Source organism: Melozone crissalis, unplaced genomic scaffold (assembly GCF_028551555.1).
Source record: "Melozone crissalis strain CALT ecotype California unplaced genomic scaffold, PUWL_Pcris_2 ptg000002l_1, whole genome shotgun sequence".
NCBI classification, from domain to species: Eukaryota; Metazoa; Chordata; class Aves; order Passeriformes; family Passerellidae; genus Melozone; species Melozone crissalis.
In genome coordinates, this window is record NW_026535780.1 from 20,068,419 (window position 1) to 20,140,155 (window position 71,737).

Sequence of the window (71,737 nt, forward strand, 5' to 3'; positions counted from 1 at the left end):
AGCTTGGTCTAAAGACACTGAATGTAGGACTGTTGGTGGTAGTTAGTGGTTAGTTGATGTTTGTGGTGCTTTGTTTTAAATGAAAGACTTCACCTAATCTTTGGTTCTTGTTACATGCTCCACTGAGATGAAAGAGCTCTGTAATGTTCTGGGTTTTTTTCTGGATGAAGGTATTTAGATGCTAGTAAAACAAATTTTTTTTTTTTCTTTCTGTTAGGTAATGTACAACTTGATTCTTTCACCATAAATTACATTTTCTCCAGCTTTTTAATAATTTTATGTGACTGTGCCCTACTTTTGTACACCCAAAACTTGTACACAACTTCACCATTGTGGCCATAGTAGCACTAATTCTTTGTCACACTTCAGCTAGAAGAGAAGTATGTTTCATGGTGGCTGTTGCTACAGAAAGCAGGGGTAGAGGGGGAAACAGTTCAGCCTCTGTAGGTATTTCCAAAGTCACTACATGCTAGAAAGAAAACACTGAATCTAATAATGGTAACTCCAGAACTTGGCATCCTCAAGTACACTTTGTGTGAAAGTCAGCACCCTTTCAAGCCACAGTGTTAAATCTGATTGACTGTTTTAAATGTGTGTAGGAAGTCACTGCTATTAACGGGGCTCAGTCATTAAATAGCATTAAACATGCAACTGTGACCATTAGGTGGAAAACTTTGTTTTTTCAAAAATAAATACATTCTTTTCTCTTTCTCTACCTTTAAAATGTAAAACTGGAAAAAAACAATTTAAAATTTTCTATTATTGCTTTTCTTGTAGCCACATGGCTCTCATAAAAGCAATAGGCCTTTTCAGTAGTCTTTGACCTTAGAGGTTGTGTAAATTCCCTTCTGAAAGAACAGCAGTAAAACCAGCATTCATGGGCTGAAGATGAAGTAGTTTTTATTATCAGAAGCCAGCTCTGTGTCCCTGGAGATGAAGCAAAATGACAGTTATGTACAAGGACATACAGACAGTAAGGATAGAAACAAGTAAGAGACTGCATGTTTTGACCCTGTCCTCATGTACAGCCTCGTTATTGAAGGAACACACAGCACTGTGAAACTTGGCAATCTTGTGCTTGTCACTGAGTAGTGATCTGGTCACAGGATCACAAAACTTACTGAAAGACATATTCTTAGTTGCATATCCTTCTGTCCTGGTGACATACAAGCATTAAAATTGTGAAATCCAAGGAAGGAGCACAGACAACTTCCCAATATGATAATTTCTTACAGTTCTAACTCCATTCTGGAGTAGTAAATAAAAGTGGAAATGGTATTTTAGAGTAAAAGGTAATTTGAAATGCATGCCCAATCCTACCTCAGATTTTGTTAGACTTTAGACTATATTTCTGCTTGTTCTAAACTACTGCTCCTTTAAACTGGAACCATCAAAATTAATGACCTTTTCAGTCAAGTGGAGTGATAAATACTTGACTGATAATCTTACATTCCATGAATGTCAAACAGTTTGCAAAACAGTTTTATAGCATGAAAATTTGAGAAAACTGGTAGTTGAACATTCTTAAATTGTCACAGGTCTTCCTAGAAGTACATACTACTTCTCCTTTGGAAATGGAGCAAAACCAGTTGTCAACAGTTTCTGCCTTTTCTGGATTGGTTAAGTTTTATCTTCTCCAGCTCCACCATTACTTGGATGTATTTTGTTTCAAATGATTTTAAACACTTTAGTAAATGCATATATATAAATATGCAGTTTAACCCTTTCAGTCATAGAATTCCTATGGTGTCTTGTAGCACAGAATTGTTTAGGTTGAAAAGGACCTCTGTAATCATTGAGTCCAACCATTAGCCCAGCACCCCCATGTTCACCAGTAAGCTATGTCCCTGAGTGCCAGGGACACCTTTTTTGAACACTTCCAGAATGGTGATTCCATCATTTCCATGGGCAGCCTATTCAAATGCCTGACCACCCCTCCTGTGGAAAAAAATTTCCTAATATTTCATTTAAAAATAAATGGTGCAGCTTATATGTCCTCATCCTGTCACTGGTTGCCTGGGAGAAGAGATTGACCTGCACCTGGCTACAGCCTCCTTTCAGGGAGCTGTAGAGAGCCCAAGTTCCCCTGAGCCTCCTCCAGGCTAAACACTCCCAGCTCCCTCAGCACTCCTCATCACACTTCTGCTCCAGCCCCTTCAGCAGCTCCACTGTCAGCAGTGACAGCAGTTGTATTTTCTTCATAACTTCTCCTTGGTACTGACTGCTACCTGCTTTGTTGTTTTGGTTTTTTTAAATGATGCCACTTTATTTGATGCTTCTTTTTATTTCTAAGTACCACATTTATTCTACTGCTAAGTCAGGAATAAGTCTGCCTTCTTAACGCTTTGGGGATCTCAGCTTGTGACCATCTGCTGTACTTTTCACGTAAAGCTGTGAATATCTTTCTTTCCTTCCCCACATTTTCAATCATAACACGTGCTATAGGGAGTTGCACAAGGTGCTAAACTCTCTCAATCCCCACTAGACTTCTCTTTGATAGGATCAATTAACAGGTCAGTAAAATCTGGTTTTATTTGAAGCAGAAGTTTCGTCCATGTTTTCTAGGCAATGCATGTATGAAGGAGAGTATATTTTGTATTATCCTAGATGTATTTCAAACATGTCTAAAACATTTTATTTCCAGGATGATCTTAGAGCAACTTTAACAGCAAAGAGCCGAGAAGCCAAGCAATTATCTCAACTGGAAAAGACACGTCAGCGGAATCCATCAGATCTACACGTTATCGTATCCTGCCTTTCCAGTCACTATGAGAAATATGTTCAGAATTTCTTGGGAATTAAACTGTTATGTTGGGGAAGTAGTAATAACAATAATGCTCCTTAGAGAAACTGTTCCCAATGTTGAATCTTTTCTTAAACTTAATGAAGAGTTACAGCTGCTACAGAGCAGTAGTTTCTCACTTTTGAATTGAAAAGAAACTATAAATTATTTGCTATGTTTATGCAAGAGAGGTAGGCATAGATTACATCCAGGAATTTGGAAGCTTTTGAAAGTAAGTGTAATCAGACAATTTATTTTTTTATTTCTGTGGATTTACTGTTTTTCTCCCTGCCATTTTGGTTATTATTCTTCCTGGTATCTAGATGGGATATGAGTTTCGTCCAGCTGCATGAAAGGATAAGTTGTTATTCTGCTAGTAGAATACTCATCTAGACTACTCTTCCTTCCCAAAGACCAGTCGCCCTCCTCAGTATACTATTCTATATCACAATGAGAAAAATTAAGCCTCTATCAAACTGAATTAGAATTTCCATTAAAATCTCACTGAAGTTTAAAGTTTTGAAGCAATCAGAATCTTGGGAATGCCAAAATAAATGGAATCAAGGCAATCCTACTTCAGTCCCTTTATACTTACGTATTATAATACATGATCTAGGTTCATGATGTGCTGTTTACTTTTTATGACATTTTAGTGTTGGACTTGAGAGTTAAGGAGTTCTATTCATTGTTGGATTTTATCAACTGTATTTCAGAATCTTCAGGATCTTTGTAGTGACTGAGGCATGAGACTTTAGAAAGAGTGAAAATGACTATGTTGGTCAGACTGAACACAGGAGAACTACAATTTTTGTCTTTGCCAGAGAATTTTCATTTCATATTAATCAAATCAGTTAAGTCATGACTAATTAGAATTCCTCATGTAATAAAGACAGACATGTCAGCCACAGGGTTAGAATTCAGTTGTGTTGCAAAGTCCTCTTTTGTTGGAATTAAGGGAGTAAATTATAACATTAAGCTGTTTTTTTCCCAAAGGGAGACTGGTCCCATTTTTCTCTCTCAAGCTAATTCCCATTTCATTTCATTTCATGGATATGTCACTGGCACCTAGTTCATCTCTTCTTGTTTCTTTTCTAAGCTTCTCCCAAATACTATTCTGTGACTTGGCTTCTTGTAGCACCTGTTTTCTACACTTAAGGCTTTGCCTGAAGAGTTATAAAATCTCAGTACAGTCTGATTCTACACATGGCAAAAGCACCAAATGCTGCCTATTAGCATATTAAAGTGATTGACACTCAAAAAGGTCAGATTGACACTTAAAACACATAAAAAGGTATTAGGAGCAGGAATGTGTTCATTTGCTTTTGAGGATGTGTGCAGGTCAGCTTTCAGGTCTGAGAGAGGCTTTACCTCATTAGAATACAGCAGCTGGGCTCCTGCAGGGGTTCTCTTAATCTTGAGCAACTGTGATGTTGCAGCAGTGAACAACTTTGGCCACAGATAGCAAAGAATCTATATTCCCATCTTACAAATGGTGTGTTAGCACAGCTTTGAAAGGAAATCATTACCAGATTTTTAAAAATACACTTCCGTAAATCAAAATAGATTTTTTTTTTCCTGAAGAAGTCTGCTAAACTATAGATTGCTTGCTTTTTATTTTATTCTTTTAAAAATAAATAATGAAGTTCTCAGTCCAAAACAGACAGCTGTCCTGAAATGTTTTGGCCTGGATACTTGAATTCTAGCAAAGCTCTATCAAATTTTACATCTTACAGCCAGAGGCTTCAGACAACATAATAATAGTACTAAATATACAGATGTTTTGAAATAACTAAGATAAATAGTTCACAGTATATTAAAAGTAGAAGTGAAAATGAACACGTCCCTGAATATTGATTGTTACATTGCCATTTTTTCCTTTACTAATATTTCCAGTCACAGGTGAGTGTTCAGAAAATACCAAACTGCTGTTGTCCAAACTATGCAGGCTCTGCGACTTGGGACACTTCACTCTAAAACAACCAGAATTCCTCTGCCAAAGCATATGTGCACAAATTATGTTCAATCTAAGATTTATTGAGGAGGTGTATTTGATTACCATAGAAATAATAGACTGTATTTGTATGTGTAAAGACTGCATATGCATAATAGCTGCCATCACTTATAGACTGACTGATTGAAGTAACTGAAAATACACAAAATGTCTTTTCTTCCCTCCTGTGGTTTGGGCAAAATCAAGAAAGAGAGATAACATGTGACCTTATGTACTACTAAAGATCATGATCAATTGTTTGCCCCGTAATGGCAGAATTGTGTCTATGATTTTAGGCTGTTTTTGAAAGGAGGTTGTTTCAAATTGCTAATCCTCTAAAATAAGGTTAGCAGATTACAATTAAATAAGTGAATAGACCATGCCTTATTCCTTAAGTTGTAACACTAAAAGCTAGATCACAGGAACTGGACCTGTGGTGTCTTTTTCCATTAAAAAAAAAATCGTCTCAAGTTGCAGTTTTGTAGAAGTTGGAAGAACCTTACAACCTGATCACAGGATACAGTACTTGATCCATATAGTACTTTCAAATCTCATGACAAAACAGATTTGTGATGATATGTACTGACTGAGCCTGTAAGTATCACTAGTGTATGATGTTTGACCAGTACTGTATGGAAAATAACAGAAGTTTAGAGACAAATCTTGTAGATTTCAAGTGCAAGCTCTTACACTTTTAATTGGTAATACTACACAGTTCTCAGACTTGACTTAATCAGAATAGTTTCAGTATCTTTCATTAAATGGTAGTGAACTTTCTATAAAGTTGATAATTATACCTAATTAAAATAGCTATTTAAAATGTTTTTTGTAGTAAGTAAAATAAGAAAAACTGTGTACTTATGTGTTAAAATATGGTTGTGTCCCCTTCCCAGTGTCTCGTTGAAGATGTTTTTTATCAGATATTTTAATAATACAAAAATATTAAAAGCATAAAATACCTGAAATGCATTTGAATCTAAAAACTACAACAACTCTAGCCTGCAAGATTGAGATATTTACAGGATAAGTACATTAGTTCCAGCTGCTGCTATAATTGTCTATTTAAATAATTTGTAAAAATGTACTAAGATAAGGTTCAGCACACTATACTGGAAAAGAATCTTTCTGGACCCACCAGGTTGATCTGCAGTAGAAGACAAGGGGTGATCTTTCCTGCTCTCCCACCACTCTGGGTTAAGCACCTAAACCCAGGAACTGTACTGTCAGGGGATGTCAGGACTGGCTCAATAAAACTATCCCATGATTATTACAGAAAATGAATCAAGGCAGAGGGACTTTCCTGACTGGCTGCAGCTGGTCATTTTTCATGTTTCACATCAAAGTCACAACAGTGTAGAAGGCATCTTTATGTGTTCATTGAGCTGCAGATTTAAATACTGTAACACAGACATGTATTGTTTTGCAAACTTAGACTTAAATAATGGCAATTACAGTAAATAGCTTTGTATCAAATGCAAGACTAATTTCACCTTTGTGTTACTTTACCAGGCTGAAAATGAACTGCAGAGAGCAACAATGGATGCTACTCGAACAACTCGGCACTTAGAGGAAACCATTGATAATTTTGAGAAACAGAAGATAAGGGACATCAAAGTATGTGTGCTCACATTTCATCTTGCATAATAAAATCACTATAGTTAGTTGGAGGCAAGATTAGCAACATTCTGGTATTCACTGAAATGCAAATCTTGTGGTATTCATGAATATTTCACAGATTTGTAAATTATAGATATAGAATCTACGATAACTTATCCTCAACCTGCTATAAAAGACAGTCTTCAAAACAGCAAAACTTCTGACTGACAATATCTTGGGAATGCATATTGGGGATTATCAAGTGGCTTTTCAGTAAGATGTATTATTTCTAATACATTTCCTCTTTACTTTTGAAGTATTTATTCAGAATTTATTATTAAATAATAATTGCATAAGTGATAGCCCAGCCAGAATTTATGTTTAATGTCTAAAGTTCATTTAGATTCATTCAATCTGACTATTTAAAAGTACTAAGTATCATGCAGTTATTTATATCATATAAATACCAAACACAGAATACAGTAATTTTTTCAAGTGCAAATATACTGCATTAAGAAAACCTTTCTTTTCATTTGCTTTCAGAACATATTTTCTGAATTTATAACTATTGAAATGTTGTTCCATGGGAAAGCTTTAGAGATATATACTGCTGCCTATCAAAATATCCAAAATATTGATGAAAATGAAGATTTGGAGGTAAGAGTGATTGAGATTTGCTTTTCTGTTTACTTCCTATATAAAAACAGTTTTCACAGTTGGGCTACACATGTCCCACACAGAAAAATGCAACAAATATTTCAGGTTCCCAGAAGAAACTCATGTATATCAGGCTTTTTTTTTTGCACTTCTTCAGCAAGAGCATGCAGGTTTGTAATCTCAGAGAACACAGAGAGCAACTGCAGTGGCAATCTAATCTTTCCCACAAAACAAAGAAAAGACACTCACAAAATTACCTGCCACTTCAAGCTCAGGTAAACATAAAACAGTTTTTAAAGAACACTTCTGCAGTGAGTCTTGCTCTAAAGATGCACATAGAAAAAAATCTTCTACTGCTGTGATAAGATGATGTAAAGACTAACTACTATATTAAAGATCTCCCTCTAACCTGAATTTTGTTTGTTTTCATCTTTTAATCATTTTTATTAGGCTGTTCTAGAATTAAGAGACATTTGTTACTTACTATAGTGGGTTTTTTGCCTTGTGGCAGTAACCAGCTTCAAGTCACCCTTTCCTTTCTTTCCCAAGATAGGCTTTTCAGTCCTTTATTCATTCTTGCAGTTCTTCTGGATGTTGGGTCTATAAACTTAATACCATGGATGTGTGTGTTGTGTATGTATGTTTGGTTTGTCAAAATATTTGGATCATTTTCAGTCTTTTTTTGTAAATCCTACCAGTCATAATTTTATTCTGTCTATGACATAGCTCAGAACCAAGTTAGCACAAGACTTAAAAAACCATGAGTCTTCAGTGACAGTCATATTTGAGACTACTTGGTAATTTTACTTCCTTTAAACTATGCCATGGCAATTTTGTTCTATTTTAGTTTCACAATTATAATGTCACATGGCACCAATTCAGAAATCTCCTTAAAGTCAGTACTTTGTCTTTCACAACCAAATTTTTAATCTCATTTTAAATTTTCTCTTAATTGGACTATTATTTACTTTTCATAAAAATACTGACCATAATATACCGTCTTCTTGACTTTAAGTCTTGCACAAATAGCTATACTGGTTATTGAAATAACTTGAAAATATAATAGATGTTGTGGTCTCCCCTGCATTCTAGGAGGTTTCCCAAATTTTTCTTAAGTTGTGCATCTTCTGTACAATTCAGTAACATTTTTTGATGCAGTTGTGTCTGATAGTAGGGATTTGCTTGTGAAGACATTGAGTTCATCTTCGCAAGAAATGGAGAGCCTGAAGGAGTTGCTGGGGTTCACACTTCTAGCTTAGCCTGAAACTCAGCTACATATGTTGGTGGGAAACCATTGCAGTTTTCCCTGTGTAAATGCCTCCAAAGCTCTGAACAATGTTTACCTTGACCACATCAGTATGTTGATGTGTCTCAGGTTAAGCAAGGACATTTTTTCACCTAAAACTGATCAATCCAAACTACAGTTGATGCACATCTCTAGATCAAGTTTCATTCTCCGATGCTGCATTTCTGCAAGCTTCAGTCTCAGTAATTCTTGGCTTGCAAGCATCTAAGTGACTGCTTTCTCCATTTGATCAGGTTTTTCGGAGCTCACTCTATCCACCAGACTATCAGTCTCGCTTAGACATAGTTCGGGCAAATTCCAAGTCCCCCTTGCAAAGAACTGGCTCCTCAAAATCTTCACTGAGAACAGCACAGGTAAGAAAAACATTGCATACTAAATCAGTGTATTAAAGATCTATTTAAGATAATCTTTTAGTTAATGCACATGGATCCACTGTCTTCACTCAGTTCAGGACCATCAGAAATGTAAAGAAACTTTCAATGGCATAAATATCATAATAGGCTCTTGATAATGCAGCTTTATCATTGAAGGGGAAAACCCCTCAGCTTTTAAAGCTGTGTTGCTTAATTTTGACAAATGCCATTTCCAGCAATACTTGGTCTTCCATCAACAAACGGTGGCATCTTGCAGAGAAGAGATCTAGATTATTTGAAAGAGTAGTGACATTCTCTAAATATTTGCATACTTTTAGTATTCAGATTCTAGAGTGTGGCCTCTCTACCACATCCTAATCCAGACTAGTGATACCTTCTAGCAGCAGAGCAAACTCATGACCTACAGTCCTCTCCTTTTATACTCTGAAAATTCACAGCAGGTGAGGAAAAGGATGGTAAAAATGAGTGAAACAGTTGAAGACAGTGTCACTCTTTTTTGGACCAGCTACCTTGCAAATATCTATGCCACTTGTTTACAGCAGTAAACTTGCAGACATTGCAAAATGAATTATTTTTAATTCATTGCGATTGTAATTCTGTAACTGCAATGATTCTTACCAGTGTTTCAGTTACAGACAAAGCCACGTTGAAAATGCATTTAAAACCTTTCTTCTTTGAATAGACTCATGCATTGATACTGTAGTAAGGAAAACTTTTCTTGACTTCGTACACACTTTACCCCTTCTCTGCTCTCAACACAGAACAGATCAATTATTACAGTTGAGCTGTTCTGTTGAAAGTATGAATTTTGTCATCTGAAGAGATACAACCTAGTGATTCAGTGCATGAAGTACTACCTTGACTGAGTAACTTGCCAGTCCTCTTTATCACTCAAGCAAATTTCAAATTCAAGCTACTTCAGAAAATATGAGAAAAAACACAAAACGAGAAAACTGAGAGTACGTACACTGTGATTTCTCCCAGAGGTGGAGTGGAATTCCATTCTAACTTGCAGGTTAACCTTTTTCATTTCCTAGACTGCTCTTAATTATAACTTTGGGTGTTAGTCTTCTCATAACCTCTAACTTACCTGAAAACAACAGGAAGTCATCTAGACCTAGAGGGAAACTGCAATACAGTTCAAAATAAGGTCATCTTACTTGGCTGTGCAGTGTGTCTGCAAAGGAGGATCATATGGCAGAAAAAAGGGGTGGAACACCCAACTAATGCAGTCACCATAGGTCAGTGAAGAAAGGGCAGACCTTTCTGATTCTGTAAATAGCATGGTGCTGAATTACACTGAGAGCTAATCTTTGGAACCACCAAACAAGTCTTAAGAAAAAAAAAAAACTGTATTCAGAAAAACCTGCAGGTGACTTGTTTTATCTTTTCTGTGAATCTTTCACTATGAAATTTTTGACACATCTAGTTTCCTGCTGCACAGTAATCCTTCACTGTCTGTAATGTAGTACTTTGCAATTCCCAGTGTAAAGCAGTATAAATGATGTGGGAAGCAGTTCACAGAATCACACAGCCCAAATCCGTGGGGCAGGGGAGGACAGACACACACAAACACTAACCTGTAGGTGGGGGACAGTGTAAGAAGTCACTGCATACCAGATGGAATAAAGTGTGCCAGTAACACAGTTCAGATCTTTTCAGAGGATTTAACACATACCATCCTTGAATTTATTTCTGCCTCTGTGGACTAACTTTCTGTATTATCTGTATGTTAAAAATGTAAAGTACTCCTTGAGCTTGATTCATTTTCTCACAAAGAGCTATGTCCTTCATTTTACAATGCTTGACAATTCATCCTCAACATTTTGGTCTACCAATTCAGGTTGATATAGCTTATATTTTAGAACTGTAGAAAAACAGAAGGACCTTTTCCAGATATTTTAAATCAAATTTAACTACACAAGTTTTATCTACATCCATTAAATATAACAAACTTTTGCACTGACACTCTGTAGGACAGCAAAGTATCATTTTAACCATTATTGAAAATGTCTGCATCCAAATGTTCCAGCACTAAGACATGGACAAATTGCCATGTTTCTGCAGTGAAAGATGGAGCTGAACTGCTTAAGCAAGGACTGTCATCACCTTGATGCATGCAACTCATAGAATTAATTTTTACATAAAATTATTTATGGTCAAAAAATTATCATATTCTTTTTTTGCATTAAGTTCTGAAAAACTAAATTTCAGTATTGGTATGTTTTAGTTCTTTGGCACAGTAACTTGGATTTATACTGCATAATTTCTTTTCTCAACTTCCTTCCCTGATACAGTTTGGTTCTTAGGGATAGCCATCTTACCACCACCAGTGATAATATTTAATATACTATTTAGTTAATTGCTGCATGGTCAGAGGTATTTGAGTAGTGAGCAGAAAAAAGCCATAAAGCGAAAACAGTTCCTGTTTCAGGAAAGGGGGGAGCTTTTACTCAGAAATATGATGCAAGTTCTGCTGAAGAATTTCAGATGCTCTGAACTAGGAAAAAAACTTAGAAAATTAGTCTGTCCCAGTAAAATTCATTTCACCTTAACATGCTCAATCTGCAGCATTCCTTAAACTCCAACTACAAATCACTGCCATTGTCTTTTTCTTCTTTCATGGAATGAGAGACTGTTGCTTTAGACATTTCAGCTCAAGTTAACCCAGCTTCACCCAATGATTAACTCCATTTTCTGTTGTGCTCAGGAATTTGTAAGCAACTATTTGCTTCGAGCTAAATTACATACTTGGTGAGCATGAAGAAGATTTAAGTATTTTTCTTCTTTCAGAAGTTCAATGACTGCAGTTTGCTTTATGCACACACAAAAAACTTACATTACATACATGGCTGAATGAATTGTAACACGTCAGAAGTCAATTTAATAATGAGCATTTAAGGACCTTTAAAATAGGGGGCTGCTTAAAAGAAAAGGCAAGCTTTGTCTTGAGTGCAGAAGTTTTTATTATATCACTGCATGTGAGAAGACACAGAAAATATAACCAAAATTGGAGCTGCAGATGCCCTTAGAGAACTACTGAACCTGAAATTTTTCAAAAGCATTCCAGATGACTTGGATAACTGTCTTCAATGTTCTCTTTCTTATGGGGAAAAGAAAAAAAACATGTATCCTTCTTTAAATTTTAAATTTTGCATTGTCTGTGAAGAATCCATCTTCAATAGGAATTAGATTGAGCCCTCATTAAAAAAAAAGTAGACTGCAGAATCTGTCAAATGAGATGAAAGCATGGCAGCTGGCACTTGTTTTTAATGTTTGATTAACCAAAAGGAGGAGTCACTCCAGAGGCAAGCACTGATGGGCAGGGAAAGAAGTTCATCTATGAATCAAGACTCTTAAGTTTGTCTAATTAATTCTTGGGAAAAAAGGTAAAAACCTTAGAGCAGCATCCTTTTGAGCTTTTAACTGACAAGGTCTGATGTCTTCAAGATAAGATTAGACCCTAATACTCCTCTTCAGCCTGCTGCTTCAGCAGCCAACCCATGGAAAAACTGATTTGCATCTTGTTGATTTGATTTTTAGCATTGGTTAGGTAAAAAAATACCATTTTCCCTATCCCATAATAGTTCTGAAGGACTACATGGATATTTTTAGCTTTTAAAAACCATTACAGTATTTTTATTCTGTATCATGTATCTTTCCAGTGGTGTGCATGTTATGAACAGTTAATAAATAAACAACTTACCCCCTTCCCCCAAATGAAAACCATGCAGACATTTAGGCTGAAAATGCCAATGGAGAATTATTTTTTGTTTGCAGAAAACAAACAGTTGATATCCTTTTGTTGGATTTTTATCAGATTTCCCACAGAATGCTAAGAAAAGATGAAGAAGAGGACGAGGAGGAAGATGAAGATGATGAAGAGGACGATGAGGAGGATGAATTTGATGCTACTAAGGAAGTGAGATAACAAAGCTGTTCTAAGAGGGGTTTTTTATTAAGGGGGGAAAAAACCCCTTCACCTAAAGGCTTTTTTTGTATGTTGGATCTAAAATTTCACCGGGGCTATATATTTAGAATTCCAGCAGGAGCAAGAATCAGTGCTCATTCTAGAGTGCCAGACAACAAATGACTGGTTTCAAAGAATGGAAAAAATTCCACTGAAAGTGGGCAATTTCAGTAGCTAGAAAATTAAATATTTAAATAGATGCCTGTATTATATTTGCATAGATGTTATATTGTAATCACATTTGCTTAATCTTACGCGATGAACAGTGTCCAAAAGCTGCACTAAGCTTTCAAGCAGTTATGAACATTGTTTTGTCCTTACTTTGCCAATATATTACCTCTCTAGCTATACACCTCTTGAATTTTTTAAGTACTCTAGCTGTAACTGTTATAATTGGGTTTATACATGCTAAAGTAACCGTGGTAATTACAAAACTGTTTGCAGCAACCGCCTGTTAAGATTTCATTTTGCTATCCACCCTGGATGGCAGAAGGCATGGTGAGGTGTACTTTTTTTCTTATTTTCATTTTTCTCAGGCTTTCATCAGGTACAGATGACTTTTGATTCCTTTACACATACAGAATGAACAGTCACAAATAAGGACCTGGCCCAGTATCTTATGTTCAATGCTGCTTTGCTTTTTAAATAAAAGTGCCTTCATGATAAAACTAGTGGATATTTTATGTAGTTGATGTTTGTTATATTAGTTGACATGCTATACATAGTTCAAATTTCACGTGTTTAGCTACACGATTCAGTTACTGGTTCCATCAAACATACAGGAAATTACACATTTTGAGTGTAATTCCTTATTCTGTTTGGGGATAAAGGAAAAAATGTGTTCATTTGTTAATAGTGCCTGGTTGTCTGCCAGAAAGTTTACCACACTGTTCACCTCCAGCTTTAGTATCTGCTAAAGAAAAAATGCAGAAGAATTTAAATTTGAGACTGGGAAAACAATTTTAAATTATAACAAAATCTTCCTTTCAGTTACAGAAAAAAGCCAGGAAGTGCATTTATAATACTGCTACTTTTTGTCCACTGATGCATATGTATGCAATGCATACCTGTTTTGTGACATGTGAAAAAACAGGTTTTGCCAAAAATTAATGAGATGAAAATAAATGAAAAGTTCACAATATAGGGTTATTTTAAACCAAAAAAATAATTTTACACCAGCATTACATACCATTGACATTGAATTACTGCTGGCAAGGAGTAAATACCAATGAGCAAAATTTTTAAAAGTATCTATGTGATTAATTCCCATCTATTTCAGCAACTAAGACACTTCAATAAATAGCAGTATGACATCAGAATTCTGGTGATCACCGCTTTACCATTTCATACACAATGAAGTAGTCCATCTCCAAAACAGATAGCTATCTTCATAACAGTTTCAGGTTTTCGTATAGCAAGTATTTGTGTACTATGCCTTGAGAAAGCAATTCTGAAAAACAGGCAGTTTTGTTTAGATAAATTGCACTCTAAAAGATTATGCAGTTCACAAGCATAAAATTCATTCTTCCTACATCACAAATAAGTCAACTCCAGGAACCACAGAAAAACTTCCAGAAAAATACAGTGTTGGGCAACTTTGTCCTGCATGTGTGGTGTCTTAACTTTGCATGTTGCACAGAAATTGTGACCTCAAAACTACAGATGAAAAGTCCCTGACTAAAATACTTCACCAGAAGTAGAAGCCAGAATAACAATTTAGGATGTTAGTAAAGAATTAAATATTACCTAAAGATCCTTCTGCAAAGAACTTTCTCCTGGTACCGAGTGCATGCTGCAAGACTGACTTGCAGTTACTCCATTCACTCATTACTGGCCCTAGATGATGCAAACTTACAACCATTCTTGCCTAGACTGTTTTGCCTCTCTGTTGAACACACTGGCACATTCCTTAGGGATTAAGGGTGCTCATCAGACTGTCCTGTTCGACCTTCCCTAAATGCCTCAAGCTGCTTTTGTAGGTGATCACTATTTCTAGTTTTTGACAACAGAAACTGTTCTCTTTTACATCAGAATTTTTGGACAATGGTAGCAAAAGCAACTTCAGAGAAGACATAAGTAAAGAAACTTTCCATGTTTTATATAAGCATCACCAAATGTAGCATTTCATTTATTACTCCTTACTGTATCAATGGTACTTAAAAAGGAAGCACAGGATTTCAAGCCATGTAATTATAGGCAGTCTCTGATTTGTCCTTTGTACTGGAAATACAGTGCCTCCATGTCCCGTTCTCGGCTGTTTTTGATGGCCTGGAAAGGCTCGGGATGGCCTTGGGACAGCCCGCGCTCCAAAGGATGAAAGGAGTCTTCAGGTTTTTTCTCGGTCTTCAGTGTTTATTAGTTTTTAGCTACAATATTTTCTCTCGGCCCGACAGAGGTCCGCACAGCACGTCAGCCATGAGCATACTGAGAGCCCTCGGGGCGGTCACTTATCTTTATACCCAAAACTACATATAAGATATTTACCTATTTTCCCCAATGCTTTTCACCCTTATTGACAAGTGCCAATCCCAATGTGCCACCACCACCACAGATGGAGGCCAAGAAGAAGAAGAAGAAGGACAGGACACGCCCCAATTCCTCCATCTTACTTCTCTAGATCCCCCTGTACTGAAATTCTAAAACCTGTGTTTCACACTATAGTTAACCTATCCCTTCACCACTTATCCCCGTGTGATCCTCCCATCCTCATACAGGTGTCGTCTCCTGTGCAAGATCAAAGTCCAGCCACCAGACATTTCTGGCAACATTCCAGGACCTCCGAGCCCCCCAAGGGTTATCAGGATTGCTGTGCTGAGATCCCACACCTCCAAACCACTAAACATGTGATGTCACAGAACCCTGTTACCAGGAAATGCTGTCATCACACCATGCACCTGAACCATCTCTTCAGGCAGAATCAGAATATATATAATGCCCAGTCTGGAGAGGCAGGGGGAACCGAGGCAGATGGAGACACACAACCCAAAACACCAACTAGGCAACAGCTAGAAACCAAGCACCAGCTGTCCTACTAACCTTGTTATTTAGCTGATGTACTGTTTCCTCTCCTTCGGTGCATCTGTATGTACTTCGAGATGCAGCTCTTTACAGACTGTGAGAAAGTAATTTTTTTGGTCTATCAATCAGACATTTCAGATTAACCTAAAGTAGTCATAAACTCTAATCTGGCTTTAAATTAAATACAAATCAGCCACAGGGCAAACAAAAGACCATTATGTAATGCCTTAATTATGGCCTCTGCCATTACAAGCTTTATGACACTTTTTATATGTTCACTGGGGGGAAAAGGTTTACCATCTGAAAAGCTAATGGTATCTTATAAGCACTTACTCTTACCCTTGAAAACAAACAGTTTTTTTCTAAAAGATAATCTCACACTTCACTGGCAAAGCAACCTCCTAAACTCTTACCTTTCCAACCTCCAAGTTCAAAATCTCCTGTTGTGTAGTAACTAGAAGCACTTTAAAATCAACAAATCATCTAAAACTGATTAACTGGAGAAGTTAGTTGTATTCACATTTTCAACACCGCTTAGTTGTAAAGATGCTAGCTTACAAAAATAGTCACAATGAAGTTTTCAACATGATGGTCAGGGAAGTTTATTTTGAGAAATCTCATGTCTTTATTTTTCCTGCAACATCTTCTGGCTCCTTGATCTCTTTTAAAGTAGCTATTAAATAAAGCATAAAATTGTTGGGTTTTAATTCCTTTGAAGTTCAGAAGAGGATTCACAACTATATGATTCTGAAGCTAATTCCTAGCAGAAAGCAAAAATCAGTATGTGTTCAAAGTTGAAAACTTGGCCATTATATTTCTTTGCTCAGAGGAATCTACATATACAGACCTTTCATCATCATTCAAAGAGGTTTGTTTCTTGGCACTTAAAACACAGAATAAATAATATGCAGAAGAAATAAAGCTATGCTAACCTTTTAAATATTACAGAACAAAAAATCCCATTCTCTCTGTTTTCTTGTACGAAACAGTTGTCATGGAAGTTCTGCAATCACTAGGATGACTTCACAAAAAGTAATAAAGGTTTGACCACCAGTGAGGGGGGATCATTCACTAGGAAGGCTGCCTGGACAGCTCTGTCCTTAAAGCTATTAAAGATGCAATAGACAAGGCCTTGAGTAGCCCAGATGAGCCAAAACTTGCTCTGAGGAGCGAACTGGAATAGAGACCTCCCTATGTCAGGAATTTAGGAATTCTGGTTATTGAACAAGCAAAGGTTAGAAGTTTTCACTGCCAAGTTGCAACTTTGTTGTGTCAGTTTGAGGGGACTGAGACTTAATCCTTTAGTACTACAGATACTACCTTGCTCAGCCGTAACGTCAACGAAAGTCCTTGCACATGCAATCAAAGTTTCCCACTAAGCCTTAATTTTGAAGACACAGCTTTCCCAAGCTTTTATTTCTTCCTAAAATTTAAACATGCTGGTAACAAACCAATGGAAACAACACGTTCTAAATGCTGACATAAGCATTTATTTTATTACATAAGAAAATATCGCTTGTCAGCTTGGTTGCCAGTGAGAGATGCTAGTTAAAACTAATCACAGATTGACCTGGAATGCATCCAGACATCATTAGCCAGTTAGTATTCATGTTACGCAGCATGTGAAGATAAAACAAAACCACTCCAGTCAGAATTCTTGATCTAATTCCAACACTCATTTTCTGCCTCAAGATACTAAAGTGAGTGAGAAAAAAGCCTAACTGATGGATACAGCCTCTGCAAGCTCTGTCAACTACCCATCCTTTGCTATGTTGACAAACTACCAGTTCACTCTTTCCAGACGAAGCAGTCAGCATCATTCTCCATTCTCACCAGGACCCAGATATGCTGAGCATAATAACTGAGATCATTAACTATACAAGTTTTAAATATAAGACACACATTTAAATGGCAATTTCTTTTTTATTTTAAAAAAATTGCAAAGCCAGCTAATGAGAACAGCAAGCTCTTAAACAGGAATGCCTGCAAACATATGAAACCGAATAAAACCTGAAAGGTTTACACAAAAATAAACCAAAAAAATTTAAAATTTTATTAAGCTAACCTTAGTAAGAAGTGTCATTTACTAATGCAGGTAGCACTGAAAATCTTCTATTTGAACCGTTTGTGTGGTCAGTCAACCAGCACTTACGTTTTTATTTGATGCAAAGACATAAGATTGGAATTAATCTAAAAAGAAAAAAAAAACCAAAGCATTACAACTCCATCCTTTTATACCTTCATGTAAGACATTCAATGTCCTACAGGTATTTCAACCAAGAGCTAAACAACTGAACCGGGTATTATTTACAACCGTTGATGGAAACTGTTTTGCATCTTCCAGTAATTAAAAGTTAAAATAAACTGTCAATACTGTCAAACCTAGAATGTGTTATTAGAGCATCTTTTCGTCCTTTACAGCAAACTCAACTTAACTTTCCGTGGACCAATGGGCCTGTCATTCAGTTCATTAATAGCAGCCATAGCTTCCTCATAGTTTGTCATAGCAACAATGGCATCACCAGAAGGTAATCCTTGTTCATTGTACTGCACAGAAACTGACTCCGGTATCACTCTATAGCCATAGAAAAAATCCAGAATCTCATTAGGAGTAGCCTTAAAAGGTAAATTTTTCAACAGAATAGGAACAACACGTTCAGAACCACCACTGAAATTTGGATCTGGCATAAATCTTCCTTCCGGAAAATTTCCCATTTTATTATTCCCAAACTCCATTCTGCCAAAAGGTTCACCGTCACCACCAAAATCCATGAGGGGTGGTGGACCCCTAAAATCCTTAGGAGGGCACATGAAGTCCTCAGGGGGATGTCTGAATTCAGAATGATGCCTGAAGTTCCCAGGGGGACCAAAAGAATGCATGGGTGGCCCTTGTGGTGGCCCAGATGGTGAACCAACTGGACGGGAGAGGTCACCTCTGTCATACGGATGCAAATGACCACGCATTTCATTTGGTGCAGATAATGATGCAGCGACACCAAATTTCTGCATCTGATCTTGAGATATAAGTCTTATTAACACTTCTGTTCCCAAAAATGTTTGGCGGTTTAAATTTTCTGCTTTCATAGCTTGTTCTTCAGATTTAAACTTCACTAGTGCTTCTCCCAGTCCAACTCCTTTTTCATCATAGAGCAAGTAAATATCATCTTCGTCAATATCAAATCTTGAAAAGAACTTCTGCACTTCAATTTTTGACACATCAAACGGAAAATTCCTTACATAAACGCAATTCTTAGGGCTGGAATGACCTTCCCGGTAACTTTTTTCTGATATGGCCTGTCCAAGATGATCTCTGTCTGGTGATCTTTTCCTCTCACAAGAGTCAATTATTTTCAACATTGACTTTCTTGAAATTGGAAAAATGTACACAGGACGATTGAGAAGAACCTTTCTATGACATTCCAAAGCAGCCTGATATTCTCTCTCACTCCTGAACACCACAAAGGCATCTCTAGTCCTTTTCTGATGCTTATCTGTTAGAATCTTAATCTGTTTGCTGTGTATATCCAATTCAGGAAAAAAATCTCTCAAATCTCTCTTTTCCACATTAAAAGACAGATTTCTTAAGTGTATGTAATATTCCTGGCTGGGAGAGGAACGAGAATGTGTTCTTTGTCTCCTTGGTGATCTTGAACGAGAATGCTTCCTTGAATGCATGTAGCCCGAACTTCTCGGAGAATGGTCTTCACACAGAAAGTCATCCATTTCATCTGGCACGTCTATCCGCCCACCACATTCCATCCATCGTTCCTCTGTAGTGGGACTGATTTCTATAAACCTCTGACCCATGTATTGTCTGTGACGTTTAAGTCCTTCTAAGGCATCACCGGGTGTAGCACATCTTACCAAGCAATCACCATTGTTTAAACCATTACGGTGCTTTATCAGAATCACTCCATCCACGCGAATCCCCGAAAGGAAAGCACGTACTTCCATCTCTGTTGCAGAGTAAGGTATACCACGTAGAAACAGGTAACGATCATCCGGGTTAAACGGGTGGCAATCCTTTCTCAACTGATAGTTTGACTTAGGCATCCCCATATCACCGTATCTTGTGCCGTTGGTATGGAACCCAGCCTCCAGGCGATTTGGTGGCCCGTAACTAGGTTTTCTTATTCCTTTTGGGGAAGCTGTAACTAAATGTGGTATATCTCCAATACTTGATGCACTAGAACCATTAGTACCTGTTCTTCTAGAGCCAGACATAGTTTCTCGTCCCCCACGGTCAAATCGTTTCCGGCTCATTTCTATGGTACTCTGCATCTCTGCCTTGCTGCTGAGAAAGAGCTCTATGCGCGAGTCCTTGATAAACCCTCCCGAACAGCTCATGGCACGCCGTGCATCTTCATCTGTGGCAAATATAATAAAAGCCTCCCCAATCTCTCCTCCAATAATATGCACACCTCCATCGGGAATATTCAATCCCAAGAAGAAACGACGAATATCTGGAGGACCCGCAACAACAGGAAGCCCCTGTAAACGGATGACTACAGCCATGCTGAGCTCAACCCACAGCAAAAATCACCTGCAGACAAAAAGGTACACATGATAGCACGTCTTTAGTACTCAGCTATTACAGTATCTTATCACTTAAGCTAGAGCCTTTTCAATGAATGCCCTTGTCTCATCAAGAGAGAAGGTATGAAAAAACCCACAAGTTCACTGGAACAAGATTAAAACAATTCACTGAATGTTGATTAGTCAGAACAATTAGCTACTCCACCGGCACTCGTGCACAAATCTATCAATATTCCCTACCCTAAGGGCAACAAAATCCACCTAAGCCACTCCTCACCATCCACAATACCTAAAGAACACCTCAAGTCTTTCATGGCATAGTTACTATGTGCCAGAGATCTCTGCCCACTCCTAAGGAACAAAAAAAATCCGGTTTACTTTTGATCAGGACACTAATTGATAAAAGGAGAAAGGAAAAAGAATAACTATGTCACTGGAAAATGAAGTAACTCACAAACAAACAATGATGACTTTACTGCTTTGACAAGTTGCTCTACCCAGTGGTCAGTTCTGTTCAATAATGTATGTTTTCTCAGCATTCAAAAATGTTGTCTCTTTGGCGTAGTCAGAGTATTAACTGCAGTGGCCACAAGCATATCCTAGCTGCCAGCCACAAGTCTGTGAGGAAAAAAGGCTGTGTATGATCTTGTCACAATACTCAGTGAGAAGTGTTAAGCTTTTGACAGCTTACCTGTTTCTGCTTTGGAGACCTGATAAATTCTGTAAAATCAACTTGACTGTGGAAAGAAAACGAAACATAATTAATGGCTGATACCTGTACTTTGCTTTACACACTGTGCTACACTGCTGCAGCCCATCCATAGCTGTGGCTAATACTAAAGCCAAGCATGTTATGAACCCATGTGAAGAACTCCTTCCATGTTCCAAGATGCCATGCACCACGTCTTTCTGTTTCCATTTTAGAAGCAAAAGAAATTCATAATTTAAGTTGACTTCTGGAAACGATGAAAATACGATGAGATTACTTGGTCATCAATTGTGCCACACTGAACTGTTGCAATGAAACAGACAATGTATCGAGGGAACAGTTCTCAACTGAGTTCTTGGAAGGTGCTTAGGTCCATCTCAGGATTACATGACATGTCCATTCTTCTGAAATCCACGTGGATTCAAACTTCCCAAGAGTATGCTACTCACCAGTCCAGCACTGCACTTAACGTACACAGTGAAGCCCATCAAATGAAAGAGCAAAAATACCCAACAAGGAGAAACGTCACAATGTACCTGAATTTATTACCAAGCCAACTTCAGTATTTTCCCTAAATCCTTACTCTACTGCCTTTCAAACATAAGAACAAGAGAACCTTGAATACACTGACTTAACATACCCTGATTTTCAACATTTTCCAACATCACACAATAAATAGGACAATATTCTCAGAACAAACACAAGCCTCTGTAGCAAATGACTGCATCCCTTTAAAACAAACACAACAGCCCAATGCTCTGAGCATTTGCAAACACTCCTACAAACCCTGCTCTGTAAAGCACCACATCCTGATAACGAGTAACCTACCAACAACCATTACTGCCACTCCACCTGAACGTAGCAAAACAAGAGCAAAGCCCCAATTCTGTCACTAACAGACTCCATGTCACTTCTGCACCAGTACTCCGTAAGCACAACAAACCGAAAACAACTGCCCATTTACAAACTTCACTGAAGACCATCTGTTCTCTGTGCTTTTGTGGTGAGTCGACCTCAGCCAGCAGCCAGGCACCCACACAGCTGATTGTTCACTCCTCCTCCCATCAGTGGGATGGGAAAGAACAAAGTCGAGAAAACTTGTGGGTCAAGATAAAGACAGTTTCCTTGGTGGAAAGAAAAACACAAAACAAAGGAAATCACTCACCACCTCCCACAGGCTGACTGATGTCCAGCCTTCCTCCACATAACAACTGCCTTGGGAGCCAAGATAGAAACCAAAGCCATTTAAATACTTCTTCCTCTACCTCCGTTTTTGTTGCCCAGCATGATGTTACATGTCACAGATATCCCTTTGGTGAGTTTGGGTCAGCTGTCCCAGCCATGTTCCCTCCCAGCTTCTCACCTACTCTGAGCACACTCACTGCAGGAACAGAGTAGGGAACATCGATAAAGCCTTGATACTGTGCAAGCACTGTTCAGCCACAGCCAAAACACCGATGTGTTGTCAACATTCCTTTAGCCACAAATCCAAACAACTGTATGGGCTGCTGTGAAGAACGTTAACTCCATCCCAGCCAGACCCAGAACACTTTACAACGTGTCTTCTCAACAGATGCAATGACAGTGCCAAAAAAGCATGGAGAATTCAAGGGCAGAATTTTCATACAGCACCTTCATGTCTTGAGAAAGCAAATCCACTGCCCTGCTACTTCGTGATGTATTTAATCTGTAGTACTTCTGGATTCATAACTCCGCTTTCTTATCCCAATTTTTAAACATCATTCACAACAGCTCTCCTCCATATTTCTTCGGTGATAAACAGCAAGTTCTCCACGATGCACCAGGGATACAATACACAACCTTCAGTGGTGAAAACCAGACCAGTGGTTGAGATCATAATGGGATCTCTAACAAGTCCACAAACAAGTGCAAGTTCAAATCATAGCTCTTACTGACTGTACAGTAAACCATCACACATGGATAGAAAGCACAGACAAGCCATCCAAATTTAAAGTGCATAACCAAAAATATTTGACTTGTCGTGGAAAGTAAGAGCAATTCATTAACTGAACAAGGCTTCAGAAAGCAAGGATTTGGAGAATAAATAAACAACTTCATGCCATAGCTTAAAAGCACAGAAGTGAACAGTTTTATGAAATTTTATATATGAGCAAAATTGGTTAAAAAGCAGTACAGTACCTATTCTTCCACAGTCTCAGGAAATTCCAAACATTAAAGCAATTAAAATAATCCACAACTTATAAACGCAGTAGGAAACTAAGTCTGCACTAGACTAGGATTTTTATCATAACACTGAAAGATTACACACACACTGCAACCTAGAAAGAACACCCACAGAAACACCCCGTCTACGAAACTGGACCAGTACAGAATAACCAGCGGAACAAGGGAAGGTTTCTTATCCTATTCTTCAAAATAAGACTCAATAGAGGAAGCAGGCTGCTGCGAATAGCAGTTTGCACAGTGCGGAAGGAAAACATGAGTGAGCTCTGCACCTGGCCCCGCTACACGGTCGAACGTAGCACGGAAGCGCTTCCCAGCAGGTCGGCCCGCCGGCCCCGGCGCTGCTGGAGACCCGCGGCGGGCGGCAGGGCCGGGCACGGGCCGAGGGGAGGGCGCCCCGCGCCACACGCGCTGCGGCCCGCCAGAGCCGCCGCTGCTGCGCCCCCATGAAGAAGCCCGTCTGCTTCCCGACACCGGGACAGGGCTGAGGGAAGCACCGGGAGCAGGGAAGTGGGGTGGGAAGCCCAGAGACACGAGAAAGCCGGGGTACACGGGGCCGGGGCACAGGGAGCGGCCGCGCAGCGGTTCCGCGAAGGTCGGGTAACCGAGAACCGGCAAACTTCGCGCCGCCCTCGGCCACACGCCGCACCCAGGGGAGGCGTGCTCTGTCCCTCACGCCATCCATCCACGCACCCACCGGACACGCCGCTCAGCGAGCGCCGCAGCTCCCGGCACGGCTCCGCCAAGATGGCGCCGCCTCCACTGGCCCCCTAAACGCTGAGGGGAAGCTGCGCTGCGCGAGCGCCGACCTGCGCGCGCACCCTCCGGGCGGGGCGACCCCGCCCCCTCCGCTGCAGTGCGCGGGCGCGAGCCGCGCCGCAGGCAGTGCGCACGCGCTCTCTGCCCTGGAGGCGGGAGCGCGCTCCCTGCCTCAGTAGATCTGAGGGATCTGTGTATTAATACACCGCTTTGATTGTAGCTATGCGTAGTGACAGACCTGTACCGTGACCGATGTGTGTGTAGAGATCCGTCACACGGTGACCGGGCGCCGCTGCCGCGCTGTGCGCTGCGCTTAGGCCCGTTCCCGTCGGTGCCGGCTCTTGCCGAGCTCAGGCGCCGCTCAGGGCCGCGGGTCCGACAGCTCGGCACGGTTTGGAACGCGGCTCGGGGCTGGCTCCGGCCTGGGCTCTGAGAGGAGGGGAGAGCGGGGATGCACGAATGGAGGAGAAGGAGAAAGGGTTCAAGATTAAGTAAAGGGAAGGGCAGAGTCCCTTGGTTGTGCAACCGAGGTATATTTATCCTAATGTTTATCCTACCTGCCTTCCCTGACTTTGCGCTCTCCCGTCTGTTTATGCATATCCTGTACATGTCTGCTCCATTTTACGTAGGAAAAAAACCCCTGTACTATTTATGATAGATTCACCTCGGAATGTTGCCAACTTTAGGAGCTCTCTCAACACAGATAGAATCTTGTTTAGAAAAAAGATAGTGTTTATTCTGTGCGGGGAACAAGGTGGGGGTTTCCAGAAATCAAGCACACCAGTAAAACGGTTACGTCTTTGTGCAGTCAAATTTACATGAACCTGAGTCTGGAGACGGGTAATTCTACTTGAAAACATAAACTCAACCTTTTAACAGTTGTTGAGCCAACAAAATAAATCCAGTGAGAAATAAAGCATGTCATGTCGAAAATCATAATAATTAGGCAATTAGCACACAGGAGAGGGACAATAAGAAATAACTAAAATCCAGGACATGGTGTCTTGCAAAGTTTTGGTAAAGGAATGAGGCAAAAGGCAACAGGCAGAAACAGGCACAGAAAGTTCCACCGGAGCATGAAGAACTTTAATGTGCGGGTGCACTGGAACAGGCTGCACAAAGAGGTTGTGGAGTCTCCCTCACTGGAGATATTCAAGAGCTCTCTGGTCACAGTGCTGTGCCATGTGCTCTGGGATGGCCCTGCTTGAGCAGGGAGGTTGCACCAGATGACCTACTGTGCTCCTTTCCAACTAGACTCATTCTGTGCTTCTGTGGGATGTGAACAAGAGTGTGACAAAGGTGTAAAAGGTAAAGGGGAGTAACACTGGCTGAGTATCCATCCATTGCTCTAGACATTTTGTGTTTTCACCTTGTTACCCCTTCCCTCTCTGTGGAGAAATTACAAACACGTGTTCCATTGGGATGATACACTGTGCATCAGCTTTAGAGCCGAGGTACCGGGCAAGTGCAAAAAGGGCCGCGGTGTCCTCTCGTTTCTCGCTCCTGGTCTCGCACAAGACGAACAAAACTCTCAGTACACCAAGCACACAAACTCGGGCTAGTGCACCCGCCCCGCCCCGCCCCGCGGACGCTTCGCGTGTTGCGGCGGCGGGCCCCCGGCACTCGCCGTAGCGCGCGGCTCTGGCCAATGGGCGCGCGCGGGCGGGGCGCGCGCTGCCATGGCGACGCGGGGCCGCGGGGCCGCCGCCGCTGCCGCGCTGCTCGTGGCGGTGTCGGCGGCGCTGCCCCCCGCCCGCGGCTTCTCCGTCCCGCTGCAGCGCCCCGCCGACTGCGGCGCCGACCGCTACTTCGACAGCTCCCGCCTGGCCTGCGCGCCCTGCGGGGCCCACCAGCGGCAGAGCGCCGGCGGTGAGCGGTGGGGGAGGCGGGGCTCGGGCGGCTCCGCGCTGAATCTGCCCCAGCAGCGGGCGGTGCGCGGTCGGGCTCCGCCGGTGGCGGTAAAACGCGTCTGGGAAAGCCGCGAAAGGGCCGGGAGCCCGCAGAGACCTGAGAGGCCCCAGCACAGCTGTGATGTATCTGAGATGCAGCTCAGAAAAATGACTTTCGATCTTTTTCTAATAATTTTTTTTTTCTCAAGCATTATACTGTATTTGTATTTTTATCTGTAAAATTCTACAGGACCCTGAATTTATGTTCTCGATCACTTCTGTAACTTTAAACTCCTTGTCAGACTTGAATGTCTGAGATACCAGGTGTCAGATCCTCGTGCTGTGCCTGTGCTAGTGCACACGGGAACTTGGAGCACATACAGCACAGCCTGGCAGTACTGAATGGAAAACACAGACAGCTAACTGCTTTCCTTAGGGCATAAGGAGGTATTAAAGGGTCCATCTTTCATAAAACACACAGTCCAACAAGAGTGGGAGTTCCCTGGTGTGTGTACAAATTTGAGCCTGAGACCCAAGAAGCTCTCTCTGCAGGGCTGGTACTCTGTGGAAAGCAGTGATGTGTGGAAAGCTGGCTGTGCTCACGGCTGCTCCGTGGAAGCTGCTCACCTCCACCACCACCATGGTGTCCTAAAGACTGACCCCATAGTTCACTCACTGGAAAAAAATATACTATTTGTTTTCAGATCCCCTGATAATGTGGGTGTCTAGATCCATAGCTCCTTTTTAGGCTGAATCTTCCTCTAAATAAAGGGCTTCAAGCAGAGGAGAATTCCAAGGGGAGGTCAAGGGTTTATTTTTTCCTGCAGATCTCGCTGGAGCAGTGTAGATAGGTGCTGCTCAGTGCTGTTTGCATCTTGTGATTGCCCATACCCTCCTTGGCTAGCTCATCAGCTTGGATTCTGCTTTCAGGTGACATCCCTAAAAATCTGGGTATTGTCACTGTGAGTGTCACAACTCAAACTTTTCATTGATCTAATCCAATTGGGCTTTTTCTTCTTTAGAATTAAGTAGAAATGTTTGATCACTTTGACAAATGTGTCTGTACAGCTGGACTCATTAGAATGTAATTTAAAGTTATAAAATTTTCCACAGAATTTGGCATTATTTTTGCCTGCACAGTTCAATAAGCTTAAACCATAAAAACAATTAATTAGTACATATAATCAATTTTGGTTTCTGGTATGTGTTTAAAAGTACAGAGGGAAATTCATGACACTGAGACAGGAAAAGTTTCTAAAAAAAAAGTTGTTTAGCATTAGCAGGTGGGCATTATACTGTGCCGCGAAAAGAGTGTTTAATTTAATACAAAATGTTAAGTATGTTGTGTTCACTCACTGAAAACCATTCAGTATGAACCTTGATTCCCATGCACAATTTTAAAAGCCTTGAGTTGAAAACAGCTTTTCATACAACAGTTATATTTTGAAAAACCTTTTCATAGGAACACATTTTGGTTTTAGGAATTACTTCAAATTGAAAAAATAAAAGCTGTATACAAACACATATAATATATACATATAATACTGATGTTGTAGTGAGAAAAGGCTGTGGCAAGATTTAGATGGAGAGATTATATCTCTTACAGACCAACTGGTAAAATTTGGTTTCATTAAAAAACCCACAAAATACAAGCTCTGTATCACTGTTCCACCCTGGTATATCAGTCAGCCTTGTAACATTCTCCTAAAATATCTATATGCAAACTGTAATATGCATTTTTCAAAAAATGGGTATTTTTTAAAAAGCAAGATGATTTTCATTCACATCTCATTCAAGTGTTTTATGTGTCTATCAAATAGTCCATCTTGATCTCTTGAGAGCAATAGTAGTTGTTCTTCATATTCTCTTACAACCAGTCAGTTCTATGTAGATTAAAAGTGCATTTGTTCTGTTTTCTTCAGGTAGTTCCTGTGAATGTGAGCCAGGATACAGGATGGTTTCTAGTAATGGTGGGTTCTCTGTTCCTTGTGAAAAATGCCCAGAAAATATGGTGAGTATTGAATGTTTCATGTTTGCCATCATGATAGAATAGTAGTCATAACCACTATGGGTTTTTTAATTTTAAATTTTGTCCTGACTTCAAGTTATTTTTCATTAATTTAAAGTATTTTTTGCATCATAGTCTTTGATTGAGAATTTCTAAGACCATGTTTATATGCAGTATTTTTTTTCCTATTTAGAGTTGTCTATTTCTATTATTTTGCCTTTTTCATTACAAATTTGACCCCACAGACAAAATAAGAATTTTTTAAGTGTTTTAGTTTCTTCCACCACTTTTGTTCTCTGCTTTGTCCTTGTTCAGAGAGCACAACTCTGAACAATGTTGAAGATGCTTTTCAGCTCATAGATATCTTAACTGATTATTTATGTAAATACCATTATTGTGATATTTAGGCTGTATCTTCATAATCCACAATATTTTATCTTCTTACTTCAAAATGAGCTGCTCCTACTATGTTACTTGAATTATAGTTATGATTTGATCAGTTCTTCTGACCTTCCTTGACAAATTAAGTTACAATTTTGTGTCATAATCTCAGCATTGATCCAGAGACACCAGGCTGGAACAGATTTTTTTCCCACTATAGTAAGCAAAGAAATGTATTTTTCCATCAAATCAACTTTTGAGGGTGAAGCCTTCCTGAATACTTGTTTCTCTTCAATAGCGGTAGAAGAACTCTCAGGAGAGCAGCTTACTTGCCCGAGTTAGGTGTTCAGTGGCTAATGGGCTATGTAGGTAATTTCCCTTTTCTTTCCATCTTCTTGCTGTGTTAGACAAAGACTTTGTATCCTTTTTGTTGTCATCTTTTGCTGTTTTTTCGTCTTTCTTGCAATGGTGGCATTTGCCTTTGATCTACTGTCAAGGCTTTTGCAAAGATAAAATGGTCATAGTGGAGAAGGGAGTAGCATCAGTAGCACTTGAGGATGAGACTTGTCTTAATTTTCCTCAGTGGTTTTATCTGTAATGCAGTTACTTCATAGTATAAAATAAGTGTGGATGTGAACTGTCTGGGTAGGTACAAAATTCCAAACAATAATATAAGCTACTTCATTTAGAACGCTTCAATTTCCATTACTTCTATATATTTATATGCAATTGCAACATGCAATTTATATGCAAAATGTCTATGTATGCATTATTATGTTTATTCAATGTATCTCTTTTTAAACATTCTACTTTTCATTTTCCCTGAAGGATGTAAGCTAACAGGTTCAGAAGAGCTTAACTTTTTTGTGTGTGTTTGCTCAGAATTACTTTTGCCAGATTGTTTAGCCTTTTTTATCTTTAAAAGCTTCATTAATGTTATTGATGTTTTATCTGAACGCATTTTCTAGTAACTAAAGGCTGGATAAGTTATTCTTCTCAGATACTGGATGATCTCTATATTTTTGAAAATTCGAATGTTTTATATTTTATTTTAGAGTGGAGTTACTCAAGATGGATGGAATTGCATTACTTGCCCCAGAGGCCTGACTTCAAAAGGAAACTGTAAATGCCCCAATAATGAAATACTAGGTAAAAAATGTATTCCAGCTATGAGATGATAGCGCTTGTTTTAGATATTTGAGTTTACTAAGATATGCTCTTCTGTTCAGTAAGAAAGAAAATTTTACGTGTGTTTTCTTATCTGAGGTAAAAATTCAACATTGCTCATGATCTTATTTGTCATGAAAAACAACAGATAAACCTGTACCATTGCTCATTGCAATAAAAACTATTATGCAAACATTCCATAAATGAATACTGATGTATCACTTCCTTCAAGCTCTTTGGCAATGGATGGAGTTGTTAAAGTTGGGATAAAAACAATGTCAATACAGACTATAAAAACATTACAGTGTTTTGAAGTATAAAGAGCAGTAAAAGAATTATACCTGTATGAGTAGGTGGGAGAGAACAGGCTGAGCAAATCAAGCACATGGCTGTGCATTAGTGTCAGTGGATTTCATGCCTCCCTGAGACAATTGTACCTCTGACTTTCTGAGATGTGCTTCCCTATACCTGTGCTTCTTACTTGATGCTCTCTAGTAGTTGCAGATGATTTTCAGTAGACAGAAAAATAATGTTAAATTTAGCGTTAAATGGATTTTTGCTTATTTTGCATGGTAGAAACATAAGAGCAAAGTACAGTTTTCATCAGTGGTGTAAAACATAAAAGCTCTTGGGACCTTTAGTTTTCCTTATTTTCAAAGACGTGGAATGCCTGTAATTCTCTGAATAAGAATTACAAATGTCCACTTTGGTTATATTTCTGACAGAATATATTGGAGAATCAGTGTTTTCCAGATCAATAATTTTAAATTTTCCTAGGAATCTGGAAAACACTGAATACCAGTCTTCTGCCTGAAACTTTATGAGAGTTACAAAATAATTCCAGACCTTTATGGTAAAATATTGAGAGGAAAGCTGATTCTGTAATTTGACATGCAGGAAGAACATTAGTACTGTATTTTTTTATGCTCTTTGGATTTTTTTTAATAATTAGATTTGAAATCTCTTGTCAGATGATATAGTTGGTGGAAGATGCAGTTTTGAAACTTGGAAATTGTGACATTTCCATGAATCATTTCAGATGAAATGTAATTTTTTTTTTCCCAGTAATTTGCAAACTTGTTTTGAATTTTTGCTTTGCAGTGAGGCCTTTGTCTGAATCTTATTCAGAATAAATAACAGTGGAACAGCCAAACTAGACATGAAATGTTGCATTTCTCATTTAAAACTAAACTGCATGTGCACACCTATAAGCAGTGCACACGGATGTGCATGAATGTGCATTTATAGTGGATGTTATTTGCATGTTGTGCTCTTGATTTTTTCAAAATAAACTCTTTGAGTTGATTTTAGATCTCTACAGATGCTGAATTTTTTCACATTTATCTAGAACTGTGTGACACTGCATCGGGCAGTTTTATCAGACTCACTTTTCTTTTCTGTTCAGTGGAAAGAAGCGTGGATGGTGTTTTGCTTGATGAAGCATTGTGCATACTTTGTAATGGAAGTGAGCAGTCCTTCTCTGCCTCAGATGCATCAGGAAGCAGGTGGGGGCTCTTTGCCTTTTGTGATGATAAATTTAAATGTGTCATGCTAGTTTAAATGGAATACTCCTGAGGAACAGACTGCCTTTGGGATGACAGTTTTGAAGGCAGGCAATTGGAAATCCTCAACCCTGTATCAAACCCACCATGTTTGGTGATTACTGGAGTCCTTACATGGCCGGCCAGCAGCATGGTTCTTCTTTGGCTTCTTCAAAGCCAAAAGCAGGCTTTGGATTGGAAGCAGAAGAGAATTCTTATTCTGATATATTATTATTTGATTTGTTTTCTACTTCACTGATAGTAGAAACAAATCAGTAATCACTTCTGAATTTCAATTCAAACTAGTGAAGTTGCTGATGCTGTTCCTGGGCATGCTATGTAATCAGCTTTCTCTGAGGACTAAATATTATACTTAATTACATTTTAAGTGCATTCTTTGTGTTTGTGATCCATAGGTGTGTAAGATGTGAAGAGACATTCATTCAAGTAAGCAAGTCTTGTGACTGCAACAGCCCAAACATTCTAGTAAGCAGAAGAATGGTTATTGTATTGAAGTTCAGAAAAAGAAAAGTTATTTTAAAAAGTGTATCAATAGCTTATTAATATTTTTTTATTCTTATATTTCTTTCAGACTGGTGGGTTGTGTTTCTTGGCTCGTGAAGGTTTACCCCCAAAGGGAGTTGCAGCTGTTCGTTTTGCACAGCTAGTAAGTGTATTTATTCTAAAACACTTTTAAGCTTTCTCATTACTTACTTTCAGTAAATATTTCAAATTCCCATTTTTTGTCCGATCCCAGTGATGGCAAGATCATTTGCATCAAGATAGAGTGCAGGTATGGACGCCAAGCAAGCATTGTTATAATGGAGTAAGCTTTTAAAAATTCATGCTGTTTTGGATACTGAAAAGGGGAAGTAATTGACATTACTTAAATATCAAAACTAGTAGCATGTGACCTTTTGTATTAATTGTGTGCATTTAAAGCATACTCTTGTATCACAAAAAGATGCTGAAGAGTCCCTGAGTGCCTCTGGATTTTTGTACTATATAAAATATGTATTTGTGTAAAACATTTGAAAAAAATACAAGGCTTGAGTTTACTGCTTGATCTTAGAGCTTATAGAAGAAAATGGGCACCTATAAAGTTTGAGATTGTCTGTGAAATTGCTGAACTCCTTGAATTGGCTAATGAATGAAAATATGTTCTATTTACAAGATTGAAGGGTTTTCATTGTTTTAGTTAATGAACTTTCATTAAATGTGAAATCTGATCAAAATTAAGACCATTTTCCAAGTAGTTCTGAATTCAGGAAATGCTATGTGGCTAAGAAATGTATTTTGCTCCTAAATGAGTTCATGTTAAAAGCTACCACTTGAAAGAAAGTGAAAAGCAGTCTTCAGTTTTTCAGATATCAAACATTCATTTGCTGCCTGAAAATGTCATCTTCTAAGTAATATTTTATTGAAAATATGTCTTTTCAGTTGCTTCCAGTATGTATGAAAGCTATGTGTAGTTCAAATGCGAGTAGTTATAAAAAAGATTATAAAAAGGAGGAACTAATTAATTTGGCAAATTTGATCCTGAGTTAGATTTTCCATCAAGTCAACATCTTACCCCTGAAATTGTTAGTACTTCCCTTGTGTGGTAAAGAAAACTTCTGCATCACGGAATCCATATTCAAAGCTTAAATAGTTCAGCTCTTTTCCTGTATACTTTGTCTAATTTAGGGAAGTGAAATAAATTATTGCATTATGGTTGTGTTTTGAACTAATATTGTTAGACTGAGATATTTACAAGTGACAGAATGGTCTTAGAAAAAAAATATGCAGCATCTTCTAGCTGACAGAGTTTTCCAGACTGTTACATTGTGTAGGAGTTGTTGTGAACAAAGATAATGAAAAAGTTCCTTATTTACAGGGTGTAACACTGGCATCAGCTTGGTTTGTGAAAAACCTTCAGTCCTCAGCCTTTGCCTGTTGGGTGAGTTTCACTAATGTTTGCAGTTTGCTTTTTTATACAGAATGGTACTCTATAAAAGCATGTCACTTTTATATTTGGAACTTACCCTGCGTATCTTTGAAGAATTTTATTTTGGATGAGAATAGAAAAGAAATAATTATATATCCAGAAAATGCTTAGAAATATTGAGGGCTAGTCAATGTTAATGCAAGTCTATAGTGTTGAAATTTTCACAAGATGAATGGTGTTAAAGAAAAAGTCCTTCAATATTCAGTAGTATCTAACCTACTATCCACATATTTGGATATAAATGAGCATATTCAGTATTTACTGGCACCTGGTCTTTACCTCTTAGTTGATTTTCAGTTATTCATAACCATGGAACCACCCTTTTTAGCTTTGCTTTGCTTTCTGTATGCAAGTGTTATTTACCATTATGTTGCTCTGGGTGACAGTAACCATGGGTAAAAGAGTGGCTTTGGCAACAGAGTTACAGACACTTGTGAAGGGCATGTGTCTCTGCTCCCTTTTATCAACTCTTATCACACATTCTCATTTTCCTTCTGTATTGCTCTCCTGAAGATCAGATTTTAACTTCTTAGGTTCTACTATCTGTCTCTGTTCCCTATCTGTCACAACCCAAAGGATTGCCAGGTCAAGAAGTCTCTAAAGAGCACAATATGGATTTGCAGGATTCTGTAATACACAAGCACATGGAGTCTTGCTTCCTAAAATTTTTTATTAGAGATTACTGCAGGTTATTACTAGTTATGATTAGTAAAGCAGGTATATATGTACTCCAGTGGTAGCAGCAGTCAATAGCAGCAGCAGGCATATATTTCAATATTACAAGTTGCTACAAAATGATCACTAGGAAAGCAGCAAAGGCACTTATGATGAATTACCCATGTGTGTGTGTATTATTCCAAATAGTACCAGTACAGTACTCAAGAAACCACTCCCAGGAGTGGGGCCTCAAAACTGATGACAGATGAAGTTTTGCTTCAAAGATGATCAACAATCTAGAGGCAGTCAGGCATCCCTAGCCGCAGCCTGGTAACTTGCCTAGGAGAGCTCATAGAAAAGTTTGTGTAAGAGACCTCCTCTGTGTGTAGAGATTGAGAGAGATGAGAGGCAGGGACAGATTCACTCTCCATTTTGGTTAAAAAGTAGTTTTTATATCAGTGACACATAAGGTGGTGTAGGGCAGCACCACCTGGAGCAGCCAAGAGATGACCACGTTTTATATCTCAGGCTAGTTTTTGTGTTTTCCAGACTGTTTTCCTACTCTTTAATGTACAGCCATCAATAGCAGTTGCCTATTCCTACTCTTTTGGAATGTTTTCCCTCTTCTAAATCCTAACCCTTCTCTAGACTCTTTCTCATCTTTCCAGATGATAGGTTGCTGTTACAATTCCTTGGGTTCATGCTTATTGATGGTATGTCAGGAGGTCTCTGAAGTTCAGGTACCCAGCTGAACTTCTCAAGCATGTTTCAGACTCCCAGACCATGTTCCCTGGCTGGCAGATGTTCTCTCAGTATTTCAGCAGACTTTTGTTCAGAATCTTCCCAGATCATCTTTGCTGCTCCTATCACCATCTCATACACACGGCTCTGAGATGAATTCTCCCACTGGTCCCATTCTTTATCACTGGCATCAGTTTATCCTGTTTGTCTGCCTCACCCTGCTCAGCCATTCAGAGATGCTGCCTTCATGTGATGAGCAGCTGCTGGTCTGACCCACACAAACGGGGGTAAGGAGGTGGCAAGTTAATACCAGTGCAATGACCCCTGCACACAGATGCCAGGTGTCACCTCTGCATAGCACTTGGCACTGGTGTGTTTACCAAAACTGAGCAAGGTACATGAAACTGAAAATACTACATGCATCTATAGTTGTCAGTCTGAGGTCTTTGAAGGAGTAGTCTTTGCCATACAGTCTAAGTGGTATTAAACATTTTCATTCTTACTTTGTTTTCTAAGTGCAGATTTGGACATTTCTGTCACTTTTTCCCATCTAGAGGATGCAACTAAAATAAGCTGAAAAAGTGAGAGTACTGATTTCATGCTTCCGTATGCAGATCTGCAAAAATATGGTACCTGAATACCTGAAAGAAAATACTAGATATTGACAGATATTGACAAAATAAAATTACTTACAAGTGAGCATAAAGGTTTAGGAGTGGCTTCTGAAAACATTATCATTTTATGACTGCCTCACAAAAGGAAGGAGCAATTAAATACTTTTTTTCTGTATTCTTGTTTCTCCACTGCAGTTGTACTCTAATCTAACAGCATGCCAAGCTCTTGGAAATATGTGTGTGATGAATATGAACTCATTGAGTTCTTCAAGTACTGATGCCTGTGGTTTGTTTCAATATATTTTTGTCAGTACAGCAAGGGTAGGCGTCGTTCATTCAATACCCTACTGGTAAGTTGCCGTTTCCATAACTTTTGGTCTTTAATAGCTTTGTATGGAATTTATTATTCTAAATGTTCTTTGATGAAAAATACTATGTTTCATTAGAGAAAACATTGTAATTTGTTTCAGGAGGCATAATCTTCCATGGCTGTATTATGGTGACCAACCAGGATTAGCATCCCAAGTGCTTGAGAAAAATCATTTTCCAACAACCTTCACTTTTAAGGGAACAGATAAGGTAGGTGTTGGGTACTAGACATAGGGAAGCATCCATTAGGAAGAGGACATATATCACATAAAATGTTTAGATTTATTATAGATGTGACTCTACTAAAGGTGAATTTTAGGCAGTTAGTGTAACAAAACTCAGTGTGAGATCTCATGGAAGAGGAAGGTGATATTTATCTAAAATAATGTCTGGTCTCTTCCTTTGCTTACACTCTCATACTGACGTTCTCATAAGGCCTAGATGTGCTTGCCTGTGTGGTCTGACCAGGGCACAAGGAACAAAGGATGCCAGCTTTAAGTGTTCATTGTGTCCCCAAGGATCTGGATTAGGGGTGGTAAACTAGTAACCAGACAGACCTTTTACACACTTTAGGAGTTCATAGTTGTTTTGACGCTGCCTTTTGCTTCAGAGTCGTTTTTACTTCCATCTTCATAAATCTGAGGCAAAGTTGATCTTTGACTTTTTTTAAAATACATACATCCTTTTGTCAGACTTCATGGTGAACTCATGTGAAAAAGAGGGGTAAATATGATGTGCTGTGTCTTTTACTGCCACCCTCCTGGTGTGCCAAAGTGCTGGGTCTTTTGCTGACAAGTTGTCTGTGCCAGGTTTTATCACAACCCATTTATCAGCTCTGTAGCTGAAAACAGTGTTCTTCATCACCTTTATGTGGTGTTTAACACTTTCTGTTGCTTATACACACATTTCTCCCCCTACTCAATTTATTTCTAATATTTCTGTTACACATCTCTACAAGCTGATTGTATCAGAGATGGATTCAGTGTATTGCTCCAGCCTTTTCCTCTTACTGCAGTGAATTATGGGAAAAAAAGAGGTGAGGAAAATAATTTTAAGGTTAACAAAGCCAGATATATGTCCCTGGGAGGGATGGACTGCTTCAGTAGTTTGTTAATTAGCACATTTTTATGAAGAAATCAGATAGTCAATCAAACAATAAAGTGATTTATTTTTCTAAATTAATTGTAAAATAGAATAACTGAAATAGGTTATTCAAGTTCAGCTAATCACAGAAAATAGTACTAGTGATAACCTGTTTGTCAGTTATACTGCCAAATTTATCTAGAGTTTTCATATTGACTCAAAAATAAAATTATTATGCCTTTTTCAGCCATATTCTACAAGGCTATGTTTTAAATTAAACAATGTTTCAATGTAGCAGTTGTTTTAATAACTGAAATACTTGTTGTTCCTCCTAACACTGAAGGTCCTGGAAGCCCTCTAGATTCCAGGATTGTATACATTAGAAATCTGCATAGATTCCTGATTAGGTTAGGGCATATGTACGTGTGTAGAAGTTCCTTTTTTCCATGTCACCAATGAAGCTGTAGAAGAATGGTATGTTTTTGTAAAGAAGTAAACTACCAAACCCAAAATTAAAAACAAAATCAAAAGGGGAAAAAAAATTAAGGATTGTGCTGAAAGTTTTAGGAAACATCGCACAATTGATGACAGCAGTCTCTAAAGAGTGTATGTCCACTTCAGGGCAGTTTCATTGGTCTTTACCTTTTTTTTTCATCAACAGGATGTAAAGCTGAAATTTATTGCAGCCTCATTTGATGCAGCAGGAAACTTTCTTAAGTGGCAAAATTTGGAAGGAGGTCTCTTACAGGTATGTATGATTATAGTTATCTTCTCTTGATAACACAATGTTCTGAGTGCCTTTAGCCAAATTAAGACAAAAGCCAAGAGTTTGGTTATTACACTAGTGACCGTTCATAACTGTAGCACTAGAATAGGGAAAATAGCTCTTTATTCTTGCTCACAATGATCTCTACAAAATCAGAAGTATAAATTCATCAACACTGCCTTCCTTTAGACCAGTATAAATCTGGCATATTGAAAAGCTCTGAAACATAGTGTTAATCATTTAGAACCAGCTATCTGTGTCTTCTATTCAGCATAGTTGCTCATGGTTTTCCTATTAAACCTTTCTTATTGCTCAGGTTTTCTTATTAAACCTCTTGTTGAGAAAAGTGTATTCTTTAGCTCTGAGTCCACATGTGTTTATAGATGATGCTATGAGTATGTCCCCATTAGATGCTGTCAACTATTTGCACACATCATGGGGGTGACAGTCAAATCAATGGTTATGTCACTCTCAAGGGAGGTAGGAAAGCTGATCTACACCATTTTCTTTGCATTGTCTTGGTATTTTTTTGCTTGCTTATTTCTTTTTGTTTTAACTATGAAATGTACGCTATGACCAGCATGTCCCTTTTTCATAACAGAAAGTTATAAATACATGATGGGAGACTTTACATAGAATGGGGGGGACTGGCTGGCAGTGCCCTTGGCCACTACACCCAGATGTCAGGGACACAGACATTGTACTTCATCACTACCACACTGTGCAGTTAGGCTGTGAAAAATGCAAGTAAGCAGCAATTAGAAAGTGCAATAGTAATTAGTCTATCAGAGAGAACAATGAGCAGCTGCAGCATGTTACAGAATAGAATTTGTTTAGCAGTCCAGTGGCAATCTAGGCACTCTCACTATTTCCCAGACAGAGAACAATAGAAACACTAGCAAGAACAATTGGGAATTGTTGGTTCCTTTTCTGTTGGAGCACATCACTTCAAACATTTCAGTGTTTGTAGAAGAGCAGCTGACATTCATGATTTACTTTGTTACTGCCTCAGGATGAGCCATCTTGTGTCTGTGTCTCCAGTTTTAAGGAAAACTAGTGTTTAAGAGAACAGGTTACTAAGGCACTATGCATAGAAATGAGAACAGGTTACAGGTACCATGCATAGAAAATTACATATTCTGACATATAAGTTTAGGTTTATTGGGGCATGTTTATTTTCTAGGGAAAAGCTTTTAACAGCTATCAAGAGCCAATGGGAAAGGAATAGCTTTTCAATTCAAAGCCTCCTTTAATGTAATAGATTGTGCATGATGATAAGACATCACAGTGCTAAAAGTGGTCTCAATGCATAATTGTAGCAATTCCCAGAATTTCAGTTTCCCACTAATAGAATTGTGTTTTATGCAAATTTAGACTTCATTCTCATTTTGGGAAAATGGCTCTGGCCTCCACATTAGACTTTGGACCATTTTTTCTGGATTCAGCTGAATCTGAAATTCTTTGCTGAAAATATAAGTGTTGTATTAAAAAAAGAAAAAAAATCTGTTACTTGCTACAAATTTGATTCTCTGAGAATACTAGCTTAAGAGAAACCGGGCTGTATGAATGTGGACTTATTTTCTTATGGGATTCTTGAATTTAGTAGAAGCCTCTGATTGAGCTTGAGGCAATACAGTGCACTGAACATTCAGTCCACAGAAAGATTATTCTTGCCTGTTTGGATGCTGCTGTCCACAGATTTTAGTGATGGAGCTGAAAAATACTATGCAAGTATGAATAAGCTAAACCAGCATTTTAAACACTTTTGTGTTAGTGAAATAAATAATTGTATTTACCCCAAAGTAAATCCTTCTCTTATTAAATTTTTTTTACAAAAATCTTGTGAGAATTCTTAATGCATAAGTACTTGTAAATATTTTTCACCTGAGAAGATGATACCTTTGAATCAACCTAATTATAACTATGTTTTATTCAGCTTTGTCCTGATACCCAAACTAAATTGAATGCAGCTTATGTTTTTGGAACAACTTATCAACAAAATGTAAGTAAGATATAAAATGCTATTTTCAGTTTTGAATTAAGCTGCCTTTTATGTCATTAGTTACTCAGTGCATGTTGAAGAACCTTTGGAGTTTAGGCATAAGCTGCAACATGGAGTTCTTTCTTGGGAAATTGAATTAAATTAGTGCAGGGGTTTTTTTAAATTATTTAACTACATCACAAAACTTGTTTACTACATAGCATAATCACAGTACATTAAACTGGCATTTGTATTTGTGAGGTTGCTGACTTTGCAGTGGAAGAACACAGAGCCTGAATTGTGACAGCTATAGACTTTGTATCATATCTCCAAATTTTCCTACCACCCTCTTTGGGCTGTTTTCATATGGAAAGAAGGCAAATCCAGTCATGCCATGCCTGAATATTGTTCCCATTTACTCTTTATAGTATGCCCTGATTTTGGGGGAATTCTGTGAAGAGATTGAAAATCTATTTTAATCGAACAGATGACTCATCAGAGGAAGGAGATTCTTTGGCTGTCTTAACTATGAAAAAACACTGTTGGGGTTTTCACACTTTACTAAACACCAGCAAAGGAAGAGGGAATAGAACACTAAATTATGTGAGCTGCAGAAATGGTTCTGCCAGTGATAAAGCATGATTAATTTTTGTCACTTAATAGGTTAGATGGGAAGGTGGTAGTCTCTGGCAAAGGAGTGGAGAAAGAAACATCTTTATACAACTCCATATATGTGCACAGCATCTCATACCTATATATTAATATTGTTTATTAGCCATCGAACATTGAAAACCATTCCCCACATGATGTGTTGAAGTGTGAAAATACAAAACTCTGGCTGCTATTTAGGTGGTGTGAAAGTCTTAGAAGGTAATAGCTGTCAGAGCTTACTCTGGGAAATTTAAAGTGTTTACCAAATAACATTGACAAATCTTTGTTAAATACTTTCATTTATCAAGATATTTAACGATATCTTTCATATTGTTTAATGTTTAATCCATATTTCAGTATTTCAGATAGAATGAAAACATGTTCTATTTAGGATCATTGAACTAGTTGAGTAGCTTTTTTTCTTTTTAAAATCTTGAGTATTTGATATTGATTCTGTATTACTTGTATTAATAACAGTTAACATTGTTGGGTTTGAATAGATGCATCAGTAACTTACTGAGTATTTTTTAATATCATTTTTTTCCATTATATGCATTACTTTGTTTTTCCTCTGTGGCTTTGGAGAAAATAGGCTTGACAAATTATAAGAGTATTTAAAATGCATGGTTGTTCACATTTGCAAAATGTTACCTGCTTTCACATCTAACTTCTTCACACAATCACAGAGTGGTTGAGGGAGTCAGGGACCTCAGGAGGCTGTCTTGTCCACAAGACAGGGAGGGCCATATAGGGCAGGTTGCCTATGACCATATCCACATGGTCATATATCCAGGGAATGACTCTACAGCCTCCCTGGGCAGCCTGTGTCAGTGAAAACCTGTCTTCTGATGCTCAGAGGGAGCCTCCTGTTTCAGTTTATGCCCAGTGCCTCTGCTCTTGTCACTGGGCACTGCTGAGAAGAGCCTGGCTCTGTCTCACACACCCTCCCTTGTACAATATTTGTACACATTGATAAGATCCCATGAGCCCTCTTATCTCCAGGCAAAAGAGTCTCAGCTCTTCTTCATAGCAGAGATGTTTCAGTCTCTCCCTCCCCACAGTGGCCTGTGCTGGACTGTATCAAGTAGTCTAATTTCTCTCTTGTACTGGTGGGCCCTGAACCAGATTTCATGACTTCAGCATTTATGTTTCTTGACTGTAATGTTTACACTGTTTCAAATTTTATGTTTGTGAGGTTTGCTAGGATGTTTTTCCAAATCTATTGAAAAATTTTAAGAGCTTCATTCTCCACATTAGTCATTGTAGTTAATTGCAATAATTTCCAATAAGTTTGCATAAAATCATTAGTACTGGGTAATTGCTTGCAGGCAGCTGGAATACATTGTCTGCCAGTACTTCAGTAAAGCATTTGACACCATTTCTCACAGCATTCTCAAGGAACTCTCTGCTCAAGGCTTGGACAGGTGCACTCTTCATGGGGTGAAAAAGTGGCTGGATGTCTGGCCCAGAGAGTGGTGAATGGAATTAAATCCAGCTGGTCAATGGTGGTGTTCCCCAGGGCTCAGGACTGGGGCCGGTCCTGTTTAACATCTTTATTAATGATCTCAACAAGAGGATCCAGAGCACCCCTCAGCAAGTTTGCAGCTGACACCAGATTGGGTGGGAGTGTTGACCTGCTGGAGGGCAGGCAGGCTCTGTAGAGGGATCTGGATAGGCTGGGTCAATGGGCTGAGGCCGATGGTGTGAGGTAACAAGGCCAAGTGCCAGGTCCTGCACTTGGGTCACAACCACCTCATGGGGAAGGGTCATTAGAAAGCTGCCTAGCAGAAGACCTGGGATTGCTTGTCAACAGCCAGCTGGTCAAACATGAGCACAGGTGGCCCAGGAGGCCAATGGCATCCTGGCATGTACCAGGACTGTGTGGCCAGCAGGATTAGGGCAGTGATTGCCCTCTGTGCTTGGCACTGGTGAGGCCACACCTTGAGTGCTGTGCCCCATTTTGGGCCCCTCACTTCAAAAGGAAATTGAGGTGCTGGAGCATAGAGAAAGGGGCAACAGAGCTGGTGAAGGGGCTGAAGCACAAGTCCTGTGAGGAGCAGCTGAGGGAGCTGAGGATATTTAGCCTGGAGAAATGGAGGCTCATGCAGGACCTTGATGATTCTGTGATTCTTTCTTTTGTGAAGAAGTAGGACAGATTCCACAATAATTTTGCAGGGAAGGAATCCACAGCTTGGCAAGCTATCTGAATAGTTAAAGTGATCTTTTAATTTTCACTTTTTTTTCTTGTAGTGCAAAATTTCAGTTTCTAAGATTTTATTGGATTTTGCCAATCCTGTTTTTTATGACCTGTTCCTTGAATATAATGGTGGCAATGGACAGCAACACCTTTGGGCCGTGCCAGTTTTAAATTTGAATCTTCAATACAATGAAAAGTTTGTTAATCAAGGTAAGATGGTGATTGTAACATCTCTATGAATTTAAACAATCTCAAAACTTCAAATAGAAATAATCTGTGTTAACTACTGTTACTGTGTTGTGTTTAAAGATACCACAACACACCATAACTTGTTTCTATTTACAAATTTAGTATTTGTGATCAAGTTCTGATTGTTTTAGTGCAAGCTTTGGTTGCATACACCATTCCAATCAGTAATATGCATGAATAAAATAATCTCATTTTATTATATATTTGTATAAGTTGAAAATAAACAATTTTAGATTCTCAGTAGTTACTGTGTGTTATACAATTATATTTCTTGTTTCTCATACATTTCATTCTTTTTGTATGTGTGAAACTGTCATGTTTTCTAGGCAGTAATATGAACAACTGGCTTCTGACTCGTCGATTTTTCTTGGTGGATGCACTTAGTGGAAAAGAGAATGACTTGGGAAAACCACCAAGGGTAATTCGGATTGCTAGCAAAATAACAATAAGGTGATTAACTCATATAATATATAGTACATAGAAAATTAAGCCAATGTTGTACAGTCTGCATTTTATTGTCTTAAAGTTGTTTTGTTATGTATTTTCTAATATGTCTAATATGTAATATGTTTTGCTTTTTCAATTGCATATTTGGGAATGGAATGAAATTCCATAGGTTGTTTGGATGAGTGAAAGAAAACAACCTTGACTTGTGGGAGTTAAAATCACCATGATTCCCTTCCGGGTACAAGGATCAGACCATGTTTGCATAATGCAAGTTAGCAGGTATTCAGGCTCCTCTTAGAAGCAAGTTTTGTCTGGAAAGACCAAAAAACTCCTCTGTTATTTGTTTTTCAACTTGTGTGTTGCTGACTATACAAGGATCCTATTTCATACTCCATATTCTTTTTTGCAGTATTTTTACAACCAGTTGCCTATTCTGTTATACAATCCAGAATAGACTTGTAGTCATTTGACTAAAATTGAGAGACTTCCTGTTAGGGTCAGTACTGATTGCTCATCTCAACTGGAATATATTTTGGAAGAAACTTTTTTTCTCCTTTATGTGATGTCCTCCTGTAAGATGCAGACAGGTAAAGATTGATTCAGGTATTTTCTTACAAGTAAACAATCCTTCCCATTACTTTTTTATATATTTCTGTACATGCCTTTGTACACTCCAGTTGTACATTTAAAATGTGAAGTGCCATGTTATTGAGTTAAAAATTCACATTTTATTGATCAGGTCGTTCTGTTCATTTAGGTTTTTTTTACAAATTTCAATGATTGCTTCCCAAGCACTCATCCAGTTGGTTTTTTATTAATAATCATGCTCTGTATTTCTGCAGTATCCGTCTGGTATCCCATACACAGAGAGGAACCATCTACCCTCCTCTCATTACTGTTGCTTACACAGATGTGCTTGTCCAAAACCCTGAAACCCAGAGTGTGATGGTGAGATCTTTGTGCCACCTTAATCATACTTTTAGTTCTGTTGGAATTCTGGTTTTTGGTAGTGGGTTATAAAAATTTAATAAGCAGTTTCTAGTTCTGATCAGTTTTGAAGTTATAAGTTTTTACTAAAACCTTTTAAAACAAATCAGTTAAAACTCTTACTATTTTCAGTTTATCTTCAGTCTTTTTTAACTTAAAACACTTGGAATTTGAAATTGGTTTTATAATGCTAAATTAGGCTACAGTTCAAATAAAGTTATACACACAAAATAATAGATAAAGGACTCTAAGGAGCACTGCAAGCAAGTTATGCAAGGAATTAGTATTTTTATTTAGAACAATGCATTTAGAGGAGGTTGTTATGACACAAACATTTCAGATCACCTGTAGTTTACGTTAAAGTATTGGTAATATATTTAAAACATCCTTTAGTATTTCATCTTTCTGTACTGAAAACCAACAAATTCTGCTGTAGCAGATGCAGGAGGGACATTTCCTACTTGCCCTTTTGTTTGCCTTCATGGGCAGCGGCACAGATGTCCCATTCTTCTCTCTTGCTGGTATGTTAGATCACACTGCTTTAAAAAGTAAAAATACTGATCTTAGGATGGTAGAACAAAAAACAAATTAATATTAGCATTTTCTGCTTGTCAGCCTTCAACTGTTCAGACTTCCAGTACAAATAGACATCTGGTTAGAAGAAATTTGTGGTGCTAGAAGCATTCCTTGAGTTCCATATTAGTTGCATGAAAGCAAGAGAATTAGAAAGATAGAAAAATCAAGACCTTTTTTTTCCTGCCTAACTGATGTCTTTATTTAACCACTGAGACAGCACTGTATCTAGAAAGTAATTAATCCAAATAGAGATGGTAGGAACAATTGTTTTCAGTTCCTCAATTTTCTGTCATATTATTTCATCCTTACATCTAGATCTGTGGGATATATTTGAGTATTGCCAATTTTGGATATCTTGTTGTATTTAACAAATTTTATGCAACTAAAAAGATACATTGAATTTTGTTTGCAGTTTCTGTAAGCACTGAGCTTGTAGTAACTGAGGATATTTAGACTTCAGTCCAAGTGCAGTGATACAAGGAGGTCTGACAGGAACAAATGTTTGGGGAACACAAGATGTTGGGAAGGAGGGATTGGTTTTGGGGGTGGGGGTGATGCTTCTTTTAAACTCAATTAGAAATAGTATTTATTATCATGCTTGTGTTAATTTTAGCTGTACAGGGATAAAGACTCAGGCCAGAATATTATAAAACCAAGACAAACCTTTTCTCTTCCATGCACAAATTTTTCAGACCAAAGTCAAAAGAGATCTTAGGTTAAATTTAAGCTAGAGGGAACAATTTTGATGCTGCGTGACAATTTTTACTTCATTCAAGCTGAAAAAAACCCCTAGTATCTGAGCTGTGGAAGCCTGTCATGATTTTGCATGTTGGTCTAATTACATCAAGGTTACCTTTAATCAATGATGAAAGGGGTAGTATCAGACATTCAGAGTCTCCTTTCAGGAGGAAAAATCCATGCACATTTGAAAGAATTACAAATAGGTATAGCTGGTAACTTGCAGATGGCAGGCACCCATCCCTAGCATTACTGCTGGTAAAATCTGCAGTAAGAGTTGCATAGTTGGTACTGGGCCTGGCAACAGAGCACACCAGGGCAACAGAGCACACCAGGTCATCTGCAGTAAAACGGTGTATGTGATACTTGTATAGTAGCCCTAGATGGGAATTCCCACCAATTAAAACTGAAAGCTGTCTATAGTGGTTGTAGCACTTCAGAATTACTATGCATATTTACTTTTTGTATTTTAATATTCAGGTTTCTTTCGCAGTCAGCTATGAGATGAATCAGAGAGAGGCTCAGATTCAGACTGATGTAAGTTGTAATTCCCTTTAATTTGTCGATATAATGATTTACTTCTATATTTTGTCCTTTAAAAATATCTGCAAATCGTTTTTTGTTATTTTCAGATTGCACTGGGTGTGTTGGGTGGACTGGCAGTGCTATGGTCTCTTCTCAAGACTGCAGGCTGGAAGAGGCGGACAGGAAGCTCTATAATTGACTTGCAGGTATGGACAGCTGCCAAGCTGAAATGGGACAGCTCTTCCTCTCTTTAAGGGCACCTTAGCTGTCATTCCCTGTGATTGTAACAGTTCATTTTCCTAAGGTAACTGAAATAATTTCTAGCCTAGCTGCACAGAACTGTGCCCCAGAGTTAGGCTCACTTGAGGAAGTAGTTGTTTTGCATTCTGTTTGATTCTGATATTGTCATTGAGGAAAAGCTGCTCTAAAAATAGAGGTGTTTACAGGGCTATTCTGATCAGTTGAGTAGACTCTGTTTTCAGATTAATTCTTCCTTGAACAACAACCAGCATGTAGGAGTTTCAGCTAGTGAAAATACCATAAATATATAACCACAGTGGAAAGCTTTTGTTCAGGGCTACTTTTCAGTACTAGAGTTTCCTGTGTGAGCTACATAGCATTTTCTATGAATGCATTATGAGCATATGCATTACTTAATTAGTTTTACAGATGTCTACAGTGTGTTTTTATAATTGCAGACAGTTTTCAAGTTCTTACTGTTCTATGCTGGAGACCTTGCCAACGTTTTCTTTATCATCACAGTGGGCACAGGAATTTATTGGCTTGTATTCTTCAAAGTAAGTGTTCTTCCAGTTTTGGATGTCTGAAAACCTAGTAATATTAAATATATTTTTACATGGACATTAATTTTCTTTTTTTTTTCTTTTTTTTTTCTTTTCTTGTCAGACTGTTGAGGCAAGTTCTATATATCATTCTGGTTTGTGTGCTTAAATTTTGTGTTCATCTGTTTCTTTTTCTTAGGATTTGTTGTACTTGCAGTCTGCTTAATAGTAATTTAAAATATTTTACACATTCATTGATCTTTTTCTGGAAAGTTTATTCACATTTTAGCATTTTTAATTATGTTGTCACGTTCCACATGTACTGTTTCATTGTAACTTTTCAATTATAGGCTCAGCAGTTTGTATCTGTCCTTTTACCTCTTCCATCTCAAGAAGAAGATTTTGTTACATACATAGCATGTGCATTTAGTTTAAAGGTAAATAATTTTTTCCTCACCATAAAATACATGTCAGCATGCTTCTATGTATGTATCCTATTTTCAGTAGGCTTATTTTTAAATATCTTGTACAGTTATTAGTTATTAGTGTGTGGATGTTATGTCCTAATAATTATGTTCTTCTGAGAATTAAGTCATTTTTCCATAGAAATTTATTTTGTGGAGTCTTTATAGGAAAATAAATGTCTCAAGAAGGTCACAAAAGAAAGACTGAAAAATCATTCTTTCAATGATAAAGGTATAAAGAAACCTAAATAAAATAGCATCAAATCAAGAGAACAAGTACTTCCATTTAAAGCAGAATGTAAGTGCTGTGAGTTTCTGATTAGAAAGAAGAGAGATCCAAATAATTACATTCAAATATGTAGAAATCTAAGATCACTGCTCTGTCTTCATGGCACACACAAATATTGTATCAATTGTGGATATTATACTGAATTGGAATTTGTAGTCCAGGTTAGTATGTTATGGGGAAATAGTCAGGTTTTTGTAATTTGTTACTTTGCTGTATTTTCTCCATGATTTTGGAGTTGACATTATTCCAAGCTTTTAAACAAACAAAAGATTATCAAAAGTTGGTAATAAAGCTGCAGGCTCATGTACAATCAAGATATTGCTTGTTATGTTCAATGAATAATCCATGCAATAACTATTCCTTCATCTTTGTGTGTATGCTGTTTCTGTCCTTACTTTTCTCTTTTAGGCTCTGCAATTTTTACACTTGCTGGTTTCACAACTTGCTATTGATATTTTCTTTATTGACTGGGAAAGACCTAAGGGCAAAGTTCTTAAAGCAGTTGAAGGTAATTCAAACTGTGCTTGTTTGTATAAGCAGTTTGGTGAAATTCAGATATTACTCTCAGATATTAAATTTTAGAGCTTACTATATGTATTCTTTTTAGGTGAAGGTGTTACTAAAAGTACTGCTGCACCTGTGAGCATATGGAGGACATACTTTATAGCAAATGAGTGGAATGAAATTCAGACAGTGAGGAAAATAAATCCTCTCTTTCAAGTGCTTGCAGTTCTTTTTTTTCTAGAGGTAATATTACTATTATTATTATTTATAATTCACAACCAGAGTGTAACATAAGGGTCTGATGTTTAATTCTTGCATTCTGTGTAGTAATAGTAAATCACCTTTAAATTCAACTGAAATAATGTAACTTAGTAAAATAATTATTGTAATGAATTTTGAAATTTATATGTATGGATAGGTTATTGCAATATTTAATTAAGGAAGACTTAAAAAAAAATCCAACCTTTAATTACCTTAGAGATCTAACAAAGATCTCTGAGGTAACGTTTGGGGATTTTTTTAAGGTAATGAGTTACCTTAAAGGGCTTAAGAGTTACCTTAAAGGGCTTAAGAGACTGATAAATCTGTGTACACACTCGATTCTTTATTTACCTACTGGCACCTTCCTGCCACAGTCTACAGCTTTATTTCTGGTTTCATATTTGTCTGAACTGAACTTCCTTCCTGCTAATTGCTGCAGCTGCCTTTTATTATGCAGGAAATAAAATGTGCCAGTTCTGTTCCCAATGGCAGTACGCCTCCAGTTACAGCTTCAGGATGTGTGAGAAACTGTGCTTTAACTTTTAAAAAATGTTTGGGTTTGTTTCTTTTGTAGTTTAGTAATTTTTTTATATCTTGGGAAGTATGCTTAAAGTGTGTAGCATATAGTTGTTTTTGTGAGGTTCTTATACATATTTTAACACTTTTATCCAATTTTATGGTACTTTTAAATTTTTTCCTTTAAATTAAATAATGAAAGTCCTGAAACTTTCTTCTTTCACTGTGTGAGCATTTTTGCTGTTGGTAAACACAGGCCAGGACCAACTTAGGTGCAGTTACAAGAGAGGGAGAAAAGAGAGTACCTGTTCTTACTGCACTCTGCAGCTATCTGAAAGGAAGATGTAGTGAGGTGGGTGTCTCTCCTCCCAAGTGACAAGCACTAGGACATGAGGAAATGGTCAACCCACCACAAGTATATTTTGGTGCAACTTCTGTTACGAAAGATTTTCACTAATTTTTCACCCCTTAAGTACTTCAACACATAATTGAAGTTCCTCTCGTATTTTTTATTTTAGACCTTTTTCTAGATTTTTTTTGTTTAAAAAATTCAACCATACAGATGGTGAAGGAAAATATATTTCTATGCAACATAAACATAATAAATCAGTCTTTTAAGAGTTGCAAAGCACATGAAAATTTGCTTTAACACTGGAATATATAGTACCAAAGAGCTGAAATTTGGTAGAAGTTATATCCCCATGCAGTACAGCAGTAGAATCTTTTGGAGTTTTCTAGTAGAACCCAATATTGACTTTTGGATCACACAATTGAGCTCTGTCATGGTGAGCAGGCTACTATTCCCAGGTTAGTTTTTCATTATTTTTTCTTACTTCCTGTTATGATGTAAACAGCAGGTTCCTAATTAATACTATTCATTCTCACCTGTTGTTATATTGACTTCCTTATCTCTTCAGGTGGTGGGATTTTCAAACCTGGCTTTAATGGATGCTTCTTCCAGTCTCTCAAGAAGCAGTGAGAGCTATGTAGCTCCTTGGAGCCGCATTTTAAGATTTGGTGTGTCTGCTGCACTCTGGGTCGCCATTGCCATCCTACAAGTATGTGAAACACATGACATCCTGCATTATCACTTTCAGGCTGGTTCTTGGAAGCTAGAATAAATCTCTAGACTGTCCAAACTGCTTATCATAGCATGGAGTATGTTCTTAACTGTTATGTTTAGTTGTTTTAGCATAGTACACCTTTAGGGCTTAAAATGAGTCTTCTGAGATATGAGACATCTGACTTTGGATCAGAATTTTAATCCTTTCAAAGATGTGAATTTATGCACATACTTTGTTTTATTTTAAACAAGTTTGAAGAATCTGACAAGTTCAAAATTAAAAGCAGGTTCTTACTACAACTTTACTTCTTAAAGGAAGTAGTATGTCAATCTCTTTTCATTAAGTCCAGTCCAGTGGTGGCCATTACAGAAGTCTGTTTTTTGTGGGTGTTAAGTACTGAAATTAATTGCTTAATAACATCAAATCTGATGAACTAATGAAAGAAAATTTGGTTGATTTATTTCAGATTATTTTTTTTGCTGTGATTTATGAAAGATTTGTTGAAGATAAGATAAGCCAGTTTGTTGATTTGTGCTGCGTGAGCAATGTAAGTATTTCTGCGTCTCATCTGTGGCATTTTAAATAGAATAGTACATAAGATAGTGTTAACAATATTAAATAATATTTATTCATTTAATTTAGATTACTAGCTAACAGCCAAAGGTGATGTCTCCTTCAGCTTATTTTATTGATGAACTCTGCAAGATTTCAGTTAAACTTTAATTGGAAAATTATTTCAGAAGTATAGGTATCAATATGTTCTTTTAAACACCTGATTTTTAGGTGTTTTGTTTGTTTTTATTTTTTTTAGCTTAAATTGGTTACATGTGCTGATAAAGAACCTAAAAATAACAAGTTGTAGCAGAAATTAGGTGTGGAACCATTTACTGCCATTCTGTATACTGGTTTGTGTTTTAGTCCTTCTGACTTGAAAGTTGTCTTGGTTTTATTTAATACATGTATGTCCAGTTTCTTCTCCTATCTTGTGCTTGTTCCTCAACTGCTGAACTTCATTTTGTCCCTTTTAACAGTTACCACCTTTTGCATGCATTTTCTCTCACTCACATCTGAACTTTCTCTTTACAAATGGGTTTTGAAGCTTTGTACTGCAGGAATTCCCTTTTAACCAAAGAAGAGTGCAGTCAGAACTCATTGGATTACCACATTTGTTCAGAACTTCTTAAAAACACTGATTTACCTCTTTTATCAATCTTTCCAGACATGGTTATTCCTCTTCTGTTAGACACCTATGTGGTACCTGGATTGTAGAAAAGAATTCATTTTGGAGTTTATGTGATATGTAATCATTGCATCATACTGAATGAAGTTCTGTGAAATGCAGTCTTTTAGGAGTGCAGCTGGACTCATGCATATGTATTATGTAGCACAGAAATAACCTTTGAATAAAAAAAAAATTCTAATAGCTTTAATTTCTTGTCTCAATGGAATTAGGCAGCAGCAGATCCCTGCTGTTGATAAACTAAACTTGAAGCTGGTATGTGTTTCTAGTTACATATAGATAAAACTGATTAGTGAAAGAGTTGCTAAATATTTATCTCCCGTAATTTTTTCGGTATCTGCCTATTTTGTATTTGTAACAGGACTGGCTGGTTTGACTGGTCTTCGCTATGAATTCAGAAGATCAAAAATAAAGTTGTAATTGTTGATAAAAGTGTCCTCTCTTCCCTCATCTCTTAGATTTCAGTGTTTCTCTTGTCACACAACTGCTTTGGTCATTACATCCATGGTCGCTCAGTGCATGGGCATGCAGATACCAATATGGAAGAAATGAATATGAACCTGAAGAGAGAAGCAGTAAGTAAAAGTATTCAAGTTTATATCTGCTCAATTATTTATTTTATATAAAGACCACCACACCTTTGCATTATATTTGCCCTACACTGAACCATGTTATTAAAGATAGCAGCTGTTTGTATGTAAATACATGATTCAGTAGTTCTTTCAACTAGCTCATCTTTCTTTTTCTTCACTATTTCATCTTGTTTTTTCTTCACATCTCAAGGATATTAAATTCCTGTTTCTCTTAAAAAGTTTTTTTTCATGTAGTTAAGAACCTTCTTATTATTATGTAAGCTTTTCATAAGGTCACAGCCACATTCAAAAAGGTGCATACCAAAAGGCTTTTGTAAAAAGACAGATCTGAAACACCAATACAGAAACTTGTAATCTGCCAATCAGTTCCTTTATTCCATCTCTTCTACTATGGTGATACAACCCATGCTTTATAGAAATTAATTTGTATAAGTATTTTTTATAGCTTGTCATATGTTATATCTTTGCTGCAAGATCAGGCAAATATAAAATGTCTAATACAAGATCAGAGACTGCATTAAATTTCATGACATCTTGTTTCTTTTTAGGGACAACTATGAAATTACCTTAAATAAGGATATTGCTGTTTCAATGCTGAGTAGATAGAAAAAAACATAACCATTTAAAATTAAAGTGCAAACACTGAAATACAGAGGAATCTTATTAATAATGTTTTTAGGTGTTCCTACAATTTTTTTCCTAAGTGCTTATTTTAATATGATTCTGGGAAAAACAGGGGGTTTTCCCCATGGAGATGTTGAATTTTTTATTTTCTTGCGGTTTCTGAGATTTAATAAATGTGACCTGAAAAAGACATGGAAAAAGTCAGGAATCAAAACAAAGTGAGAAATAAAAAAAGTGAGACAAGTATAGAAGAAATGATAGACCTAAAAGAAAGGTCTTCAGAATAAATATCAGAGTATGTATTATTAGAAGGTAATAAACCAAACACAGGTGAAAAGAGAAATATGACTTTGTGACAGCAGGGGTCAGGATTTCATGTCCTAAGGAAATCTTGCTGCAGTAGAACAAGAGTGCTGTGATTTCAAATATTTAGAGATATTAACTATTACCTATACATGAAAGAGAGGAAATGAAAAGCTTTTGACTATTTTTGGGTCTATGAATGACATTAATAATGTTAATTTACAATTGCTTTAATTGTATAGGAAAATCTGTGTAGTCAGAGAGGTTTGTTACCAAACACAGATGGCCAGACATTTCAGATTTCCATTTCAAGAAAAATGCGACTAAACTATGACTGGATTCATGAAACCTTAACAAGAGTAAGTGAGATATTGGTATTCTTTAAATCTTATTTAAAATATGAAATTTCTCTGGTAAAGTCTTGGTCCTGTTGTATTTCAGAAACGTGGTCCTGCCAGGCTTTTGGACTCATCTGCAAATACCTTTGAACAAAGCACAAGGGCCTACAATGCCATGAACAAATTCCTCAGTTCTTTTATTGATCACGTACGTATATTGTCATTATTATATTAAGGAAAATATACTTAAAGTACAAACTAAAAATTGTAAATCTAAAGGACTATAATTCTTCTTTAAGCATATGTGCTTTAAGATTTGTTGGTAAAGTTTTTATGGCATCCGGAACAGTGCTTCATTCAAAAAAAAAGAAACCAAACAAAACAATTGAAGTGCTGTCCAACAGTGCAGATTGCACTTAAAAATGACAAATCCTTTTTTGTTATGTACTTATTTTTGTCTTGGAATAGACCAGTGGCTTTTGTTTCATTCCTAAAGATCTAAGTAGCTGTACTTCACATTGTAGCAGGTTTGAAATCATAAAACAAGAACTGTTGCTTTTCTTTTTGTTACAGGTTCATAAAGAAATGGATTATATTGTCAAAGATAAGTTGCTGCTTGAACGCATTCTTGGCATGGAATTCATGGAACCAATAGAGAAAAGTATTTTTTATAATGGTAAAAAGATGTGTGGTATTTGTACTATGTTAAGTATCGTGGTTTCTGTGTAGATTTATTTCCCAGGATTTACAATCTAAAATGGACTTTATAGTAGGAGAGATCACTGAAGGACTACTTGTGAGGGAGGGATTTAGGAGTTCTTTAGGTTACAGAAATCCTGTTTATAATTAGTTATTTGACTGTGATGTTTTTTATTTAAGGCAGCTGAAAGTGACAGATATGCACATATTTATGAAATTCATAATCATAAGCATTGATAGAAATACATTGTTTGATAATGTAGACTGCTATGGTTCCCAGAAGTTTAGATATAAATCAGGATTCCATGGCACTGAAATACACAATTTGTAATGAAAATACACTGCTTCCAGTCAAACTTGTATTGGATATTTTTTTAAAAAAGTAGGAAAAGGGAAAAGAATATGTTTGTTTTCTGTAATTGTTTACATATTCTTTTCTCTTATAGAAATGTTGCTTTTTGATAAAATTTTGAGGTAGGTAAATGGGCTAGAGTACTTTGGCTGTGAAAAAGGTACTTTCACCTTAAAAGACCCATTGTTTGTGGAATGATTAAACAAAAATAATGCAAAGCTCTGAACCTCCTGAATAAGGCATTTGCATATGTTTTTATGATTTTGTTGAGTTGGAGCCACAGCTAACAGCTACTAAAATTTTCAATGACAAGGAAGCTACATCTGCTTCTTGATTTAAAACAACTTTTTAAAATAACTTGATTGAGATTTCAGGATTAAATAGAGTTGTGTGTGGCACACGGGTTTTACCTATTGTGTTCATCAGTATGATGCCATTTTATAAGTGAAAAGTTTGTATTATTTTTCAGTAGAATGACAGGACTATCTCTGCTTTACCATAGAATATTATAAATTGCTCTGTCTCTGATCTTCCTTTTTCTTATCATCTTCCTTAACATGGACTGATGAACTCCACAAACTTGCAACTCACAGAAATACTAATTTTTTTTAATAAAATGTTCTCTTTCCTAGATGAAGGACACTCTTTCACTGACGTTCTCTATTATGGCAATGAAACAACACTGCTCATCTTTGATATCCTGTTTTTCTCAGTTGTGGATTTAGCTTCCCAAAGTTTTGTTTTAGCAGCTATTCTAACATATTTGCAACAAGAGGTAAATTCCAATTTAAGAACAAAGTAAAATTTTTTAAATGGGAGTCAGTATGGCAGTTTAAATAGTTAACTAGATAATAAATGCAGTGAGTTAGCAGTGTGCAGTGAGAGAAGATTATACTGAGACCTTATGAAATAGTTTTGGGGTTTTTGGTCATACTAGTGAGAAATTAATTTTGTTCACATGGTGATCATGAATGAAGAGGTTACAAATAATTTTCAACAGAAAACACGAATATCTGTTAAAATTATTCTCACATAATTCTATTATAATTTAGGGTGGAAAGGTAGTGGAAAATGTTTTAAAAATGCTAAAGGAAATTAAGCACCTAATTCATATTATTTACAATCTAAAGATGATCTGAATTTACTATTTATGTTAGATACTGAAACATACTAGTGTAAGTATCTCTTCATTAATACATGTTTTCCAAATGTTCTTAGATATTTAGGTTTATTCGTACTACACTTGGGCAGAAGAATTTGGCATCCAAAACCTTGGTGGATCAAAGATTTCTCATTTAATTGAGAAGATGAAAAACTGTTAAGGATTTAATAATGGAAAATATGAACATGATCAAAGCGCCTCTGACCTACAGATTAATTGTCGTGCACTTTTCAACAACAACAATGTAATGGGTTTGAAACTTGTCATTTTTTATATTGTGTGCTATTAAGCTTTATTTTTCTGTATTTATAAGGGGTTTTTTTAATTTGTAAACACTAAGCCATAGGCCTTTAAAAAGAAAGTTTCATGCAAATAAGACAGAAGTAAACTTACTGTTGTTATTATTAGAATAATATTAAAATTATTTTATGGCTTTTGATAAGGTATGGACCACTGACTTTGAGACAACAATTTGAGCATCTGATTGACAGAAGAGGTTGCCAACTCTGAAATTCTCTGAAAATACCTTAAATCTTTGTTCCTTTTTTGAAGTTATTTTGAAGTGTAATGTTTAGCAAATATATGTCGACTTTTACACAGCACAGGATTTGTACTGAATTAGGTGAGTATTTCGGGAGGAATTTTTAAAGATCACTTATTTGCAGTGACTCCCACTTGAAATTTTAATATTTCTGTCTTGTGTCATACAGTAGTGTATAATTCTGTCTCTTCTCTTGCAGTTTGTCATTGTTTTTCTTGGGTGTGGCCTACACATGACATCTCAAACATGTATTTGAGGTAGAGTTGTGTTACAGTGATGTAGAGAAAGAGGCTATGATAGAGCAGAGGAGATGGTCATCAGCATTTGGGATTTGTTCTTGATCTTGTGTCTTGTGGTGCAAGATGTTTATAGAAACAACAGTGATTTTTCTGTTCACTTTTTCCACACGAGTGAAATGGAAGCAATTTTTTAAAATCTTTTTAGAATTGTTTTCACAGGTGCTCATGGTCTCTTAATTTTCTGATTTTATTATCTTTGTATATAACAGAGACATAATCATTTACTGTCATCATATTTTTAAAATTTAGATTAATAATTAGTAATTAATAATTACTAAAGTGCCAAGGGAGATTGTGAATGGCCTTCAAATCACCTTAAGCTGAGGTGTCTACCTCCCATTTTTGTTGCTGAAAAGTCTCCCTATCTTTTTATACTTAATGTTTTTTCAGTAAATGGTTAAACATGAATAGTGTTTGCTGGGTTTATAGCTGTTATTTGTCTTTAGATGATTCAACAAGGAACTTACAGGAGCAAAAATACCAGAAAAATATCAGTCACCATCATCTCATGTTTATTCTGAAACAGACTGAGGACAAGACTAGTTGAACTTAGCAGATTTCCAGTGCAGATACGCTTATCTGAATTGAAGCAACATGGCATTTCAAATGGTTTTTGGCTTCATAAAGAGGAATATGTTCTCATGTTGGTACCATGTCATATCATACTAAACTGAGAGCAACATGGACATAAATCTCACAGTTGCTGTTGCTCCACTGCATTTGCTTTTGGTGTTGCAAAGCCTGTGGCACTTGCTAGTCCTATGCAGTTGTACTGAGTGATAGAATGTGCCTGCCAGTAAGGCTGTGACCAGAGAGATAACTGAAAAGGTGATTTGCAGTGGGATATCCATTTATTAATGTGCAGTTTAGCATGGGCATTTCCATTTCATGCTTTCCTTGCTTCTGTCTGCTTATGGACACAATTCTTAGTTTCTTGGTGCACACTATGCCTCAGAAAAGGTGGTTTCTAATGGAGTGAAGTGTTCAGGATAAATAAAATTAAGGCTGTTGCATTTATGGTGAATGTAGTAATTAAAGTGTCCATTAGGTTCTGGATCTGTTTAACAGTCAAAAATCCTATTTCCACTGGGAACTATGACTGTATGACCTCATTAGTTGTGAAGTTTCTTGTCAGTGATCTACTGAGGGCCAAAAGTGTAAATTAAGCTAAGGAGCCATCTGACAAAGAGTTTGCAGCAGGACATTCACAAGGCAAAATTAACCTCACCTGGTGTCCATGTATTTCTTTGGTGGATATCTTTGAATAGCTTAACTGAACTTAAGTCCTTACAAGTCCCTGCAAAGTCAGTGTATGAGAGGAAATAAAATCTTTGTCATGTGACCATGTTTACTCATGCTAACAGATGTGACTAAAGGGGTGTAGGGAGTTGCTGTGGTCCATTAATGAGCAAGGGCCCTAATTCTGGTCTTTAGGCCAGCAGAACTGTGAATAGAACTGCACATCACTGTCAGTGGTCACAGCACAGGCTTGTTCTCTCTGAATTCTGGTGATGTGCTCATCATCATGAGGTGTTTCTAGTACCATACCTTCTCCAGAGTGGTCAGATTTATGACCACCTCCAGTCAGAATAACTAAACTAACTAGACTTGGGTGAATCAGAGAATGTCTGAAAGCAGAATGAAGATGTGGTTGTGCCATCTGTAGGTGTGTGGTTTCAGTTAGTTCTCATCAGTTCAGTACCTGCAGAAATGGAGACATTTCAGCAGGAGGGCTCTCACACTGTACCCTGTTCTCAATGCTTGTGCTACCCAGGTACATTTCTCCATACAAAACTCCTGCTTTGAGTTTGTTTTAGATATGCCTTTAATTATCTGCTGCACAGTAGGGCACATGAAAGCTTTAATGACCTTGCATTTTGCAAGAACTACTGCTAGAAGCAGCTCTTCTTAACAGATAAATGATAAATTAATCTAAAAACATTCTGTCAAAACAGTTCAGTCACTTGGCCCTTCTTTCTTCTCAGTGTACACACTACTCTGTTTTATTTTTCCAGATCATTTGTCTAAAATGTTAATATTCCTAACATAGGCGCTCCACATGATTTAGGAAATAATTGCAGGAGTCAAAAGCTCCAGGAATTCAGGGAAGCTTTTCTTCACTCTTGCTGTCCAGTGAACATTTGGAACAGGTTGGCTGACCTTTGTTCCCCTATTCCTTGATATTTGTTCAGGAAATATCAAGCTTGATATTTGTTCAAGAAATATCCCTTGTGGTTGTACTTCCAGCTTAATGGTTTTTATTTTTTTTTAACATTAATATGCATCTACAATGTGTTGTTCATGTGATGAGTGTCTTTCAGGTTTCTAAATGTTCTGTTTGCCCACATGGCATTTCAGTCTCTCCTGTCTGTTTCTCTGAGCAATAAAAAAATTTCAAAGATTTGAGACAAGTTTTTTTCCACTTGTTAATTGAGTTGACCCAGACCTACAACATTTCTTCTTCCATGAACATGAGAGTAGGGCCAGAGGCTGCTGCTGGCTCTGCAGTCCAGAGAAGCTGTGTCAGAACAAGTGTGAGAAAGGAGAAAATTTTGCACTTTCACATGCTACAGTTCCCCCTGAATTCTCTACACACTCCATGGACCCGTTGGGGCAGCCTCCTGGAGGATGAATCCGGGCACTGGCTTTAGGGCACATCCCAGGCTGCTGCCCCACCTGCACCAGCCCTTCTCTTTTCAGACTTCTCCTTTTCAGGCTCACCTGGGCCTGCAGAGAGCCAAGCCCCAGAAACATTGTCAAGGGGACTGCAGGAGTTAAGCTGAAACCTTTGTGTTTAATAACAGCTGTGCTGAAATTTTGGTATTTATTGCTCTATCCTGGAAGGTCAGAGCAGCAATGACGCCAGGAGAGGGAGCCCTCAGGTGTTCATTTCTCCTAAAAGCATACAGTCAGAAAGTAGTTTCTGGTTTTTTGACAGAAGGAAAGGAAAGGAAAGGAAAGGAAAGGAAAGGAAAGGAAAGGAAAGGAAAGGAAAGGAAAGGAAAGGAAAGGAAAGGAAAGGAAAGGAAAGGGCTACATTTCCTATTTGCAATGTTTTCTTTTTTTACAATTACAATGCAGTGAGTGTTGTGACATGGGGCACCCAAAAGCTCAGTGCAGAACTTGATGAGACTCTGGGTTCTCCCCACATCACCCTAAATCCACAGGGACAGAGAGGTACAGCTTCTCATATGGATGTAGGCAGAGCCTGACAAATGCATCTGTGTAGACATGGTTACAGTTCTTAAAAAAATGAAAATAAAAGAGAGAGAATATGGCTGCCTGGCTTGCACAGGCAGCTGCAGCTCACTGGTGGCTAACACTGACCTTACTGCATATTATTTCTCTTAGGTGAAACCCTGTCTTTGCAGAAACCCCAGCACTGTGCCCTTTGGAGGGCGACACAAATGAATTACTCTGAAGGTTGCAGATGCTGTGATGACTCTCAGGGATTTGTGAGCATGGTGAGGGAAAGTGCTGGGTCTGAGACCTGTGGATCAGGACCATCTGGTTTGTCAACAGGAAGAACAGGATGCTACGGTGCTGTGCAGCTGTGACACCCCTGTCATACAGGTTGTAAGGAAAGGTTGGCTGCTCTCAGTGAGGAAGTTTTCTTCCTCACCCCAAATACTGTGAGCAAACCACAATTTCCTCAATCCCTCTAGATGTTTAGAGCTAGCATTGCTCTCCAGTGGTTTATTTCTGACAGCCTGAATAATGCAGAGAAATGCTTTGATGACGCACTTCTTTGAAATAATATATTCATTGCCCATGCTCAGCAGACATGAAGCCAGAAGAGACCATGAGGTAATGGAACCTCCCTTGGTGGCCACTTAGGGCTCTGAGCTCCTCTGGCACCCTCACGCTGATTCCCCATCCCTTGTCATCACAGGAACTGCTGCCTTCTCAGCAACCATTGCCAGGGAAGGGATGGGATTCTTTATGATGCAATTAAGTTGCAGACATTTAAATGTATCTAGATGGGAGAACAGAAGGGAGTTTATCTGCTCTGGGGAATGACTTCTGTCTCCTGCTTTACCTGGGAGAGCTTGAAATAGATGAAGTACGTAAGGGCAAAAGAGAATTCAGAAAGTTTCACTTCCCACCAGTGATTGCCATGCCATCCAGAGTTATAAAAGCTGTACTGGAAGCCACAGTGTATAATTAGAGGAGGTGGATGTTTTCACATTCTCTGCCTGTGTGTATGCAGGAGAGTAAAGGCCTGGCTGCTCTTCACACCCCTTGTCAGTCTCTTGGCTCAAGGACCACGTCATAGACATCTGCAAGGAGCACAAGCCAGCTTTGCCAATGCTTGTGCTTGGAAATAAATGCCTCTAGAACCCAGCTCACAGCTGGGAACCAGCCTCAGCCCCTGATAATATCTGTGCAGTGGCACTGAAATGGATCTAGCTGGCAAGTGGCTCAGAGGGCTGTTGGTGAGAAAGGAACCCTGGCAGGGTCTGCTGTCCTGCAGGGCCAGGATGGTGCTGGTGGCACCAGGTAAGGGGAGGAAGAAGTGGAGGAGCCAGGCCTGGGCAGAGATGCCTGGGGCAGCAGGCTCAGTTTTGCCCAGAGACACCAGAGCAAAGGGCAGCACCCTTTGCTGGCCCAGGATCACGAGGTCTTTCAGGTGTTTTTTGGCACTGCACAGGAGCAGGGCAGCCCATTCTGTGTGCTCCTCCTCTGCAGCCCCTTTGCTGCAAGGGGAGCGTGCAGTAAAGGTGAACGCTGAACACACGGTTCTGCCCCGTCCCTGGCTGCCTGCACACCCAGCAGTGAGGGGCCTGAGCCAATGCAGCAGAGACAATCACCCAGTGATGGCACCTCCTCGTATGCTTTTGTATTCCTTAGCTAAGAATTGCCAGATTCCCATTGTCTCTGCAAATATATGAGAGAGGCATTTCTTGAGAAAAGTGCCTGCAGTCCAGGAAGTTGCCATCTTCCAGCTTTTCTATATGACAAAGGCACAGGAGATCCATGGTACAGAAGGCTATATGCATCAAATTAAACTCTGTGGGAGGACTGGAGCCATCAGCAAGGTGGGGAGTAGAGAGCAACGTCTTGTAGGGCTCCCAGCAGTGGGTCTGGGTAACCCCAGAATGCACTTTTGTCTTGCAAACCACCTCTGCAAACCAACCTGATGGTTCCCAGCAGGGTGGCCACGCTGGCAGGCTAAAGGTACCTGGCCCCCAGGTGTTTGCAACCATTAGCCCAAGAGTCAGTACAGACCAGTGACCTTCCTGGCCCCAAGTCACTGCTTTAAGGAGGGCTGTAAGCAATGATAAAACGCTCCAAAGGTCATATCCCTTCCAAAATCTGGGGATGCCGCAGGTCTGCGTCTCCTTTGTTGCCAAGGAGTGATTTAGCTAAAGGAAGGGAGAAACTGCCCCCTTTGCTTTATCTGGAAATGTTTTTATCAAAGAAACCCACCAAGCACATGCTGAAACTCCACTGGTGGCCTGATCCCCCTTCCTGTGTCATAGCACAGGCTCTTGCACAGTTTGCTCCCAAGATAATTATTTCAGGGTTAATTTCTGAGCAGGAGAAGGTATTCATGCTTCCAACGAACTACACTGTTAAACACAATTTTCTCTGGGTTTACACACACCCAAAAAGGTTGTAATCAAGTCAAACCTGGAATAGAAATGTTTTAAACAACCTCCTTCTCGTTTGCTCAGTCCCAGAGTAGTGTTGATTTAAGAATATTGTCTTGATGGTAACCTGTTGGAAAAGTTTAAATTCCTTTCACAGCCTGGAGAGAAAAGGGGGCTACTCAGTGAAGGTTTCTGGCAGTGGCAGGGGTGGGCACTCCCCAGGCAGCCATCTGTGCTCATTAATTCTGCTGGAAGGCTGCACTGGCCCATCATAGGAAAAAAAAGGAGAGCTCTGGAAAAGCACAAATTAAAGTAGCTGGTAATTCCCCTTTTGCCTATACCTGAGCACGCAGGTTTAAATGAGATTCAGCTTCACAGCAGTGATTTTGGAAGGCTGTGCCAGTGCTGGAGTCCTGCTGGGATTGGGCTGGCTCCTGGGTCAGGGGCTGCACTCTGAAAACACGGAGAGAGCTGAAAGGGATGATGTATATGCAGGGGCACCTTTGGGGGCATGCAAAGCTGTGGGACAAAAGGCACTGTGAAAAACGCCAATCGCTTGTTTTTAAAATTTTTAAAGTTTAATAGTAATAAAATGGTTATTAAAAATAGTAATACAATTAGAGTAATAATAATTTGGACAAATTGAATTAGGACAATAAATACAAAGAGTTATAGACGTCCGGGTACCTTTTTCTGGGCAGCACGAGCCCGAAAAAGGACACCCGTTAACAGAGAATTAGCCCTTAAAAGCAATAGCCTGTTGCATATTCATACACCTCATACATGATGCATAAATTCCATTCAAATACAGGATTCTGTCTGGTCATCGTCAACTTCTTCCTCCGAATCCTAACAGCGCCTTCGGGAAGAAGTTCGTTTCTTCTGATTAGAGGGCAATAAATTCTTTCTCTCTGAAAGATTTAGGTGTCCTGTGGTTGCTATCTCGCTGCGAGTCCTTTCTTTAAAAAAAGTATCCTACATAGCATAGTTTCTATTTTAACAGTTTTTATAACCTAAAACTATATTTAACACAGTACTTAAGAGAATTAATACAGCGTTACTTTCTAACAACACATATAATATTCATTTTAATATTTGTGAAAAGCCAATCATAAAATACATGCATTTTTTCACAGGCACACTTGTGCAAGCCGGGAGGCCGAAGGAGGAAGGGCGTTTTCTGGCATCCCTTCCCCGCTCCAGCTGCTGCTCCCAGCGCAGCCGCAGCCGCGCCCGCACAGCCCCGCGCCCCAGGGGCTCTTTGGCCGGGAAGCGCCGCGTCGGGATCAAAGGCACTGCGCAGCACGGCTCTGCTGCCAGCCCGGCTCCGCTCTGCGGGAAACTCCTCCCGGCTGCACAACGAGGAGCCGCGGAGCCTCTGGGCAGCTGGCCCGGCGCCCGAGGGACGAGGAGCAGTTGTCGCGCTGCTCCTGGGCGTGCTGCTGGGAGCTGCGTGGCTGTCGCCCCAAACTCCCACTCTGTGCTCACAAGTCCACTCGTTCATCCGCTCTAAGGACACTTCCTCACCCTATGCACCTGCCTATTCCAAACACCACCACCACACTGCAACGCTCCGTGTCTCCCTGCCCTGGTGTCCCACAGCAGGCAGTGCCACCGCCTTGCAGTCTCTTCACGGGGCCAGGACTGACCCCCGGGCAGCTCTGCTACCACCATCCTGTCCAGTTACACTCGATTGCCGACGGAAGTCCGGCCAGACAAAGCCAAGCTTTTTCTTGGACAGAAAGGAACTACAGAACCACACCTGGCCCAGGGAAATTCTCCATCCAGGACCAATACCGAACATTATTTTGTTTCCTGGGGTAGAGATGACTGAGCCAAAGAGGGTAAAAACCGGGAATGTAGGAGAAATGCCTTTTGATGAAATTAGCTGTTGTTTTCAAGAAATACCTGGGCTGAATGCTGAATGTTTTGATGTGGCAATTTCATTTATGTGATGCAACTGCAGCGCAGAGAATTGGGGATGCCCACAGAGAATGGTGGTTGAAACACTCCAGAATACTCCCAAATACTTTGCAAAATGTTGTATCACCTCTTTGCCATCAAATATCTGCCAAGCACTTGGATATCCCTGGCCCAAGCCCACTCTGTGCAGCCTGCTCTCACATAAGGATGTCTAGCCTAAACACTGCCTTTCCAGCAGCAATCCCAGTGCTGCCAGCAGGGTTTCAATGCTGAGGCTTCTCCAAAGTGAACAAAATTGTGACAATCTCCCCTAACCACCCATCCATCGGCTGTGTGTCAGACTCTCTTTCTGCTGGCTGCCACGGGACCAAAGCCAAAGGAACAGCCTTCCACTTCTGCTTGCGACAATCTCCCCACTGAACCTGTCCAGTTATTTAAGTGCCCAACAAAAGCATAAAATGTATCAAAACAGCATAGGAATAGGATCTCAGTAAGGGAGAGGCACAAATATGATAGTCTTAATTAAAGCAATCTCCCTGTAATAATCTCAAATTAATAGTAATTTTGTAATGTTGTGCCTACAATAATCTGAGTCAACGTTCTTTTATGTATATGTTATATATATATTGTTATATGGAACAACATGAAAATCACTTCAGGGTCATCAGCTTGTGGTCATCCCCATCTATATCTTCTGACTTTTATGCAGAAAGTATGAATTGAGGCAAAATAGCTAGACCTTACCAAAGCCCCAGTTATTTGAGATCAGTTATGATCAGAAATACATTTCCATGAAACTAAGGGCCACCTGCATTCACATACATTTCCTGGTTACGAACTCAGTCAATTCAGGGGTTAAAACCACATTTTTTTCTCACCTCCAGCGTAGTGAAATGTAAATAGACCACTTGTTTTGCTGCTCTGCTCCGTGTATCAGCCACAGAGGGTCCAGAAGTTAGTGCTTAGCTGGCAATTTTGCTGATAATGAGGGAGGCAGAGCAGCCTGTTCATTTACAGACACATCACCTCTGCTGACAGAAATAAAAATGGGCTTTTGTCAACATCAATAAACAAATTAGAAACTGCTCTGGAGAGACAGAGCTCTGGTAGCCCCATTGTCAACAGAGTAAGGAGGGGAGGGCCAGGGCTTGCAGGCACCGGCTACAGGGGCTGTGAGTGACCTGGCTGCCTGTAGGGCTGCTCCAGGCTGTGAGTGACCCGGCTGCCTGTAGGGCTGCTCCAGGCTGTGAGTGACCCGGCTGCCTGTAGGGCTGCTCCAGGCTGTGAGGGACCGGCTGCCTGTAGGGTTGCTCCAGGCTGTGAGGGGCTGGCTGCCTGTAGGGCTGCTCCAGGCTGTGAGTGACCCGGCTGCCTGTAGGGCTGCTCCAGGCTGTGAGTGACCCGGCTGCCTGTAGGGCTGCTCCAGGCTGTGAGGGACCGGCTGCCTGTAGGGTTGCTCCAGGCTGTGAGGGGCTGGCTGCCTGTAGGGCTGCTCCAGGCTGTGAGGGACCCGGCTGCCTGTAGGGCTGCTCCAGGCTGTGAGGGGCTGCCTGTAGGGCTGCTCCAGGCTGTGAGGGGCTGGCTGCCTGTAGGGTTGCTCCAGGCTGTGAGGGGCTGGCTGCCTGTAGGGCTGCTCCAGGCTGTGAGGGACCCGGCTGCCTGTAGGGCTGCTCCAGGCTGTGAGTGACCCGGCTGCCTGTAGGGCTGCTCCAGGCTGTGAGGGACCGACTGCCTGTAGGGCTGCTCCAGGCTGTGAGGGGCTGCCTGTAGGGCTGCTCCAGGCTGTGAGTGACCCGGCTGCCTGTAGGGCTGCTCCTCTCTGCTGCTGGCCTGGTGGGAAGGCAGCTCGGGGACCTGGCCAGGCACAGGATGAACAGGGCTGCACTCCCTGCACAGGGCTCGGAGTGTGCTAGCCTGGCTCCCACTGGCCACTGCTGCTCCACCAGGCAATAAGAGATGTCCTACAGCTGGCAGGAATTTTTGTCAAAATAGGTTTTTATCAGAAAATGCCAGCTCATCAAATTCAGCAGGCTTTGAACCAGCAGAGCAATTTCTAACGAACTTCTGAAAAAAAAAGAAACAGATTATTTTCAGGACCTGCCTCGTTCTTTTCTGATTTCTTGAGCTGCACAGTTGCCAAGGACTCACACATCCACAGCTTCACAGGGCTGCTAATATTTCAGACTTTTTATTTTCTAGGGATGAGAAGCCTAGAAAGGCCTAGCACAAATAGGTCTTATAGGTTCCTGCAGAACAAGACAGAGCCTGGCATCCTGGAGGACATCCTATCACACCAAGAACATAAAGGTTCCAATGCCCAGGGAACAAGGAGCCTGGACACATTGACAAAAACTTGGATAACACAGAATTAAATTCCTGGACTGAAGGAAGTTTATAGGAACACCAAACTCTAAACCAGTTAAATCTCCAGGATCTCCATTCAGGTTTCATACTATCAGAACTTCATTTTGAAATTGAACATTTCCTTTGTTGTCTGTGCAGAACAGACCCACCACCTGTCCTCCCACCCCTGAGAAAGGAGAATGCTTGTGCTTTCTAAGTCTCCATCCTTTCCTCTCACTTCTTGCAGTATCTGTAGGTTTTCCTGAATATTTCTTATGGGAAAATTCATTTCCCTCAGTGCTGTCTTCATGGTATTGAGGGCACACAATTTGTTGTTTTATCCAAGTGCTTATCTCTCCTGTGTTTGATGTCTATAACAGCTATTTGCTAATGCTTTCCAAGGTGTTTTAATAACAGGTGTTGCTTCCTTTATGTATGGCAGAGTAAAATTGCCTGTATGAGCTCCAGAGATAAGGCAAATAAGGGATGCACTGCTCTGGCTATGATAGTCTCTTCTGGATAAATGTTTCCTTCCACCACCAGGGTGAGACAGGATGTCCAATTGGGTGGGTCATTTAATGCTGCTGGAAGGAGCAAAGGCTACTCTGTGCAGTCCAAGGGCTTTTCATGCAAGGTGACAAGTCCACAGCCCTCACTGTCTCACCCGTGCAGAGCTGTTTGGGTGCCTTTCCAGCCCTCGGCTCAGAGAAAACTGGTCCCCAGGGCTCACACTAAAGGTGACATTCAGGGCATTTTGTACACAAGCAAGTGCCCAGCTCTGACAGACACACTTCCCAGACCCCAGACGCACAAGGCACACACTTATAACCTCCCTCACAACTTGAAGTGCTTCCATTGTTGTTTCTGGATTAGTATCTGTGCCTAACCTTCTGCTTAGTTATAAGTACCAGCTTGAACTCCTCATTAACAACCATATCAGATATCCACACATTCCTCCAGAGCTCTGGTTCAGCCTCACATGGTCCTGGTGGGCAAAAAGAAGCACCAGCTGCAAAGGGTGTCAGACCCTGGCTGAGAGCAGAGAATGTGTCCCATAGTTCCACAAGGTTTTGAGGAAAGGCACTAAGTACATCCCATTTCTTTTTTCTTTTGCTTGAGGGAAGTAAAAGCAGCAAGTGACATAGGGAACAACAAGAGAAGAGAACATGAGGAAAGATGATGGGGAGAGAAAAGCTTTCCCCATTGTCACCACCAAGGCTTTGTGCCTACAGCAGGGATTATGAAATGAAGTCAAATATTCTGATGTCAAATAAATCATGGTCTCATGCATCACCCTATTTTTCTTACAATTACTTGATTACCAGATCACCTTGTACATTAAAAGCACCTGCCTCAAGGTTGTAGTATTGTGTCTTCAGCAGAAACAAGCAGAAATCCTCACTATGCTCAGCATGGTGCTTTTTTTGGTCAAAAAAACATCAGAACCACAGGCAGCTCAGATGACAATGCTGCCCTCTGAAACCAGGTGGCCACCCCCTTAGAAACAGAACAAATGCAAAAAATAAAATGTTAAGAAGATGTTAGGATTCAATAAATGGAGAGACAAACACTTTGATTTGGGGACTGGCCTGTCTTTCTCCCATCCTGATGGCATAGGTTTACTGAACTCAGAGACAAAAGACTGCTCAGTCCTTCACCACTTTCTCTTTGGTTGTCTGCTTTTGCTGTGTTTGCTGCTGGCAGAGCAAGTTCTGCACTCAGTCACTCTCGTCCAGTTGTCATGAAAGATGATCAACACCTTGCACAGACACCTGTGCACAGAAAATGCCTTTACTGACTGACCTCCATCTCCAGCACTACTTCACTCTGGGCCTCAGCAGATTTCCACCACAGGAAAATGTGGGCACTTCTTCCAGTGCTTTGATTTTGATTAGAAACACAGCTTTAATTCTACTCATAATTTTGAAGAACTATGATAATTTTAACAGAGCTTAAAAAAAAAACCAGCAAAACAAAAACACATGATTTTTCATCTTCTAATTACAGCATCAAAGCTTGAAAAATTTTAGATTTGCTGTGGTCCATGTTTCAGATGAGGGCTCAATGCCAGTGTGCCACTGGGAACTAAAGCTAAAGCAAAGATGAAAGAGTAAATGCAGTCCTGTGTGTTCAACCCAGAAACCAACCATACTGTTTCAAGGCATGTTTCAGACAGCCACATAACTGTTTTGGAAAGGAAAACTCAGCTGCAGTTCAAGAGAATTCAATGCTAACTGCAGCAATGATCATATGCTCTCTTAATGGAACTTTATCAGAAAAACAAAACCATCCTTAATATTCCTAGCACAAACCAGGAATGAATCCAGAAATATTTTACCTCTGAGTAACTGGGGAAAGGAGCCTTTTCCACCATGCATTCTACTGCAGTGACTCACCGAAGAGCTCAGCCCTCAGTGTAAGGCATCCTTGCACAGTGATCCATCAGGAGCAATGCTCAGCCAAGCATATGGCATCACAATCACAGGTAGCAAGCAAACTGAAGATTTATTTCACTATGGGTATGAAATGCATATTTCATTATGTCCACTATGCAGATGAGCTGGGTATATAACTTCAGAGAGCTCAATTACAATAGGAAAGCATGGTGAATGCTGGTTTTCCTTAAAGTTCTACCAGTATTGTATCACATATTCCAAACAAAGCTCTGTTCATGTGAGCTTGTAGTGGTTTGTCCCAAATGACCAGGGGATCCCTACTGTAAGGCACATACATGCATAATCCTGTCTGGGAAGAAATTACAGGTAAATATTCACAGGACAAAAGTTGGCCCTATCCCATCTTGTGCTGTGAGTGTTCCCTCCAACCCACCATCTCAGGAGAACAAAGCATATTTATTCTCACTACTGTATTAAAGAGAAAATGCTGATTGTTTAACAAATTCTATGGTAACACATACCTTTAAGCTCAAAAGGCAGAGCTGGATGATGGAAAAGAGCCAAGAGGACAAGCAGACCTGCTTTCCTTGCTCCCCTTTGCTTCGACCCAGGTCAATGGCTCCCCCTGCCCCAGCCCCGCCACCCCCTTCCTCTATGAGCAGAAGCAATTCACTGAACCAGCAGCATACAACGCAGGGAAAAAAAAAAGAAAAACAAACAAAAAAAGGACAGTCATTCATTTCCATCTTTGGAAGTTGTATTGCCCTGGCAGAGGGTCTGTGAACATGACAGCCGGCACAAGGAAGGGGGCTGGGCTGCAGGTGGGGATGCGGTGTCGCTGCTGAGTCGCGGAGCCGCTGCCCCGCTCGGGCCCCTGAGCAGGGGAGGCGTCGCTTTCTCCGGTGGGCGCTGGGCAGACCCAGATGTGCCAGCTGTGGCGTACTCACCTGCAGGGCGGTGCGACCCAGCTCCCAGTCTGCTTTGGAGTGAATCAGGAGCCTGACAAAACGCCTGAATCATTGCCAATTATTCATGTGTCATTTTCTATGTGTTGGAAAGCAGCTCATGGAGACAAGTTGTTCTGACAGTAAGACATACCCTGTTGTTCCTCAGCTAGGGGAGAAGGCATTTGATTTTCAGAGGATATTAAATTAAATCCTTGACAATTCCTGCTTACCAGCCACCATCCTGAGACCTATCCAAACCACACAGAAGTCAGTGTTAAGACCTGCCAGCTGCAGTCATGTCAGAACCTCTGTTTTTTGTCAAAATAAATGCTGACATAAAAAACATTCTTTACATGGAATATATCCTATATAAAAGGAGATCATCGGTGTTGCTGCTTACTTGGTGGTGTATATTTTTGCAATGAATTACAACGCCCAACTGAATTTCAAGGACTAGGCTGAAGATAGCACAGAAGGCATGCAGGAAGTACCATGTCACTCACTGGTTTTGGGGAAAACAAGACAATGGAAAATGTCCCTCATCTACAGTTTCTCAAGCATTTTTAAATGAATGTGCAGGATCTTTCACACCACAGTTAATTACAGAGATGGAAAGGTGTCTGTCACTGTACCAGAGCAAGAGAGGCAAGGTAAGAATTACAATACAATAGTGCCAGTTTCTGAACTCAGCTGTAACTATGGCAATCTTCATTCACAGTATTTAACTGAGACTGTAGAATAATAGTGCACTTAGCAAGCTTCAATAAATCACTACCTCACCAGCTTACAAACATTTTAAAGACATTAACTTTTACCAAAAAAAATTTATAAGGAATTTGTATTTGAAGGAATCATTTGTCATTACATCTTCATTGCCTGTTCATGTTGACTACAAAGTAGTCAACGCTTTTCAGAGTAGCCAAGCATTAAGGGAGATACATTTCAAGAGGACAGGCAAAAAAAAAAAAAAAAAAACCAAAAAAACCAAAAAACCAAAATTAGGTACTAACATAAATTCTAATACAATGTCCTGTTACTGTGCAATTACTGTCAAAAGCTGGTACTGTCAGTAACAGTATTTTACTTTTCCTGGGTTGTATAAAGTCAAAAGGGGACACTGGGCCAAATTCTTCTCTCACTTACATGTGTGTTTTCCCCTCCCACTTCTGCTGGCGTCAGCAGCCTCCGCTTGCTGCATTGTCACAGTTCCCAGTGCTCCCCATACGTAAGCTCAAATAAAGGACTAGTGTGGAATTAACAGAAAACAAAACAAAACAGAAGAAATGGATCAATATAGCACATTTCCTCTCCACATCCAGTTCCCCTGATGTTCTGGGCTGTCAGGGAGTGCTTCACTCACCAGCTGCTCCCTGGTATGTGGTACAAACCTGTTGTTCATTTCTGCTTCATGCAGCATTTTTCTCTATTCTTCTGGTACAGAAATTAACTGACAGAAGATAAAGCAAAAGGATGAAAAATAATAATTTTCAAACAAACCTTTCTTGATAGAAGTGTTTGGTTTGAGACAGCCAGTGAACAGTTCTTTGCTTGCTATTTATTGATGTCCAAGAGAAGCCAGAGATTGCTCTGGATGCTGTATTTATTTTAAGTTTCACTATACCAGTGCATCATGTAGAGAAACTGCACCCTACATGTGTTTGACAAACACTTAAGCTAATCCATGGCCACACAAGTTTGCTTAGTGGTGCTTGGATGCAACAAAGAAGGCATTTCTAGTTCACAGGGATGGGCACGTTTCTGGCAGGAGTCATCACTGAATCCCAACAGGGTCAGGGACATCTAGCTTCCCAACATTACACTACATCTGGAGATTTGGCCTTGGTAGCAAGACCAAGCATTGGCAGAATTATAATTGCTGCAGGCAAGAAATCATGAAAACATGACGGTCTGAGCTGTGAGTGCTGTAAAGATGGCCTTAAGGAATAACCATGGAAAATGGCACAGTGTGGGAAGGGACTCACTTATGCTATAGTCCCTTTCCCCTTAAGCTTTCTTTGAAAAAAATTTTTTAAGAAAGACCTATCAGCAAAATAACATTTTTAAACTTTTCTTTACTGACATGATTGGAATGTTTGGCTGTGAGCCTGACTGCAGTATGTGTTACAGGCTGAACACTGTGCAGCAGGTCCCATGGCTTTGAGCACAAGGCTGGGCACAGGGAGTGCACTTCTTGTGCACATGGGAGCCCTGATTTTGGTTGTCTGGAAACATTCCAGAGTTGTCAACGACGCAGATTTGCTAATCAAAACTCCACATGGCTGAAGGACACACACACACACTGACCTTTACTACAGCCCTGGGAATGCTGCAGTAGCCTGAAATGACTTTCTAGAGTTGCTCCCACTGTTTGAGTTCTTTGCAAGTACTGGCAGGGATACTGTGACTCTGAACAAAGCACCTTTTAAATATGTACTTTTCAGAGAGAAGGGAGGAATTATCTCTGATTCAACAGGGCTTTCAGATACCCTTTCCAGATTACTACAGTGGTTTCATTCAGTTATGCAGACTTCAAATTAAAAGTTAATGAAAACTAACACACTTCTTATTTCTCCTGAGGCCCATTTGCTCTCCTATTCAGACAGCTGAGAAAAGTAAGTCAGAAGAAAATGCCTCCTTGTCTGACAAAGGGTGCAGGGACTCTGAGGACTGCCTGGCAGCAAATTCTGCATCAACACCGTTGCTGTAATTTTGAATCAGTTGTGCTCATTTTCCAAGTGTGCTTTATAGCCACCTCCCACATGGCAATGCACGAGCAAGTATCATTAGCTCTGATGGGCACCCTTTGTCTTCCCAGGAAATGACTAAATGCTATCCTCAAAAAGCTGACCATTGGAGAGAAATTACAGACTCATGTTTGGCACTGAGTGTGGTGTTCGCAGCTGTACTGACTGCCTGCCAGGAGCTGTCTGCCTACAGAACATGCTGTCTTCCAGCTGCTCGACCCAAGATAGTCCAAGAGGTTAAGAGCAGTGCTAGAGAAGTGAACAGACTTTCTGTTTGCAATTTCTCTTGCTTGGTTTTATAGC

General features: G+C 39.2%; 3 protein-coding genes across 9 annotated transcripts in view; 2 read left to right on the forward strand and 1 right to left on the reverse strand.

Moving 5' to 3' along the window:
- The window catches only part of CIBAR1 (CBY1 interacting BAR domain containing 1), a 20,404-nt gene extending 7,058 nt beyond the window's left edge, over positions 1 to 13,346 (forward strand). For both annotated transcript variants that reach the window (XM_054275148.1, XM_054275235.1), the window contains exons 4-8: positions 2,645 to 2,746; positions 6,282 to 6,386; positions 6,912 to 7,025; positions 8,565 to 8,684; positions 12,526 to 13,346. In XM_054275148.1, the coding sequence (XP_054131123.1) occupies positions 2,645 to 2,746; positions 6,282 to 6,386; positions 6,912 to 7,025; positions 8,565 to 8,684; positions 12,526 to 12,636 (552 nt within the window). In that variant the 3' untranslated portion in view covers positions 12,637 to 13,346. The remainder of the gene's footprint in view (positions 1 to 2,644; positions 2,747 to 6,281; positions 6,387 to 6,911; positions 7,026 to 8,564; positions 8,685 to 12,525) is intronic.
- Positions 13,347 to 17,596: 4,250 nt separating this feature from the next.
- On the reverse strand, positions 17,597 to 23,914 carry RBM12B (RNA binding motif protein 12B). Of its 5 annotated transcripts, none has more exons than XM_054294172.1 (3): positions 23,841 to 23,914; positions 20,921 to 20,966; positions 17,597 to 20,236 (listed from the first exon to the last, which is right to left on the reverse strand). In XM_054294172.1, exon 3 carries the CDS (start codon positions 20,206 to 20,208, stop codon positions 18,109 to 18,111), a length of 2,100 nt encoding a protein of 699 aa, XP_054150147.1. In that variant the 5' UTR covers positions 20,209 to 20,236; positions 20,921 to 20,966; positions 23,841 to 23,914; the 3' UTR covers positions 17,597 to 18,108. The 5 variants fall into 5 exon arrangements, with proteins under 5 accessions (XP_054150147.1, XP_054150289.1, XP_054150351.1 ...); XM_054294314.1 differs by having other exon boundaries at positions 23,837 to 23,856; XM_054294376.1 differs by lacking the exon at positions 23,841 to 23,914 and adding an exon at positions 22,104 to 23,428.
- Positions 23,915 to 25,581: 1,667 nt separating this feature from the next.
- Positions 25,582 to 54,910, forward strand: TMEM67 (transmembrane protein 67). 2 transcript variants are annotated; one of them, XM_054295671.1, is made up of 28 exons: positions 25,582 to 25,771; positions 27,714 to 27,802; positions 29,236 to 29,329; positions 30,753 to 30,852; positions 31,305 to 31,374; positions 31,481 to 31,555; positions 32,765 to 32,827; positions 35,083 to 35,237; positions 35,358 to 35,466; positions 37,001 to 37,087; positions 39,042 to 39,107; positions 41,988 to 42,144; positions 42,510 to 42,633; positions 43,473 to 43,578; positions 45,412 to 45,468; positions 45,564 to 45,662; positions 46,155 to 46,253; positions 46,589 to 46,675; positions 47,400 to 47,499; positions 47,599 to 47,738; positions 49,190 to 49,330; positions 49,803 to 49,883; positions 51,035 to 51,151; positions 52,339 to 52,455; positions 52,538 to 52,642; positions 53,008 to 53,110; positions 54,118 to 54,260; positions 54,704 to 54,910. In XM_054295671.1, exons 1-28 carry the CDS (start codon positions 25,582 to 25,584, stop codon positions 54,782 to 54,784), a joined length of 2,955 nt encoding a protein of 984 aa, XP_054151646.1. In that variant the 3' UTR covers positions 54,785 to 54,910. The 2 variants fall into 2 exon arrangements, with proteins under 2 accessions (XP_054151646.1, XP_054151655.1); XM_054295680.1 differs by lacking the exon at positions 46,589 to 46,675.
- The last annotated feature ends 16,827 nt before the right edge of the window (positions 54,911 to 71,737 follow it).

What these genes read in the sequence shown, in the direction of transcription:
- TMEM67 (XM_054295671.1), top strand. Translation starts at nt 25,582, where the DNA reads ATGGCGACGCGGGGCCGCGGGGCCGCCGCCGCTGCCGCGCTGCTCGTG. An exon ending in CTTTTAAGGGAACAGATAAG is followed by an intron (nt 35,467 to 37,000) that starts GTAGGTGTTGGG and finishes TTTCATCAACAG; the next exon opens with GATGTAAAGCTGAAATTTAT. An exon ending in ATTGGCTTGTATTCTTCAAA is followed by an intron (nt 46,254 to 46,588) that starts GTAAGTGTTCTT and finishes TTTCAATTATAG; the next exon opens with GCTCAGCAGTTTGTATCTGT.
- RBM12B (XM_054294172.1), bottom strand. Translation starts at nt 20,208, where the DNA reads ATGGCTGTAGTCATCCGTTTACAGGGGCTTCCTGTTGTTGCGGGTCCT.